The following is a 72,089-nucleotide window of genomic DNA, read 5'->3' as shown; positions in this document are numbered from 1 at the left end:
AATTTCTGGGTGAGATCTAGGGAAGTTACTTTCTAGTACCATGGACAAGGATATATGACACTCAAATAGACCACCCATGTTGGATGGCTCTAATTATGATGACTGGAAGCCTCGTATGATAGCCTTCTTAAGGTCTCTAGATAGCAAAGTCTGGAGAGCTGTCAACAAAGGATGGGAGCATCCAGCGAAGACAGGTGAAGATGGAGTCAGTGTGCAGATTCCTGAAGAAGAGTGGGACAAGGAGCAAGAGGCATTAGCTCTTGGAAATTCCAAGGCCTTGAATGCTTTGTTCAATGGAATCAGTAAGGACATCTTCAGGCTGGTGCACCACTGTGAACTAGCTAAGGAAGTTTGGGATACCCTCAAGGTAACTCATGAAGGTACTTCCAAGGTGAAGATGTCCAAACTTCAGATGCTGACCACCAAGTTTGAAAATCTGAGGATGAAAGAGGATGAGACTATTCATGACTTTCACATGAATATTCTTGAAATTGCAAACACCTCTGGTGGACTAGGTGAGAAAATGGCTGAAGAGAAACTTGTAAGAAAGATTCTCAGGTCCTTGCGTAAGAGATTTGCTATGAAGGTCACAGCCATAGAGGAGGCGCAGGACATCTGCAATATGAAGGTGGATGAGCTCATTGGTTCTCTCCAAACCTTTGAAATGGGCTTGTGTGAGAATGCTGAAAAGAAGAACAAAAGCGTAGCTTTTGTATCTAATGCTGAAGAAGAGTCAGAAGCAGGATATACTGAAGGTGATGAAAGTATATCAGAAGCCTTAGCCATGCTTGGGAGACAGTTCAACAAGTTCGTGAAGAAGATTGATCAAAGAGGGAGACCTAATGTCAAGAACATCCCGTCTGACATCAGGAAAAGATCAACTTCTAAAGAAAAGTTCAACCAAGGCAAGGGAATCCAGTGTCATGGTTGTGAAGGGTATGGACACGTCAGAGCTGAATGTCCTACTTATCTCAAGATGCAAAAGAAGGGGCTAACTATCACATGGTCTGAAGGAGATTCTGAAAGTGAATCTGAAGGAGAATCTGCCAAACATGTCACAGCACTAACCAGTGTTTGTGCCTCTGATGATGGCTCAAGTGCAGATGAACTGACCTTTGATGAACTTGCTGCAGCCTATAAGAAGCTGTGTATCACCAGTGCAGAAGTCCGTGCACAAGGAGAAAAGCAGAAGAAACTCATCAAGGAACTGGAAGATGAGAGACAGAAGCATCTGACAGCCATAGAAGGTCTAAATGGTGAGATAGCCTTGCTGACCTCCAAGCTGAATCAGATGACTAAATCCATCAGAATGATGAACAAGGGAACTGACACCTTGGAAGAGATTCTAAAGGTGGGACAGCAGTCTGGAACCAAATCTGGCCTAGGATTTGGGAAAAGATCCTCAGCTGAACACAAACGCCCAAAGGCTAAAGTTCAGAAGTTCAAGCGGAAGTCAAAGCCAATGTCTCAACATCGGGGAACTAGGATGAATAATCATCAGAAGAGGAAATACCAGGAGTGGAGGTGTCACCACTGTGGTAGGCTTGGACATATAAAAGCCTTCTGCTACTGGCTTCATGGTTTCCCTAACCAAGCCTCGCATGTCAGGCCTAAGCATAAGACATACAAGAGTTATGTCCCCATCAAGAAGCAACAATGGTATGCTAGGTTAGCACACACAGCCCTACGGGCTTCTACCAGAGAAGACTGGTACTTTGACAGTGGATGCTCAAGACATATGACTGGTATGGAAAATCTACTGGTGGATATTCAACCCCACACTACCAGCTATGTGACCTTTGGTGATGGTGCCAAAGGAAAAATAAAAGGTGTGGGTAAGCTGGACTGCTCTGGAGTTCCAAAACTGAATAATGTACTGTTAGTAAGAGGACTAACTGCAAACCTCATCAGCATAAGCCAGATGTGTGATCAAGGGTTCCATGTTCAGTTTACTAAGGAGCTATGCATTGTGACAAATGGTGACAATCAGGAAGTTATGAGAGGAACCAGGTCCAAAGATAACTGTTATCTGTGGGAACCTCAAGTCTATAACTTTTCCACAATATGCTCCTCAGCCAAGGAAGAACAGGAGGTGAAGCTGTGGCATAGACGTCTTGGACATCTCCACTTACGGGGAATGAAGAAGATTATATCCAAGGGAGCAGTCAGAGGAACTCCAAAGCTGCTTATTGATGAAGGAAGAGTCTGTGGAGAATGCCAGGTGGGCAAGCAAACCAAGATGTCACATCCGAAGCTGGGACATCCTACAACCTCCAGAGTTCTGGAACTGTTGCACATGGACTTAATGGGACCTATGCAGGTTGAAAGTTTTGGTGGAAAGAGATATGCTTACGTGGTGGTTGATGACCATTCCAGATACACGTGGATAAGCTTCATCAGAGAGAAGTCAGATACATTTGATGTCTTCAAAGACCTGTGCATAAGACTTCAAATGGAAAAGGACAGTTGTGTGGTCCGGATTAGGAGTGATCATGGTACGGAGTTCAAGAATTCTAAGTTTGATGAGTTTTGCTCGTCTGAAGGAATAAGTCATGAGTTCTCCTCCCCTATAACTCCCCAGCAGAATGGGATAGTTGAAAGAAAAAATAGAACTATTCAAGAATCTTCCAGAGCAATGATTCATGCAAAGAAGCTCCCCATGCATTTTTGGGCTGAAGCAATGAATACCGCGTGCTATGTTCACAACAGAGTTACCTTGAGAAAAGGAACCTCCTCCACTCTATATGAAATATGGAAGGGAAGAAAACCCACAGTGAAGTACTTTCATATCTTTTGAAGTAAATGCTACATTCTCACAGATCGTGAACAGAGAAGGAAGCTGGATCCCAAAAGTGATGAGGGTATATTTCTAGGATACTCCACTAACAACAGAGCCTACAGAGTGGTCAACTACAGGACCAATGTCCTGATGGAATCCATAAATGTTATTGTGGATGATAAAGAGGAAGGAATCGATGTCACAGAGGATGTTGAAACATTCCTTGACAGTTCAACTGACATTCCAGTCAAGTCTGAAGAAGTACAGGAACCTCCTCCTGAATGTGAAGTAGATAAAATCACCAAAATGCCATCTATCAGAATTCAGAAAGACCACCCTAAGGACCTTATCATAGGGGATCCTAATAGTGGTGTGACTACCAGGTCACTGGGAATAAGCTCAAATTCCTGCTTTGTATCCAAGGTTGAACCAAAGAATGTGAAAGAAGCCCTGACTGACGAATACTGGATCAATGCCATGCAAGAGGAACTTGAGCAGTTCAAAAGGAATGAAGTATGGGATCTGGTTCCAAGACCTGAAGGGACCAACATCATTGGTACCAAGTGGATCTACAAAAACAAATCTGATGAGAAAAGAGTAATTACTAGGAATAAAGCAAGACTAGTAGCTCAGGGATACACTCAAGTTGAAGGGGTTGATTTTGATGAGACATTTGCTCCTGTTGCTAGGCTTGAGTCCATCAGATTGCTGTTAGGGGTAGCATGCATTCTGAAGTTTAAACTATTCCAAATGGATGTGAAGAGTGCATTCTTGAATGGCTACTTGAATGAAGAAGTCTATGTGGAACAACCTAAAGGGTTCTGTGATCCTAACCAACCTAAGCATGTATACAAGTTGAGGAAAGCCTTGTATGGGTTGAAACAAGCACCTAGAGCATGGTATGAAAGGTTGACTGAATTTCTGACCTCAAATGGATACAGAAAAGGTGGAATAGATAAAACCTTGTTTGTGAAGGATGAAGACGGCAAAATCATGATTGCTCAAATCTATGTGGATGATATAGTCTTTGGTGGTATGTCAGAACAAATGGTAACACATTTTGTTCAACAGATGCAATCTGAGTTTGAAATGAGTCTGGTTGGGGAACTAACCTACTTTCTTGGAATGCAAGTCAACCAAATGGAGGACTCTATGTTTCTCTCCCAAAGCAAGTATGCCAAAAACATCGTTAAGAAGTTTGGTATGGATAATGCTAGGCACAAAAGGACTCCTGCTCCTACTCACCTGAAGTTAACCAAAGATGATGGAGGGCCTAGTGTTGATCAATGCTTGTATAGAAGCATGATAGGCAGTCTACTATATCTAACTGCAAGTAGACCTGACATTTCTTATGCAGTTGGAGTGTGTGCGAGATACCAAGCAGAGCATAAGGTGAGCCACTTGAATCAAGTCAAACGGATTCTCAAGTACATCAATGGGACTTGTGACTATGGGATGCTGTACTCACATGGGTCTGAGCCCGTCCTATTTGGGTACTGTGATGCTGACTGGGCTGGAAGTGCTGATGACAGAAAAAGCACATCAGGAGGATGTTTCTTCTTGGGAGACAATCTCATATCTTGGTTCAGCAAGAAGCAGAACTGTGTATCCCTGTCCACTGCAGAGGCTGAATACATAGCTGCTGGAAGCAGTTGTTCCCAACTGGTGTGGATGAAACAGATGCTCACTGAGTACAATGTCACTCAAAATGTCATGACATTATTCTGTGATAATCTCAGTGCCATCAATATTTCCAAGAATCCCATCCAACACAGCAGGACCAAACATATTGATATTAGACATCACTTTATCAGAGATCTGGTGGAAGACAAGGTGATTACTTTGGAACATGTAGCCACTGAACTGCAACTGGCTGACATATTTACAAAGGCTCTGGATGCTGCTCAGTTTGAAAATTTAAGGGGCAAACTGGGAATATGTCTCTCTGAGACCTTATAGCAACCAATGATGTTTGGAATGTATTTATTGGAACTATGTTCTGATTGGGCAACAGATCATAGCTATACCACTTGGAACAAGTGTGGCAACAAGAGGGTAAGGAGACACCCTAACGTGAGAAGGCCTATGCACCTGCAGGAATTCAAGGACGATGTTCATGTAGGAGTGGTTCTGGATGTCAGAAACAAAGTCATGGCATCTGATATGGCTGTACCAACAGTAAAGCAAAAGTGGGTGATTACTTGATCAAAGCTGTGAAGCAAGATCAAATGGGTGCTAACTTGGTTGAAACTGTGAAGTAAAACCAAGTCTGTAAGTCTGTCATTTGTTTCTGTTTATGTTGTTGGCTTTGGCAACATTTCTGGCAAAAAGGGGGAGTAACATGTGATACCCCAGACAACAGATTGGTCTGTTAAAAACAAACGTTCATGACAGATTCGAAGATTCCCTCCCCTGCAGCTGATGTGTGTTGAAGTTTTTATTTAACTTCTGTACCTCTGTATGTGTGCTGTAATGTGAAGTTTTACTTAACTTCCTTGTGTGTAAGTGTGCTGCCACTCTGAGTGTATTAGCTGGGTTATTCCCTGCTAGATGTGTGATTCCGCTGCTATGAACTCTGTTATGGGGATCAAAGTGTTTTAGCCAAAAATTTGCCAAAGGGGGAGTTTGTAGGTGTTTAATTGGCTGCATTATATGGTAAAACACTAGCTGGATTCTAATGTCTTGACTGATGTCATGACATGGTGTGTATGTGTGACTGCATTGTAGGTTAGAATATCTAACTGTACTCTAATGTCTTGACTGATGTCATGACACACTTGAGTAGTTACTGCAGGATTAGCTAATACATGATTTATTAAATGTCAAACTGGATGTTGTGACATTCTTCCCTGTCAGCAGATACTGAGGAATAGAATAGTTGATGTTCTGTTAGAGCTCAGTATTCATTTGCAGTCTGGTTATCAAGGAAAAACCAGACCTGGCATAAGGCCTACTATATGAATGTCAAACTGAATGCTATGACATTCATCATGGACAGTATATACTGAATAATAGACAGAGTGGTGTTCTGCTACACTTCAGTATGTTTCTTAGTCTGTTCTTCAAGAGGATAACAGAACTGACTTAAGGCCAAATGTGTAAATGTCAAATTGGATACTTTGACATTTATTAATGTAAGCTGTTACTGTAGTATGGTCATTTTGGTCATGTACAGGTCAGCAAAATTGTACAGTCTGTTTTCTGGAAAAACAAACTTAGCATATGATCCTTGATGTCAAGCTGAATGTCGTGACATTCATTCCTGACAGCATATGCTATATTGTAGGTTGTTCAGTTTTCTGTTTCAGCTTTTTCTTAGGCTATTCTTCAGGGATTTAACAGCTTAGAGAAAAACCAGGAAATCAACAACCAATCTACATTTAATGAACCTAACAAATAGCCTATTTGTTAGTAACCTAGATATTGAATTTATGGGAACTCGCGTGACCTTAAATTCAGGAGAATACAAGTGCAAAAGCCCAGGTACTGCAATATAAAAGGAAGTCGTTCCTTCATTCAGTTTTGGGGATTTTGAGGCGTGAAGATTAAGTGTGTCCATCATACTTCACTGCTGTATTTTTGTGAGTCTTGTATTAGACATATCTTGTAAGCCAAGCCTTTATCACGTTGATGATTGCTTTGGCATAGGGTGTTCATTGAGTTGTAAGTGTTGTGTCGCTCAAAGCTTTTAAGCGTGAGTGCTATGCATTGATCGCTCGACTTTATGAGTCGAATTGGGGTACAAACTGCAAGTGCACAGTTCTATCGCATAGTTTTAAAAGATATCGATCCCACAGGGACTTATGAATCGATATACCGTTATCTAAGGTTACTTCGTAAAGCTAAGGCAGGTAATACTTTGATTTTTGGGGGAAAAAACTAAAACTAAAATAAGATCTAAAATTAATATCTAATAAGCGGATATCGGTATGTAATTCGTCGTAATTAGGGAATCAATTCTTTATTGGTTTCTTGGTTTTAAAATAAATCTTTTCAGTTGACGCTATTGATTAAAATTTTTATCTCAAACTCTCGCTCTGTTGAATAAACTATGATTTTATATTAACGTAGCTGTCACTTATAGTTAAGTCAAAAACCACTTTTTGAAAACAATAGAATCCATAGAAACTCTTTTTAAGAAAACACTAATCGTTTAAACACCCTTATCTCAAACTCTCGCTCTGTTGACTTAGGTTATATAATTAAATTCAAATGCTTAACTCTCGTCCTCACATTCAATCTTTAAAAATACTTTTTGAAAAAGGTTAGAATTTAATTACTTCTAGAAATTGCTCTCGCCCTGATCTAGAATTAATGTCCAATTTACACTGTCCAGTCAAAACCTCAAACTCTCGCTCTATTGATTTTAACTTCTTTATGTCTTTTACTTTCGTACAAAAACTTTGTTATTAAACCTGTAGATTGAGACCGTAAAAAGAGTGATTTTAATTTTAAACTTAATTAAACCAACTTAGTTTTGATTTCTTCATTCCGCTTACTTTACATACCGATACCTAAATAAATTAGCCAGACATACTCAACAGATCCAAATAATCAGCATGCATAAACAGATTCATCGCAGGCAAGCAGTATAAATTAATAATAAAAACAAGCATATATAAATTCAACAAATAAATAAAGAACCTGAATAATTAAATAGCAGTCTTGAACACTCCACCACAGACCGGTTGGATTTGTTCTTGAGTTCTTTAATCAGGCAGAAAAATAAAGCGAAGGAATAAAAAAAACTAGATTCTAACGTAAGGTTAGATCCGGTAAAAGGTACACAATAGTTTCCGGTGTAGAAACTATTGTGCGAAAAATTAATTAAGTGCTAGAAAAGAAAATAGAATTGCAAAAGAAACAATATAAAAATTATAAAAGAAGTACTATAAGGAATATGCTTAAGCTGCTGGAAAAAGAAAAATGCGAAAAAAAATGAAAACTGGAAAAAGTCTGGAAGCGTGGAACCGTGGAAGGGTTTGCAAAGCTGGTATTTATATTGGTACTTTCCATAACGGTCTTCAGAAGTAGTCCGCGTCAAGGGGTCTTCACGTAACGAAGGGATAGGCGTGGAAATAGGATTCAGCGTGCAAATAGGACTTAACGTCTCTCTGAAGGCAAAAATGTAGGGGAATGGTGTGACGTCCGTCACACCATGTGTGACGCTCGTCACACAAGTGTATACAGCGTGACGCTCGTCACAGCCTCTATGACGCTCGTCACAGGCACAACGCCTGTGCCTTCTTTGGGCTGGGCTTGGCTTTTGCTATTTGTTTCCAAAAACTTCTTTTTGCACCTCCTTTTCTTCCTTTTTTTACTTTTGCTTCAAATAGACTACCTGAGATAAATAGAAAGGAAATACCGCGTAATATCTGATAAAATGAAATAAATTAAAGTAAATAATAATATAATTTAATTGAATTAAGTCCTAAAATGTGATATAATTTCATGTTATCAAACTCCCCCATACTTAGATCTTTGCTTGTCCTCAAGCAAAATACAGTATAGAACTTGTTTTAAAATTTTTAGCCAGATGAAATTTCAAAACACACATCAATTCGTACTAGGTTGCATGTAAACCTTGTTTAGAAGTAACTTGAGTTTAATCTTGACATCAACAACCACCGTCACAACCTCAGATAACCTCACCTTATGCAAACCAGTTCAAGTAATGCCATTATAGCTGTTCTAGTTCCTTTACTCTTATTTCACCCGTTTTCATTCTAGCGAAATCACATTAAGCCCTTTATCTTTTCGCGCACATAGTGGAGTAACCGGTTAGTGATTATGATCCCTTTTTTTTTTGCTAGAAGTTCTGGTACATAAGTCGGATAACTTCGTTATTCAGTCCATTGCAAATTGTGGGGGATCGGACCGTAGTCCGCCCTACCAAGTTCAGTACCAGATACCTGCTGAACCAACTCATAATGGATCTCTCATATTATGCTTTTGTATGATCTGCAACCTTTAGATTAAATGATCTGGTAAGGATCACCTAACTTAATTAGTGCATTTCCTGATATGTATATATATTTTTTATGTTACTTTGGGAATCATTCACTTATATTCATCGGCTCTCCACGTAGTTTGCTATTAAGATGGTGCTGACTTCTCGTATAAACTACTCGGGGTTACTATGAAACTAAAAGTTCAAGGGATTGGTATAATAGGTACTCATTCTGATCTGACATGTTGAGGTTCTTAGAGCGTTGTTGTGGTAATAATTTTTGTCTTGATTTCACTCAAGTTTTATAAAATAAGCAACCTTTATACTTACTGGGTGTGTTAAATTTCTGTTATTATGGCTCATGAAAATTTGAGGGGAATAGATAATAGAAAGTTTTCACGCTAGGGACTTAACTTAAAATAAATCTATATTATAATCATATATTTTTTTTATAAGGGAAATAACAATGAAAAGAAAGATACATACTTGAAAAGGAAAATGGAGGATAGAAAGAACATGGTTTTCCCCCCCATACTTGAATAAAACATTGTCCTCAATGTTTGAAGGAAAAGAAATGAAATACAAAAAAGAAAGGAAAAAGAAAAGTTAAGGTTGCCTTCCGCCTCTTGTTCTTGGGCCTGGTGATCGCTGACGTAAGTCTAAGTTGTCGAACCTGCTAAACAACTCAGTGAACCGCTGATCGGTTATGGTATTCCTCTCTTCCTGCTGTTGTTGCATTTGGCGCATCATTTGCATCATTTCGAGATTCTGTGCTTGCATATCATCAATAGCATCCATGATGTCGTCGTTGGTTGCAGGCCTTCTTCGTCGACGACGTCGGGAAGATGGGCCAGCTGCAGTATCGGAAGGGTGTAGCGGGACTGATTGTTGTTCAAGAGCGTTATCACCTTGCTCCATTTCTTCGAACTCGTCTACAGACGGGTTTGTATGTGAAGGCTCGGTAGCTTCGGGAGCATTCAGATCATAGAGGTGGCGGTTGGGATTGGTGACATCTGTTAGGGAAATGTTGGGGAGAACAACGCTTGGGACGACCTGGTTATTCACCATAAGGTAATATTTTCCGCCTACTCGGTTCTTTATTAGGCGGCTGGACCGACAGTAGCCTATATCCATAAATAGGGGAGGTAAAGATTCTAAAGTTTGGAGTCGGTCCCCTAGGTTTAAGCCAAGTGCTATGGTGGTTATTAATCCACCAATTACAAAAGGTTGACGGCCTCTAGCACATAAGGTGCGGATATGATGAAATAGGAAGGAGGCGGCGTTTACCTTAGCCTGCGGTTCGAAGACGCATTCGAGGAAGAAGAGTTCCTTTGCGTTGACCTTGCTGTTGTTCGGTCTTCCAAAAACGGTGTTTTGTAGGATGCGGATAAAGTACCGGATAGTTGGGTTATGTATATGGGAAACAAGGAGCTCTTCCCAGTTGTTGGCATCTACTCCGGATATTTTCCTAAAGAGGTCGAAAGCAGCAACTGTGCTCCAGTTTAGGTTTGGAGGGATTCTGGGGTAGACTTGACCTTCTGTGGGGAATTGTAGCATGGTACTCAATTGGTTTTGGGTTAAGGAGTACTCGGTGTTGAACATACGGAAGGTTGCGGTACCGGTTAAGAATTCGTCCTCACCGGCGGGAGTGTTGTACGCGTATGAACTTAAGAATTCTAAGGTTAGGGATGGGTAGGTGGGTTGATTATGCGTGCATAGAAAGGTTAGATCGGCAAGGCGGAGCATCCACTCGATACCTTGAAGTAATCCTAATTGTTGTAAACAAGTTGAATCAGGATACCTGGTAGAGACGATGCCTCGCTGTTGAAAGCGCTCGAATTGCTCCCTTTGATAGTTTTCATCTCCGGATCGGAAGATGATATTTCCGAAATTCTGATTTCCCGCCATACTGATGAATGAATTTAAAGGAGTAATAAAGAAAGAAATATATTTGATATTAGAGAGTGGTTTGTGGTGAATGGAGGAGGGTTTGGTGGGTATTTATAGGAAAAGAATTTGGAAGTTGGAAAGGAGGTGGTTGAAAGTGAATAAATGTGGGTTAATGGGAATAAATGGGGAAGGTAAAAAGTGAAAGGGTGTAACGTTCGTCTCCAACGGCACTGTAACGTTCACCTAGTCAGAAAGGTGTTACGCTCGTCACAGGGGCGTGACGGGCGTAACAAGTACTTGGCATGCCGTCCGTCATAGATTGTGTGACGCTCGTCACACAGTCTTTTTGGCATGGCTTCAGCTAGCGTTCTTCAGAATAACTTGGTAATTTATTCTTTATTATTTATTTTGTTTTGCTTCAGATTATTTTATTTTGCTATTTAATTTTCCTGCATGTCATTCTACTTTGCATAATGATGCATAAATATATTGTTCTTTAATAAGTCATGTAGGCAGCAACAGTAGAGAGCATAATAGATATTACATAATAAAATGAATAAATAGCTTCAATAAAATAATCATAATGTAACAATGGAGAAAAACAAAAATGCGAAAGAGAAACAAATACGAACATAATTTGAAATAACATTAAATAAATAATCTAACTTAAGACTAAATAACTAAGAAAAATAAATTCTATCCATCTGCACGATCTCTGGCCGGAGGAGCAAAGGAGTTAACACGGTATAGTAACTCGTGAAACTGGTTTGTCATACTGTTCATGTATCCCAGAAATTCGTGCCTCAAGCTAGTGAACTCTTCTCTGAGGGCGTCTTGTTCTGACATCAAAGCTTTCATGGCAGTGTTATAATCAGTTCCGTGCATATGATGTCTAAGGTCGGGTATTGCCGATTCTTCGGTCTGAACAGGTTGAGGAGGAGGATCAATATCATAATAGCCAGAGGGTGTCTGAGGGTCTGATTCAGCATAAGGAATCAGGTCATCGCAAATCTCATAGTCCTGGATGGATTCAGTGGATCTAGCAGGAGAGGGGGTTTCGTTCAGATTGTAGAGCCCGTTACTGCGGTTATGAACACTAGTCCTAGGATCGGGCATGGTGAATAGGCAAAGAACTTGGTTATCAATTATAAGCTCAAACTCATCAGACCCTAGGTTTGCTATAAACAAAGTGTTGAAGAGGAAGGGTATATTCATAGTAGTAATGCCACAAAAAGGGCTTAAGTCAAGCATAGGCTGACGTAATCCAATAGCATTACCTATCATAGTTATCAAACCGCCTATTCGAATTGGTGCTCGCTCATCTTGGATAAGGTGGTCCAAATTTGCTAACATAAAAGTGGCACCGTTTACTGGACGGTTCTGGGAAGCACAACATATGATGAAGAGTTCATCACGTGAAACTGTGGTACTGTTTGGCTTCTTCCCAAATAAGGTGTGGGTCAGGATCTTATGGAAATAACGGAAGGCCGGGTTATGTATGTTTCCAGAGAGAAACTCATGTTCCTCGGGATCATCATTTCCAGTCAAGTTACCCCAAAAGTGTTCAAGTTCTCTATATTCAAAAAGTTCTTCTTGGCTCACTGTGAATGTGTCAAAGGATGTAGGGAAACCTAAAAGGTTGGTAAAATCTTGAATATTAAATTGGTACTCCATGTTAAACATTCTGAACTGGATAAAACCTCTGCTTATTCCTTTTCCATGGCTGGGTAGATAGATCAGAGAACTAAGGAATTCTAGAGTCAGTCTCCGGTAAGTGACAAATTGTCTACGGATAGGAGCGGTTTCCCACCCTATCTGATTCAGCAAATACAGGATACTTTGTCTTAGTCCAAGGGCAGTCATTGCCCAGTCATCAGCATACAGGCTAGGTAGCATCTCTCTCGTGACTAGTTCCTCAAACTTTTGTTTCTGAGTTGTTCCTCTGAATTTGATACCCATACGATCAATATGTCCCATCAGGTTAGTGTTAGCTAGAGAAAAGAAAAACAAGAGTTTTAGTCAGGATTTGGCCAAATGCCGAAAGAAGAGAATTTTTTTTTATAAATTAAAATAAATTAAGAATGAATACTAAACAAAAATTAAAAGAATAATTAAGGAAGAAATAGAAAAATAAAGAATGATAATAGAAGAAAATGATAAAATATTTGTGGGTTGTCTCCCACTAAGCGCTTTGTTTAATGTCGCAAGCTCGACATAAAAACAATCAATTATAATCTATAATTTCTGGAGGCATTTCGTCTAAGTGCAAGACTGCGAATCTTCATTGTTTTCTGCATAGTGATAATGTTTTAGACGTTGCCCGTTTACGGTAAATGGTTCCATAGATTTGCCTTTAATTTCTACTGCTCCACTGGGAAAAACATTGGTGATTTGAAAAGGACCTGACCATCTAGATCGTAGTTTTCCCGGAAATAACTTTAGTCTGGAGTTAAATAAAAGGACTGTATCGCCTTGTTTGAAGATTTTCCTTGACATGCGCTTGTCATGCCATTGTTTTGTTCTTTCTTTGTAGATTCTGGCATTTTTGTAAGCGTCTCTTCTGAGTTCCTCTAATTCGCTTATATCAAGGATTCTCTTTTCACCGGCGGCTTTATAGTTTAAATTTAGATTTTTAATAGCCCAATAGGCTTTATGTTCTAATTCTACCGGGAGGTGACAGGATTTTCCATAAATTAGCTTAAATGGGGTTGTCCCTATGGGAGTTTTGTAAGCAGTTCGGTAAGCCCATAAAGCTTCTGGTAATTTCAATGACCAGTCTTTCCTTGAAGTGGCGACTGTTTTCTCTAGTATCTGTTTGATTTCTCTGTTAGATACTTCCACTTACCCACTGGTTTGAGGGTGGTAAGGTGTCGCTACTCTATGTCTTACGCCATACTTAAGCAGTAGTTTTTCGAGTACTTTGGATATGAAATGTGATCCACCATCACTGACTACTATTCTTGGGACACCAAACCTTGGAAATATTATATTCTTAAAGAGTCTAGTTACTACTCGTGTGTCGTTAGTTGGAGAAGCTATAGCTTCAATCCATTTTGATACGTAGTCAACTGCCATTAGTATGTATTTGTTACCGAAAGAGGATGGAAAAGGTCCCATGAAGTCTATTCCCCACACGTCGAAAATCTCTACTTCCAAAACGCCCTTTTGTGGCATCTCGTCACGTCTAGATATGTTTCCTGTGCGTTGACATCTGTCACATTTCTTAATAGCTGCATGTACATCCTTCCATATATTTGGCCAATAAAAACCGGCTTGTAGGATTTTAGAGCAGGTCTTGGATGTACTTGCGTGTCCACCATAAGGAGCGGAGTGACAGTGTTGGATTATATTTTCTACCTCTTCTTCGGGTATACACCGACGGAAAATACCATCGGGGCCTCTTTTAAAAAGTAAGGGGTCATCCCAGTAATAATGTTTTATGTCATAGAAGAATCGTTTCTTCTGTTGGTAGGATAAGGTAGGTGGAACTATTCCGGCAGCTAAATAATTTACGAGGTCAGCGTACCACGGTGTAACAGATATAGCTAAGGTGGTTTCTACCTGTTTATCAGCGTTATTTTCTTCTAAAGTAGCTATAAGCTTATCGTACGAGAAATCATCGTTAATTGATGTTCTTTCCGGTTCAAGGCTCTCAAGTCTAGAGAGGTGATCTGCTACTATGTTTTCAGTTCCTTTCTTGTCTTTGATTTCCAAATCGAACTCTTGTAGCAACAGGATCCACCTTAGGAGTCTAGGTTTAGCATCCTTTTTAGTTAAGAGGTATTTGATAGCAGCGTGGTCAGTGTAGATGATTATTTTGGCTCCGACCAAGTAAGAACGAAATTTATCTAGCACAAACACTACTGCTAGAAGTTCTTTCTCGGTTGTGGCGTAATTCATTTGTGCTTCATCTAGAGTTCTACTTGCGTAATATATAACATGAAACTTTTTATCTTTTCGTTGTCCTAAAACAGCACCTACAGCGTAATCACTAGCATCACACATTATTTCGAATGGTTCATTCCAATCTGGTGTCTGCATTATGGGTGCGGAGATCAGTGCTTGTTTAAGCGTTTGAAATGCTTCTAAACATTTATTGTCGAATATGAATTCAGCATCTTTCATCAATAATCCGGTCAACGGTTTAGTTATTTTAGAGAAGTCTTTAATGAATCGTCGGTAAAAACCGGCATGTCCTAAGAAGCTTCGTACTTCTCTCACAGTTTTCGAGGGTTGAAGATTTTCGATTACCTCTATTTTGGCTTTGTCTACTTCAATTCCTCTGTTCGAGATGATGTGTCCTAAAACAATTCCTTCTTGTACCATAAAGTGGCATTTTTCCCAATTAAGTACTAGGTTTACTTTTACACATCGCTCTAGAACTCTCTCTAGGTTTTCAAGACATTCTTCAAAGCTTTGTCCGCATACGGAAAAGTCGTCCATAAATACTTCCATGATGTTTTCTAGAAAATCGGCGAATATTACCATCATGCACCTTTGGAAAGTTGCAGGAGCATTACACAAGCCAAACGACATTCGTCTATAAGCGAAGGTACCAAAAGGGCATGTGAACGTTGTCTTTTCTTGGTCATCAGGATGAATTGGTATTTGAAAGAAACCTGAGTAACCGTCTAGATAGCAGAAATGAGAATGTTTTGCTAATCGTTCTAACATCTGGTCAATGAATGGTAAAGGGAAATGATCTTTTTGGGTTGCTTTGTTTAGTTTCCTATAGTCAATGCACATTCTCCATCCCGATTCGATTCGTTTGGTTATAGTTTCTCCTTTTTCATTTTCAATGACTGTTAAACCTCCTTTCTTTGGTACTACGTGTACAGGACTAACCCATTTGCTATCAGATATAGGATATATGATACCTGCCTCTAATAACTTGGTTATTTCCTTCTTCACTACCTCACTCAGGATCGGGTTTAGTCTCCTCTGGTGTTCCCTAGAAGTTTTACAGTCTTCTTCTAGCATGATGCGGTGCATACAAATAGAAGGACTTATTCCTTTAAGATCGATGATGTTGTAACCTAGTGCGGTTGGATATTTTCTTAAGATATGCAGGAGTTTTTCTGTTTCGAGTCTTCCTAGGTCAACATTAACTATCACTGGTCGTTCAAGCTCTAAGTCTAGGAATTCATATCTCAGATTCTTGGGAAGCGTTTTCAGGTCTAAGGTTGGTTTCTTAAGGCATTGCGTAGGGTCCGGTGTTATTGCTAAACATTGGTTAAGTTTGTCTTCTACAAGATAGTCAGATGATTTGTCTTTTTCTAACTTCGTTTCTTTTATGCATTCATCGATGATATCCATGAAGTAACATGTATCTTCTATTGCAGGTGCTTTCAAAAATTGGGAAAGAATGAACTCAATTTTCTCTTCTCCTACTTCGAAAGTGAGTCGTCCTCGTTTTACGTCTATGATTGCACCGGCAGTTGCTAAGAACGGTCTTCCCAGTATAATGGGTGTAACTTCATCTTCTCTAATATCCATAATTATAAAATCAGTTGGAATGTAGAATTGACCTATGCGCACTGGAACGTTTTCAAGAATTCCTACAGGGTATTTGACGGAACGATCTGCTAGTTGCACAAACATTTTAGTTGGTCTTAATTCTCCCATTTCAAGTCTCTTGCATATGGATAAAGGCATAACACTAATACCGGCTCCTAAATCGCATAAGGCTTTGTCGATGACAAATTTTCCTATGTGACAGGGTATAGAGAAACTACCTGGGTCTTTAAGTTTAGGAGGCATATTCTGTATTATAGCGCTACATTCAGCGGTGAGTGTAACGGTTTCGCTATCTTCAAGTTTCCTTTTATTAGAAAGAATTTCTTTTAAAAACTTGGCATATGAGGGCATCTGCGTAATAGCTTCTGTAAACGGAATTGTGACGTTTAATTGTTTTAGTAGGTCGACAAATTTTTTAAATTGGCCCGCATCTTTGGTTTTAATAAGCCTTTGAGGGTAAGGGATAGGTGGTTTATAAGGTGGTGGAGGTACATAAGGTTCCTTCTTTTCTACGGTTTCCTTATTACTCTCTTCCTTTTCCTTAGGTTCACTTTCTTCCTCAGTTGACTTTTTAGAGTTTTGGTTTTCTATCCTTGGGTCAGACGGTCCTTCCACTTCCGTTCCACTTCTCAGTATAATTGCATGAGCGTGGCTTCTTGGGTTAGGTTGGGGTTGGCCAGGAAATGTACCAGTTGGGGCAGCAGTAGGCGCTTGTTGTTGAGCTACTTGTGATATTTGCGTTTCCAGCATTTTGTTATGAGTAGCCAGGGCATCTACTTTACTTGCTAGTTGTTTAATTTGTTCGCCAGTGTGTACATTCTGGTTTAAGAAATCTTTATTGGTTTGCTGTTGAGAAGCTATAAAGTTTTCCATCATGATTTCCAAGTTGGATTTCCTAGGGGCGTTATTGTTAGATGTAGATGGGGTCGGCTTCTGATATCCCGGAGGTATAGCTGGGGCTTGATTTGGAGATTGTCCAGGTGCGTATAGAGCATTATTACTCTTATATGAAAAATTGGGATGATTCTTCCAATTTGAGTTATAGGTGTGCGAGTAGGGGCTTCCTTGAGCATAGTTTACTTGCTCCGCTTGGATTCCTGTTAGGAGTTGACAATCTGCAGGAGTGTGACCTTGGATTCCACAGACTTCGCAATTCTGAGTTATGGCAACTACGGTGGCTGGAGGTGATACATTTAAACTTTCAATTTTCTGGACCAGAGCATCCACTTTTGCATTAACATGATCAAGGTTACTTATCTCGTACATGCCAGTTTTCGTTTGAGGTTTTTCCACCATTGTTCGTTCGCTTCCCCACTGATAGTGGTTTTGAGCCATGCTTTCGATAAGTTGGTAAGCGTCAGCATAAGGTTTGTTCATTAGTGCACCACCTGCGGCGGCATCTATTGTTAACCTCGTGTTGTACAAGAGACCATTATAGAATGTATGAATTACTAACCAGTCTTCTAAACCATGGTGTGGACAAAGTCTCATCATGTCTTTGTATCTTTCCCATGCTTCAAAAAGAGACTCGTTATCTTTCTGTTTAAATCCATTTATTTGGGCTCTTAACATAGCTGTTTTGCTTGGCGGAAAATATCGAGCAAGAAAAACTTTCTTCAACTCGTTCCATGTGGTGACTGAGTTGGAAGGAAGAGATTGAAGCCATCTTCTAGCGCTATCTCTTAGTGAGAAAGGAAAAAGACGAAGTCGAATTGCCTTTGAAGTGACACCATTAGCTTTAACAGTATCAGCGTATTGGACAAATACGGATAAATGAAGATTAGGATCCTCGGTAGGATTTCCAGAGAATTGGTTCTGTTGCACTGCCTGCAACAGTGAAGGTTTGAGTTCAAAGTTGTTTGCTTCGATTGCGGGTGGAGCAATACTTGAATGCGGTTCATCTTGCGATGGAGCGGCGTAATCTCTAAGAGCACGAGCTGGTTCTGCCATCTCGGGTATCGAAGGGAAAATATTTTTGAAATCAGGAAGTTCTACAGGAGGTAGATTGTTTGCAGCACGATATTCCCGAGTTCGTCGTAAGACTCGGAGATATAGTTCGATATCGTTGATTCGTAAGTAGAACGGCTCGCCTTGTGAGCGAGTGTGTGGCATACAAATCAATGAAAGAAAGAAAAGGAAAAGAAAAGCCTTAGTCTCTACAGCGTAACAGAAGAGTTACGATATCGACTAAATAAAAGTCCCCGGCAACGACGCCAAAAACTTGATCGCTCGACTTTATGAGTCGAATTGGGGTACAAACTGTAAGTGCACAGTTCTATCGCGTAGTTTTAAAAGATATCGATCCCACAGGGACTTATGAATCGATATACCGTTATCTAAGGTTACTTCGTAAAGCTAAGGCGGGTAATACTTTGATTTTTTGGGGGAAAAACTAAAACTAAAATAAGATCTAAAATTAATATCTAATAAGCGGATATCGGTATGTAATTCGTCGTAATTAGGGAATCAATTCTTTATTGGTTTTTTGGTTTTAAAATAAATCTTTTCAGTTGACGCTATTGATTAAAAGTTTTATCTCAAACTCTCGCTCTGTTGAATAAACTATGATTTTATATTAACGTAGTTGTCACTTATAGTTAAGTCAAAAACCACTTTTTGAAAACAATAGAATCCGTAGAAACTCTTTTTAAGAAAACACTAATCGTTTAAACACCCTTATCTCAAACTCTCGCTCTGTTGACTTAGGTTATATAATTAAATTCAAATGCTTAACTCTCGTCCTCACATTCAATCTTTAAAAATACTTTTTTGAAAAAGGTTAGAATTTAATTACTTCTAGAAATTGCTCTCGCCCTGATCTAGAATTAATGTCCAATTTACACTGTCCAGTCAAAACCTCAAACTCTCGCTCTATTGATTTTAACTTCTTTATGTCTTTTACTTTCGTACAAAAACTTTGTTATTAAACCTGTAAATTGAGACCGTAAAAAGAGTGATTTTAATTTTAAACTTAATTAAACCAACTTAGTTTTGATTTCTTCATTCCGCTTACTTTACATACCGATACCTAAATAAATTAGCCAGACATACTCAACAGATCCAAATAATCAGCATGCATAAACAGATTCATCGCAGGCAAGCAGTATAAATTAATAATAAAAACAAGCATATATAAATTCAACAAATAAATAAAGAACCTGAATAATTAAATAGCAGTCTTGAACACTCCACCACAGACCGGTTGGATTTGTTCTTGAGTTCTTCAATCAGGCAGAAAAATAAAGCGAAAGAATAAAAAAAACTAGATTCTAACGTAAGGTTAGATCCGGTAAAAGGTACGCAATAGTTTCCGGTGTAAAAACTATTGTGCGAAAAATTAATTAAGTGCTAGAAAAGAAAATAGAATTGCAAAAGAAACAATATAAAAATTATAAAAGAAGTACTATAAGGAATATGCTTAAGCTGCTGGAAAAAGAAAAATGCGAAAAAAAACGAAAACTGGAAAAAGTCTGGAAGCGTGGAACTGTGGAAGGGTTTGCAAAGCTGGTATTTATATTGGTACTTTCCGTAACGGTCTTCAGAAGTAGTCTGCGTCAAGGGGTCTTCACGTAACGAAGGGATAGGCGTGGAAATAGGATTCAGCGTGCAAATAGGACTCAACGTCTCTCTGAAGGCAAAAAATGTAGGGGAATGGTGTGACGTCCGTCACACCATGTGTGACGCTCGTCACACAAGTGTATACAACGTGACGCTCGTCACAGCCTCTGTGACGCTCGTCACAGGAACAACGCCTGTGCCTTCTTTGGGCTGGGCTTGGCTTTTGCTATTTGTTTCCAAAAACTTCTTTTTGCACCTCCTTTTCTTCCTTTTTTTACTTTTGCTTCAAATAGACTACCTGAGATAAATAGAAAGGAAATACCGCGTAATATCTGATAAAATGAAATAAATTAAAGTAAATAATAATATAATTTAATTGAATTAAGTCCTAAAATGTGATATAATTTCATGTTATCATGCATCTTGATTAAAGCTGTTAAGCACAATCAAGAGTTGTTTGAAGTGTGACTTCAAAATTGTCTTTAATATTGATTAAAGGTAGTAATCACCGAGGTGATTGAGGGGGAGTGAGTAGGAACTCTGATCTTAGAGTAAGATTGAAATTGCATTGGGTAGGGATTAAGTGACAAGTTGTAAACGGGTGAGTTTAGCTTTGAATTAATACTACTGATAGTGGATTTCCTCCCTGGCTTGGTAGCCCCCAGATGCAGGTCATGTTGGACTGAACTGGGTAAACAATTACTTGTGTTATTTACTGCACTTACTGTTAAGTTCTGCATAATTCTTGTCTGTGCAGAATTGGATGTCATAACAACCCGTGTGACATCTAAAGTCTGATAACTAGAATTTCACAAATGCCAACAACATGGGCTTACAATTGCATCCTCACATACAACAAACAAACAAGCACTAAGCAAAGAGGACATGAGTGGCCAATGAAATGGTCTTATACTCAATCCCTTCCAAATCATAGGAACAATGGCCAATGAATGGACTTACTGTTGATTCCTCAATGGGTAATCAAAGATGGATCACAAAGATATGAAATTATAATCATGCAATAATGAACAATTAATGATGATAAATGCACAAAGGCAAACAAGCAAACATGTACAAATGAGCCAAACAATCAATTAAACAAATCCATTTAGCACACACTACATCCAAGCAACTAGGCTCAAGCAAGGGTTAGACTTTAAAGTCAACTGGAATAGGGTAAATGGTGCTCTTAACCTTAACATTGAGGGTTAAGGTGAAGCAGATGAAAGGATATGAGGGGTGTGCCTCATTGCTCTTATCCCTGGTCAGGGAGAACTTTGAATATCAGAAGGTGTGGGAGTTCAGAAAGTTGGAACTCTCTCCACAAGTTAATGACTCTATAGATCTTGGGTTAAGATCCACAATGCTACAACATGTAATGTGAGCAAAGGGATGACACACAGAATAGTAGGAGATGGACTACACATCTCTTCTATCTACCAATTGCCTTATCAAAAGGACTTTTCCTGCTTGGGGACAAAGATAAACAATCACAAACATTGCCTCTTAAGGAGGACTTCAGACAGGTGCCTGGCCACATAACAAGCCAGGTCTTCCAGACTACATGAAGAAGAGATGTTATACCTCAATGCTTAAGCTATCAAGCAAAGCAAAAGCAAGTTCACAATGAACTATAGCAACTAAGGTACCTGTGGAAACATCAAACAAATCAGTATACTGTACAGACAATCAACCAACAGTTAATGCAACAGCCAACCAATATAGGCAAAGGCAAAAGCCACAAGTCAATCCCAATTGAATCAACTTCAACCTACAAAACACACATTAGTAATCAAAAGCAAATATCAAATGCTCTCAAGATGAGGCATCATCAATTGTGTAACTTGCATGTGCAACCTGAAACAAAGCTTCAAACATGAGAGGCAAACCCTTAGGCCAAAGCCTAGGGTCAAAGATGAGGAAAAAATTTAAAACAGAACATGAAAATTGACAAGAATCAAGTTTAATCAATTAATAATAATATCCAAGTGGTCTCATATCAAAAGCATCAACCAATTTCATTTCATAAACAAATCATGTCAATATATGCAAGTTGGAAGCTCATAGAACCAAACAGAATGAATCAATCCACATCAACTCAAAAACAATTCAATAAATCCCAAGAAAAATCATGGCTAAACAGCATTCATCATAGGATCATCACACCAAAATTCAAGTCATTTGGATAAGTGGAAGCATGTCAAATAAAATCCATCAGGCAAGGCAAGGCAAAACAAGCTCAAAGGAAGCACAAATTGATGCATCAACTTCACACAAGCACAAAACAGAATCTACACATGATAAATGAATCAAACCAAAGCCATAGCAAACTTCAAAGTGTCTGGAACACATGTGCAAAATTTCAAGTTCATCCAATAAACATCAAGAATTTCACAAATCATCTAAATTCAACACTCAACAAAAGTCCAATCTTGACCAATCAGAAAAGAAAATCTCAAACAAATTGGAAATGGATCCAAAAATTCTACAAAAATTCATGATCAAACTTAACATCCAGAAGAATCAACATGCAAAAAATCAGATCATTTGGAAATTAAATGGTATGGTAAATAAAATCAGCAAGTTGAACAAGAAATGGTGTGACACACATTGTCACACCTCCAATGATCATGTCATATCTCACAAACCAGAAATGCAAAAATAGCAAACTCAAAGCTAAAATGCTCATCAAAGTTTCTAGGTTATGCATGTCAATTTTCAGCTTCATTGGATCAAGCATCATTATTTCACAACCAAAATAACAAGTAAGGTGCAAGAAGACATAAGCATGAACAAACCCTAGGCAATTTAAAAATCCAACCGAGCACAAATTCTGGAAAAATCATCATAAAATAGTAGACATCATGAAGATCATTTTGAGAAAAACCTCATGTGATTTGGATCATTATTTTTGGAGTTATTGATTTTTTAATGGAGAGAAAAATTAAAAAAAAGAATGAACAAGACATATGAACACGTAAGGCATAAATGAAGAAAATACAAAAGCCAAAAATGAGAAATGCGCTGGTCCGGATTCGAACCGTGTGTGAATTTAAAAGTGGCGCTCAACTTAATGAAACACGCCGTTTCATTAAGTGATGTGGCAAGGCGCTTGAATCTGGACCAATCATTCAGCCACGTGAGTGCTTGTGTGGACCAATACATGAGCATTAACAAGATTTTTCATGCAAACACAGCCAAGGCAGATCAAACCAGTTCTGGAAAATGAAAACCTAGAATATTCATGCGCATTCATCATGTTCATCATCACCAAGATCCAACTTGCACATAAATTTATGAAACATACATCATTCGAATCATCTCGCATCACACATCAATAATCCAGCATCAATTTCATCTAATTCTAAACATGTTCAGAGAATCGAGCAAAAACAAGTTTCAATCATCAAACTTCAAATCATGATAACTAACTCAATACTTAATGAAATCAAGAGATCCAAAGCTCAGCATACTCTATGATGTAAGATCTACAAGATGCATTCAACAATTTCAAGAATCATGGAAGTCGAAATCTAACCTCACTGAAGATGCAGAAGCTAATTTGCTGGATTCAAAGCCTGGAATGCAAAAACAGATGTTCTCCTAAGCTCAGGTGAATGAATGGATGCAAGAGAATAGCTCAACAATGCTTGATCTCGATGGAATCTTCAACTGCCATGGGAGATGCAATGCTTCAACAGTCACGATTCTTCAAGAATGCTTCAAGATCCAACTTCAATCTACTCCTAATTATACCTGTAGATGATGAACAGATCGAAGGCAAAGCAAAAGAGATGAAGAAAATTGATGAAAAAAGTTGAGAGAATTTGAGATGAAAAATTTGGATCTGAGTTTGTGAAGTTGTTGTTGATGAATTCTTTTAGGATTAGCTTTATATATCATGTACTAATGAAGCTCTTAATCATGTTTAGCCAAAAACCCCAAGGATTAGTGAAATGGAATGATTTATGCAATTTGGCCAAAATACCCTCATGCACATGCTAGGCAATGGAACAGTGCGAATTTGTGATTGAAAATGCATTTAAAACCTGTTTAGAGGCAAGTGTAATTGGTTTGAAGTAAAAATAATGCATATTTTTCAAATGGATATTTTCCCTCCAAAAATTCAAATTAATTCAAGTGAAAAATGAAATATTTTTGTGATGAGTTTTAATGAAATGTGATGCATGATTATGATAGTAGGGATCAAGAGTGAAATGCTCCAAAAAGAACCACTTGAATTGGCCTTTTGGTTCAAAAGTTATGCAAGCTTGAAGTTCAAAATTCCTTGACAATGATTTGATCATAACTTGCCAACCACAAATGAGAAATGGGTGTTCTTGGACTTTTTGGAAAGGTGAGAGCAAGATCTTCAACTTTCATGTTGGAAAAAATTTGATTTGAATCGTGCTTGATGATGTAAAGTTGAGGAGAAGACCTTTCCATTTTCTGCAATTTGAAATTACAGGTCACTTACTATTTTTGGAAACTTTTTGTCTGACCTCAAATTCTTCAATGATGATGTTTGACATGTTATATGAGGCTTGTATGGACATGAATGAGACCTCTCAAACCATCTCCCACCTTCAAATCCATGGTTGAATGCACAGTTGACTTGTGTTGACTTTTCTAGGGTTTCAGTTGACCTAGCTATGCTCTGATGAAATCCAAGCCTCTACCACTTGAGATCTTGATTCAAAATGATATCCCAACTCATATGAACTCTTGATGAATGATCATGGTGCCCAAATTCTTCAGAATGGCCACCATCTGTAGTTCAATGCTTGCCTGTGACTGGCTTGACCTATTTGCTTCATCTGCAAGTAACAAGGTTAGATGACAATATTTTTGTACTTTTGGTTAGTAAACAAATGAAAAGCAATGATATACAAAAGCAAAACATGCTTGGTGATCAAGAACCACTCTCAAAAGATAACCCACCCACAAGGAGGGAGGCAAGGTGCACAATGATCCTTGAGGCAATGATATGATATGATATGATGCCATGATGGATCTTAGGGACAAAATTGGGGTCTTACAGTCGTCGCAACCAAATTCAGATTCAGGAGTCGATTATGCAAGGAAAAAGTATTAGCACCCCTCACATTCGTTGTACTCAACGGGAACTTCTTAGTTATATTTGCGATTGAATGTTAGATTATCTTATTTGTTTCCTTCTATTTACTGAGCGAGAAAAAGAAAGAAATGAGAGTGTTTTTTATTAAAGGGGCGTCTGACAAGATTTCTCAATACTGCTCTTACGTATCTCCGGGTGCTATGGAGAACTCAAGGCTATCTATTCGGCTAAAAGAGAACTACTAGGTGAATTGCTTTTAAGGAGTGATCTTTTAGACATATCGAGTGATTAAACCTTTACTTGTTGCTCGCTCTCGGAGGCTGAAGTCTTTGTTTGTTTCACGTCAATATGGATAAAGCATACTTGTTTCTGAAAATATTTTCGATGTCGCACAAGGGCAGAAAACAAGTTTGATTTGTTGAGTCTTTTGTTGGATGATGATTACTCGAATGGATGAGTAAGGCTACTCGTATCCAAGTACTCAAGAAGAGGAATAGAAGGCTCTAGAACATCTCCTTTTTCATCCTTAATTGCAAAAGGGTTTAAATAAGGTTAATGTATTGGACGGACGACAAATACTCGAATGACTGAGTAAGGCTACTTGTATCCAAGTACACGGGGAAGGGAATAGAAGGCTCTAAACCACCTTTTTTGTCCAAGTTTATTACGAAAATGAGTTTGACTTAAGTTTTGATTATGAAAGCGATTTTAAAGTGAATTAGATTAGAAGTTTTTAAAGAAATGACAATTGCTCGAATGGGCGAGTAAGGAAACTCGTATCCAAACAATCAAGGAGAAGAATCGAAGGCTTTATATCATCTCTCTTTTCACCCTTTTGAAACGGTGTTTTAAGTAGGATTAAGTAATTTGGATTTTATTAGGGAAAAGGCACTCGATGTTTGATCGAGGTTTTTATTATCTGCATTAAATTGAAATGGGATGAAATGATTTGAAGGTTTTGAAAATGATGGAGAAATGGATAGTGAAAATGATTTTGATTTGGGAAAATCGCTTGACGTTGGATCAAGTAATTATTTTTTTGTTCTTTTCTGAAAGCATTGATTTTGAACTTGAATTAACAACTAACTAATACAATAGCAATAAAGGAAAACAGTAAACTTATTACACATTACGGGAAGGAGGGTACAATTTATCAAATGGGAATACAATATAATAATTAACAATGCAAGCTCAAAAGACAATTGTAAATAAAAAAAATTATGGTAAGAAGGCTCAAGAGAAAGTCAAGGGACTCGAAATAAAATCAAAATTTTGAATTACATAATTTAGTGATATATTAAGCAATTGTAAAACGATTCATGTAGGAATCATTCTATCTGAGGTCGGTTAACAAAACTATACGTTTAAGCAATTTATGAAGTTAAATTGAATTTTTAACTTCGAAATTGCAACACATCTGTGAAAAACCGGTGATTTAAGTGACAAAAAGAAACGAAAATTAAACTAAAAGAGTTTGGTGCTACGTTAAGCAATCGTAAAGTGATTCACGTAGGAATCACCCCATCCGAGATCGGTCAATAAAACTCTGCGTTTAAACAATTTCTGAAATTAAATTAAATTTTTAACTCTGAGATTACATCGCATCTATGAAAAACCGATGAGACAAAAAAATCAATTTTTTTCCAAAAATATAAACAATTTAATTAAATAAATAATAAACAATAATCATAATCATAATAATAAATGAGAAATAATTACCAATAATCAATTATTATTATTATTATTATTATTATTATTATTATTATTATTATTATTATTATAATGACAATAATCGACAAGAGTAATAATGATCCACAATAATGATAATAATAGTAATAATCAAAATAATAATAATAATAATAATAATAATGGTAAATAATAATAATAATAATAATAATAATAATAATAATAATAATAATAATAATGGTAAATAATAATAATAATAATAATAATAATAATAATAATAATAATAATAAACAAAAAGAAAAATAACAGAGTGAAAAGAAAAATAAAATGGAACAAAAGTGGAGCACACTGAAAAAGAGAGGGTTTATTTGTTTAGTTTTTTTTTTTTAATTTAAAACAAACCCTCTAATACGGTGGTGACACGTAGCAAAGTTTGAAAAAAAAAGTCAAAAATAAAAAGCCCTCTTCTTCTTCACGCGTTGCTTGAGAACATAGAGAAAAAAGAAATTTTTTCTTTTTTATCTCTCACTCTCTTTCTCGATTTTTCTTCACCCAAAACAAACAAACTCACACCATCGAAAAAATAACAAAACAAATATGATTTAAATAAACAAGCACCCATCGGTTTCTTCTATTCCAATCAAAACAAACAGAACATTAAATCGACAAAACATAACATGAAAAGGAGGGGAGCCATAAACCACGACAGACATGGGCTTGGGAAGACGACAGCGATTTGAAGGGTGTGTCGCGGTTATGGAGGTGGGACAATGGAGTAAGGTGGTTTTTGTGAGGGTTGTGTCGGATCGGTGACAAATGGAGAAACGAAGGTGCACGAATTTTAGGTTGTTTGCAGTGGTTTAGATCGTGTGTTGTTGTTCGTTATGTGTTTGTGGTAGTAGTTATTATGGAGTTTTGGTGATGGTTTCGATTTATTGTGCGTGGATGTTGGGTCATGGTGGTTGGAGTATGTTGTGTTGGTTTCGGATAAAGGGAGGAAGGAGGTGGTGGTTTGGGTAGAAGGACAAGTTGGCGATGAAATGTGAGGTGGTGGTGCATTGTAAGTTCGAAGGTGGTGGTTCTGCGTGTTTTCGGCGGTGTTGTTGTTGTTTTGGATGGTTGTTAAAAGGTGGTGTAAGGTGGTGGTAATGGTTGTGTTTGGTGGAGGGAGCGGCGAACGAAAACCAAGAGAGAAGAGGAAGATTTGTCCTCTGTTATTGAGAAGGTGAGAGAGTGAAGTTGAAATGATGATGTTGAGTTTGTGTAAATAGAGAAGAAGAAAAGGGGGAATGAAAAATGAAAAAAGAAAAAATCGATGGTTCTGTTATGAAGTGTATGTTGAAGAAAATTTGCTCCTTTTCCTTTGTGCCACGTGTCCTTTTTTTAGTGGATGTCCCAAAAGAGATCAAAATGGAGGATTGTGTTTGGATATTTGGGTAATAAGAAAAAACGTTTTTTCTCTAGTTTTTTCTTTCACCATGTAGGCTGAGAAAGAGAGAGCAAGAGGGGGCCTGCGTGTCCCAATCCTATTGGAAGGATTGGGAGATATTTTTCTTAATTTTTCTTAGTTAAGAAAAACTTGATTCTTAAATGAAAAAAAAATGCTAAAATTAAAGTTTAAAAAATAGAATAGAAATAATAAAACAAAATAAAATCATATTTAAAACAATAGTTAATTCTAATTAAACCTTACTAATTAATTTGGCTAAACAAATAAAAATAATTAGATAAAGAATGAATAAAAATTCGGTGCAAAAAGGCCCCAAAAATTAAACTAAACGTGTCAAAATGATCGGTGCGAAATAAACTTCTCGAAAACATGCAAGTTTTGATTAAATTTTAAAATATAAAATGACCGGTTAAAAGGCTCAAACTTATTGAAATGTGACTAAAAAAGTAGTCGGAAAAAATAAAACGAGCATGTCAGGTTAAACTACGTGAACCGTTGATTAAGAATACTGACGTTTGCAAGCTTTATTTTGTAATTTTTCTCCTGCTAATTCTACGTATATTTGAAAATTGATTCAACTGGTCTGCTTGTAGATCACAAAAATTATTTCGAGCGACATTTCAAGCATTATGCGGAATGAAATGTATGTTGTGTTGAATATAAAATGCAGATGGCTTATGAATGCATTGATTTACTGACTAAATAATTGTGAATAGACAGTCAGATGCAAATGAATCACTCTTGGACCATTTTCTTCTGATTCTCAAACACAATTAAGACCTTACAAAGATTCAAATGACGACAGTACTCTTGACTGTCACCCTTTGAACCTGTGAAACAAAATGCAACTGAATGAATGTTGTACTGAGATTGAGAAATCAAGCCTTTTGATCTCTTAATCAACAAATGGCTGAATGAATGTCATCAAGACCAGATAAAATGCCAGAATTCCTGACCTTTCATCTGAACCCTGATGAAATGCTTTTGGCTGGATGAATGCATGATAAAATGAGACGATTATGCTATGTTGGTGCAAGTGAAAAGACTTAGGGTAAAATTCAGGGTATGATAGTTGCCCCTATTTAAACATCTTTAATTGGAGGATATGAAGAACTCTAGTCTTCAGATTGTCATGGTGAAAGATAGTTTAAATACCAAACATGCCCAAAATTTGCCCTTGTATGCAATAAAATGATATGTTTATGGTCATGAATGAATGCACATGGACTAAGAAATACTCTCGATTTCTTAATCATCAGATGGTAATGCAAATGGATGCAACGAGATTTAGGAAATACTCTTGATTTTCTAATCGTCGGGTGATATGGATGTAATGGAGGTTAAAAAGTATTATTGACTTCTTAAAAATGAATGCAAATGAATTAAGAAATTCTCTTGATTTCTTAATTAACAGATGACAAATGATATGTATCCTAAGAAGTACTATTGACTCCTTATAAATGAAAGGATTGAGAAATACTTTTGATCTCTTAATCATCAAATAATTGAATGAAATGCATATAGATTAAGAAATACTCTCGATTTCTTAATCATATGAATATAAATGATGGTTTAAGAAATACTCTCGATTTCTTAATGATATACAGGTTAAGAAGTAATCTTGACTCCTTAAATATGAGTGTAAATGAATTAAGAAATACTCTTGATTTCTTAATCATGAGGATGCAAATGATTTAAGAAACACTCTTGATTTCTTAATCGTATGAATGTTAAGAAGTCCTCTTGACTTCTAAATTAATGTAGATGAATTTAGAAATACTCATAATTTCTTAATGATATGAATGAATTTAGAAATACTCTTGATTTCTTAGATGGGCTAAGAAATGCTCTTGATTTCTTAGATGGGCTAAGAAATGCACTTGATTTCTTAGATATTATACAAATGAAATAAGAAATACTCTCAATTTCTTAAACATGAATGTAAATAAACTAAGAAATGCTCTTGATTTCTTAGATGTTATGTCAATGAAATAAAAAATACTCTTGATTTCTTAAACATAAATGTTAATGAACTAAGAAATGCTCTTGGTTTCTTAGATGCTATGCAAATGAAATAAGAAATACTCTCGATTTCTTAAACATGAATGTAAATGAAATAAGAAATACTCTCGATTTCTTAGATGCTATGAAAATGAAATAAGAATACTCTCGATTTCTTAAACATGAATGTAAATTAACTAAGAAATTCTTTTGATTTTCTTAGATACTATGCAAATTTCTAGGGATTAGAGAATTATGTTCAACTGCTCGTTGACGGGCGGTAGATCTCTGTGGATAGATCTGTTACAAAGTAACTTGTTTGACTGTTCTTTGTTAAAGGCAGACTCTCCTGAGGGGGGGGGGGGATAATCACATTTCCAAAGGGGGGGGGGATTGTTAGGTCTGGTGTGTAGTGATTGACTGCATTTTAGAAAAACATGTATTCAAGCAAGATGTTGGACAAGATGTCCTGACATGTTGGTTCAACATCAGAGTGTGCCCTGTTTCAGTTTCTTGAAAGATTTGTTTAGTGTGAGATATCTTAAGATCCTCTGAAGATTTATTTTATGAGATGCATGGGTCAAGAAACACATGTTCTAAAAAGCAAAAGACTATTTTGTTTTGCCTTGTTTTCGAAGTAAAGATGTCAAAATATTTTAGGAAACATCTGATATGATTGGAATCAAATCTGCAGAAGATTGTGCATAGTCCTTGGATATGCTGTTAATAAAGCCCTAAGCCCATACCTTTCTAAGGCTATGTAAAGATCGTTTCTAAATCTAAGAAGGCAATAAATTAGCGTTGAATATTGTCTGTGTTAGGGTTTAGTTATCTTTGGTATTTGTGAGCCATTCGAGTATCTCTTCGATACTTGAATATGACTTATTTTATTGAGTTATAAATGTGAATTCCTCATGAGCTTTTAAGCAAGAGAGGATTCTGTTTTCTGATAGAAGTTACCATCGTTGTTGTGTGATTGAAGGGAAGTGAGAGGGGTCTCATATCTAGGTGAGTCTTAGATAGAATCTTCCACAGATAGAGATTAAGTGAGAAATTTGTAAAGCCCGAGGTTGTTTAGAACTTCAAACTAATTTTGTTATAGTGGATTTCCTTCCTGGCTTGGATGCCCCCAAATGTAGGTGACGTTGCACCGAACTAGGTTAACAACTATTTGTGTTATTTACTTAAATACTACTTACTTAAATCCTGATATTGTTTGTGGTGTGACAATATGATGACTCTGATGTCGTGACATCGTATACGACATATGAGATTTGCATACCAGAATTTCAGTATTATGTTGATTGCTATTATTGACACAGGTGCAACATATTCTTTTGTTTCTCTTGATTGTACCGAGAGGTTGGGTTTAAAGTTGTCTGCTATGTTTGAAGTATGGTTATTCTTTTTTCAACTAATGATTCAATGACTACTTCATTGGTGTGTTTGAATTATCCGCTGACTATTTATGATAAGAGTTTTGGGATAGACTTGGGCTACCTACCATTGAATCAACTCGATGTTATCCTTGGAATGAACTGGTTGGAGTTCAACCATGTTCATAACTATTTTGACGAGTCACTTTCATTTACAGAATTTGCTGCAAGTGACAAGTTGTTCGTGCCCACTAAGAAAGTGGATGAGTTCATGAAAGGACGAGACTAGGGTGTTTATGACATTAGATTCTATGAAGGGTGAAAGCAAAACCTTGATTGGTGAATTACCAGTGGTATGTGATTTTCCAAAAGTGTTTCCAGATGATATTAGTTATTTACCGTCGGAGCGTGAAGTTGAATTCACCATAGACTTAGTACCTGATACTAGTCATGTGTCGATGACTCCTTATAGGATGTTACTTAAGAGTTTAGTGAGTTAAAGAAACAACTGAAAGAGTTGCTTGAGAATAAATTTATTTGACTGAGTGTTTCACCGTGGGGAACGTCAATGTTGTTAGTCAAGAAGAAATATGGTAGCAAGAGGTTGTGTGTTGATTATCAAAAACTGAATAAAGTTACAATCAAGAACAAGTATCCTCTTTCGAGAATCAAATATTTGATGGATCAATTGATTGATTCTTGCATATTTAGTAAGATTGATCTGCGTTTGGGTTATCATCAGATTCAAGTGAAATCAGAAGATATTTCAAAGACTGCGTTCAGAACGTGAAATGGTCACTATGCGTTCGAAAAATAGCTATGTAATGAATTACAATTGAAAGAATAGCTTGTTGGTCAAGTAACCAACTCAACTAATTGACTTAGTTAATTCTTAAGCCTATAATCACAATCACTTAACAACCTAGGACACACATAGTTATGGATTAACACACTACCATTTAATCACAATGATATATAAATATATAAAAGAAAAAGACTAATAACATCTATTAACTTGTGGTTATTTTTAATACGGACTTCTTACACACTCTTCAAATGGAACAAAAACTAGGTTTTAAATGTTTACTTGTTTACAAGGGTATATTTTGATTGAGAGTTTTGATGGATTTTGTAGAGTTAAATATATATTCTGATATACATTTGAAATGAAGCTCTCAAGTTTAGATAATAGGAAGAAAACGACGTTGCACCATCGAGGTGTCGATAGAACAAACTGATCCATTAATTAGTCTCAAATTGTTAGGGAATTAGAGAAGCCATCAATCTATTTATATCTCTAGGAAGGTGTTGCAAAATGAAAAATATATCAATGTTAGCTATAAAATCTGGATGTAGTTAGTCAATTACATTTTAATACTAACCAGTTACTTCGTTTGAAATTATGTTGAGATTTACAAGTTTTAATTAAAATAAAATAATTAATTTTATACAATAATTGTTTGTTTTCTCGAACAATATACATTTTTTATGAATTGAATAACATACTTAGCAGATTTGAAAGCAGATTTATTTACACAGAAATTGAATAACTGTCTAAAAAGTAAACTGAATTTGAATAAAAACTACAATTGCTTGCTTGTTTATCCCAGAAAATCACAATTTATAATGCCACCTTAAAATAATTGATAGAAAATACAACTGGTCAATGCATCGACTATTCGGCTCGCTGCACAAGTAGGTTTAGCTTGATGCACAAGAATATTCAGCAACCATAACAGCAATGCAGACACAAATACAAAAAAAGTGGCTAAAGATTTTCCATTTAGCAAGTTATATTACAAGGGCATGATAATAAGCCCACAAAAAGAAAAATATACCCAACCTTCCATTGTCTAACCTCTCCAAAATGAAGGAAAGAGAAGGCAAATAAAAAACACTATCATTGTATAATAGAATCAACAAGGTCCTCAAGAGGTGCTAGCTCCGCTTTTTCGATCAACCGGAACTCCTACAACACAAGAAAGTATGTATCTCAGATGATAAATTCAAGCTGAATCTGAAAACATGCTTTCATGCAATTGAATGCAAAACATCAAGTTTTGATATTTGTAACATCTTACTTACCCAAGTAAATAAAACAAAATGCTTGAAGCAAGTATTCAAGTGAGCTTCTTCCTTCAAACTTACAATCTTCTGAAAATGTGAGTGATAAATATGAGCATATACTCGGAATAATCGCTTAAATATTGTCTTGACAACATCTCTGAAATTGGGTGGAAAAGGAGCCCCTACAAAAAGAAGTCAATTAAAGGAGTAAGACAATAGATATAGTTAGAAAAAAATTAATCGAGGATATCATGTGGCCGGCCCGCCAGCTTTGGCGAAATGTCGAACATACCTAATCTTTGAGGGAATATTGTTTCATCATCTAGTTGAGATTCAATCCAATCCATCAAATACTCGACATACTTTGGAGCAGATACCTCTATTGGTTTTTTGATAGTAACGCCGTCAGCCCATCGATACTCGTACCTGTAGATTATGTTGCATTAAATATTTGTTGCACATATACGTTTTTTTTAATCACGATTTAACTTGTCTGCTTAAGCATATACTACACTTGATTAAATGGACACTAAAAAACAAAAGAAGATTGACATCAGTTTAATCTCAACTCTTGTCAAAAAGGTTGAAAATATTAACAGAAACTAAACTACACAATAACTTTTAGCAGGCAGGTTTTACTTATCATATCGGTATGTCATATTCGCTAAAATCAGCATTGGTATTTCCTAAAACCAATTGAAGTACATAAATTGCAGGCATGCCAAAAAGAGAAATATGAATTATTAGCTAATCTGATATTAATATAGATCCAACATCACAATGAAACTAAAACAAGAGATTTTTTTAAGGATCAAACCATACTTTGGCCCTGCAGTCATTGTAGGACAGTTACTCGGCGTGCAGAATTCAGTCAACGTACCAAACATGATATTCACTTGATTAAAGAAGTCCACAGCTGCGCATAAAAACAACAAAACCCATAAATGACCCTGAGATAAAAACTATATACAATTTAGAAGTAACATGCTAGTTATATAAGGGTGTTGTCAATCGCGGAAAATAAAAATTGTTCAAATTCCGTTACACACCAGTGCTACAGTAACTATTTAACAACATTTGGTATTAAACAGCGTATTGCGCAACAATAGTGATTTGTTCAAATTCCACTACGTTATAGCAATTAGCGCCGCTATTTACCAACTTTGATCATAAGTGACTTAAGAAATCGAACACAAGGCAATAGGTATAGATGGAAAAGTTGGAAACTTTGACACTAATTGCCAGAAACTGAATTGATTGAAGATTCTTACTGTTTACAGCTAGCCACTCATTGATATCTTCACCAGGAGGGAGTTTAACAGCTTCCCTCAGGTTCCCACTACCCAATGTAGCATCAATGTGTTTTTGAAGTTGAGCACCCTACATTTCACAAACAAAATGAACAAAAAAACTCATTACTCATAATGATCAAATGCGAACCATAAAAGACATAAAGTAGACAGAATCCTTAAACCACTGCACAAGAAGCAAATTGACCAACCTTACTTCCAGTGGGAGCACTCTTTTTTGGACGAAATGTTTTTTGGTTTCTGCATGAATCAAACATCAAATTCTAGTTATGCTGAACTCTTAGTCAACAGAAACCAATCGAAAGTATACCATACTAATAGCCCGAAAGAAAGAAGCAAATAATTAAATCAAACGAATTATCTCCATAACAAAAAAGTTGCAGATAGGAGCAAATTTATAATACTTCAGATTTCATTCAACCATAATTGTGAAATGTTTAATGTTAAAAGGCAGTTTTACACATTGACGTGTATGTTTAGTTTCGTCGTTGGAGCACATGGAATTGATTTTGAGGGTGTAAAATTGATCTTGACATGTTTGGTTGCTCTATAGTAGAACTGATTCCGCTTTCCATAACTAATTCTACTTGAAACTAGGATCTAAACATGATTTTTACACTGAAAAACAAAAATTTATTCAAACATAAATCACTTTATCTTCAACTCACTTTTAGCCCTAATCAATTTGACAAAATCAATTTTTTTCAACACAGAACCAAACATTTGCTAGAGACATTACACAATGAAATTGGTTTCTATATCCTATTTCACAACACCAAAATATAAATTTCAAAAAGACCAATAGAACAGTAAAAACTTTAGCAACATAATATTCATCATCATCATCATCATAATCCAACTTTTTAAAGCTACCAATACATCAAAGAATCAACAATAAAATTCAAAATCAACCTTGTAAACGACCTCATAATCTCACAAAATTCCAACACTAGTCATTGAATTCAACAATAATCGTATCATCATTCATATTTCCATTCAATTTGAATTCCTAATCCTAAATCTCATAATGAAAATTGGTATAGCAGAAAGTAAATCATGAATTGAAGAAAAGAAATAGATAATTGATAAATGATAAGAAGAAGAAGAAGAAGAACCTGCTTCCAAGACCGAAGAGACTCATGGTGGCGAAATCTCAAGGGTCTTCGATTCTAGAAGATGGATCCAGAGGCTCCTCTTATGAGAAAATAAATAAATAAAAAATAAAGAAAGAATGTATGAAATGAGAGGTTTATATATTATATATAGAAGAGAGAAAGAAGAAAGAGAGGGAAGGGAGAGAGGATGGTTAACCTGACAGACTGTCATTACCTCCGTCTCTTTCTCTCTCTAAAAACAGTAAGAGAGAGAAACCAAAATACAAAATCTCCATTTGACAACCTGCACTTTGCTTACCTGGACGATTCTCTTCATTCATTCTCATCAATTTCTATCTTTTCTTTTTTTAGTTTTAATTCTTAAATTCATTTTAAATCATCTATTTCTTTTACAAAACATGCGCCTAATCATATACCAATCTACCGACCTAAGTAAGATTATAATCTTTTTTTTTTTATAAAATAACTATTTTTTTACGCAATTATAAAGATTAATATATTTAATCTATTAAATCGAGTAAGATTACAATATATTTTTCTTTTAAAATAAATATTTTTACGCGTGCGTAATTATATAGATTAATCAATATAAAATTAAACTATTTTTTTTTTAATTTACATATAAGATTTATTGAGTCGAATAAATTATAAAGCTCTTTCAAAAAAGATTTAACCATTCGAAGTCAAAATCTCTGATTAAAATATTTATCATTTTATTTTGGATGTAAATATACTAATAGATTTTTTTAAATATTATTAATTTTTAAATATACTAACATATAAATGTAGATAATAATGTTAAAAGTTAAACTATATTAAATTGATAGATTATATTAATTGAACGCAACTAGCACATAGGATTAAATTAATGAATTTGCTTTATATAAATCAACAAATTATTTAATTATTTGAAAAACATATAATTCAATCAAATAACACAATATAATAAAAAAATAGTTCAATCAAATCACATAGTATAATGGTATTATTTGATTAAATTAATTCTTGAAATATATTTTTAAAGTATGTTTTAATTTTGAAAATCTATATGGATGTTATATGCTAGTTTTGTGTGTGTGACATTAGACTTTATAAAATTCACGATTTTTCAGTACTTATAAAAAAGGAAAATATGAAGAGATTTATAAAAATTTAATTTAATGATGGTTAATGGAAGGTGTCTAGTTTTATCTTTAAGAAATTTTTAGGGTGGTTTTATATATCCTATATTTATAATAAATATTGTTTATTATATTTATATGGTGAATAATATTTTTTAAAATAAATTAATATTTAAAACTCATTATAAATAAAAAATATTTATAAATTAAAAAAAATCATAATAAAAATATAACATTTGTCATTAACTAATTTTATTATTATATGTTACTAACCATGTATTTTTCTGATAGTTTATTAATCAACTTCACCTAATGAATAAAATAAATAATATTAATCAAGTTGTAACATTTATTTATAATTTATTTAATAAATTTTAAAATTTTTAAAACAATAAATACTAAATAAAATTGATTGATAGTTTATAAAATCATTTAATATTAATTCATTTTATTTTACTATTAATTATTTTTTAATTAAAATTTATTAACCAAATTATAAATTAATGTCAGAATTTAGTTAATATTATGTATTTTATTGATTAATAAAATGGTGAAATTGATTAATAAACTTTCAAGATATGTGGGCACTAACATATATTTTTATGGTTAATCCAATAATAAAATTGGTTAATGATTAATGTTATATTTTTGTTATGAGATTAATTTTTAAAAAATTATTTAAAATAATTGTTAATATTATTTTATTAAAAAAACAATTCATCTTTTATATGTATGATGTAAATTTTATAAATAAATTTTTAATATTATTTTTTTTAGTAATTTGTGTAGGTAATTTTTAAATTAATAATTTTTTAATTGACCATTGTATATGATATTGCCAATTTAATTAACCATAGTAATGCAACCGTAATTCATCTTTTATACAGTGACCAATTCAATTGGTACATCTATTTAAATAGTAAAATTTAATTTAATATTTATTTAAAATTATTTTATAGTATCAATATATACAAGTCAAACTCTTCTATTTGTTTCATTTTAAATTATATTAACTTATTTTGTTATCGCAAAAAAAAAGAAAATTTTGGTAAGCAATATTTTTAATTTGTTATTGGAAGAGAAGTAGATAATTATATATAACTATTTTTTTCTAGAAAGCGCTTCATAAATTTCAGAAAAAGAAATATTTTAATAAAAATAAAATTGTCAATTATTTCATTTTTTGACAAGGATTGTTTTTCTTATATTATATAAACAACAATAAACTTAACATATTAAAAAGAAACATAATTAGTAATCCTAAATTTAAAAAATTCCTCAATTAGAAAAGATTTCCCATGCGGTCAAACGTTTTTCTCATTGCTTCCTTTGGTGTACTATCTATTTAGATTATTTTTATAATAAAAATAGATTTGTCGCATATTTCTCGGTCAATTTAGTAAATTTTCTAATTTCCGAATTTAGAAAATTTCATGTTTTTGGATAGGATTGAATAGTGTGATCAGAATTATATTCAAGGATTTCTCTGTCATTCGATCATTCACAACTTGGTGCCAACTAATAGCATTTGAAGTGAGAATGGTTTTATATTGATATATATCTTTGGATTTGAATGAATTCTTATCTTTTTAGGGTACTTTATGTATCGTCATGTAAAATAAATCTCATGCAAGAATCCAGATGTTATTTGTTAAGTCATCAATTTTGGAATTCAATAGAGAATATTTTTATATTGAAGATATTTTTTTTCCAGCCATATATTTTTTTTTGGATAGATTCTCTTATTTATAAGATATTTAATTTTTTAAATAACGTGGGATTTCTTATATTTCTCAATAAATCCGCTTTATTTTTGTTTTTCTTAATATTTTTTCTTAAAGATTAGTCTATCAATAATGTTCTCTCTTAAATAGAAATTCTTTCATTTACATATACTTTGTAGTGTGACATTTTTTCAATCGGACATGACTTCTATCCACCGGTATGCGGGGAGAATTTTCGATATATATGAGTCAATCCTTCACTCGAACCAACAATTCTGGATACCACTATTGCGACATCAAATTTAAGGATCAACAAGAGAGAGTATTTTTACATTAAAATCTTTATTTATGAGTAACATATATTTGTGAGAGATACTTCACATACTCACTCAAAATTTTAAATTAATATATAAGTTGATTCTTTTACTTATAATATGTTGGATCTCCATTTTTCTAATAAATGTTCCACCTATGTTTTCCAATGTGTCCAACTTATTCTTAGTTTTTGTAAACAACTTTTATGTATATTTCCCAAAATTTTATATTCCTTAATTTTTTTTAAACAATATAATTATACGAGTACAAGGGATAATCTCCCTAATTAAAAAGTGATTACTCCAAGTTGAGGGAGACCATAGAACCCTTGCACCAATTATAAAAATCACTATAAATTATTATTCATTGATACATACAAAGTGCAATTTCTCTAACATTTAACACAATTCTCCACGAAGGTTTCTAATCCTAATGAATATCTCTTATATGAAATGATTATATAAATAAGGACTTCATTTGAAAAGAAAGATGATTTATATATATATATATATATATATATATATATATATATATATATATATATATATATATATATATATATATATATATATATATATATATATATATATATTATTCCTAAGAAGTGAACCTTACAAAAGAAGTATTATGGATAAATTTTTGAGATCAAACTCTACACAATTCAGAACGAAACATTAAAATATCAAGTGATATAAAGTTTATACGATTTCTATTGAAAGATAAAACAGTTGTAATAAATTTAAATTTGTTTATATTTTTTGTGAGAGTTTATATTTTAAACATAAATATTTAATTATTTCTTTGATTGTAATTGTCTCAAAGGGTTAGTTTGTAGTAAGATTTTATGAATAAATAAAAAGACTAAGTTATAGTCACTTCTTTCTATTGAGAAATTGAAGGTCAAGTAAGTGGGTCTAAGAAATATCTTAGACTATATTTGGATATCATGGAAATGAAAATGAGTGAAATAGAATAAAGCAAAATGCGGAATAGAATAAAGCAAAATGAAGATTTCATTTCATTGTTTAGGTATTTTATGATGGAAAAAGATAAATTATTCATTCTACCTAAATCAGAGGGGAAGAAATATGATGGTAAGTGATGGAATAGAATCCATACCATTCAATTTCGCTTCGCTCCATCCGATTTTAATTGATCCATACAATGAAACCTCATTATATATCATTCCATTTCGCTTCATTCTGTCATATTCTATCAATCCAAACGCACTTTTAGTGAATTTATAAAGAGTTGAATTATAATGAAAATCTCAAGAGTGAGAGGATTGGACGTAAATTCAGATTGTGGAGGTGAACAAAAGTAAAAAAATTAATCTTCCTTACCTTTTTACCGTCAGCATTTTGGTTAAACATCCCTTTATTTTAATACTAACCAATTATTTATTTTTTTAAATCCTCTCCACCATTGAAACCTCCATTTTTTTTGTAATTTTTGCATATTCAGTTGAAGCTAGAGATTCAATATCTTATTTAGCACTTAATCATGAAAGAGTAAATATCTTTGAGAAATACTATAGTTAGGACTAAAGGCAGTGTTAAAAAGATTAGTATTACTTCTTATTCAATCAAACCACCAATGTTCAATGGAGAAAGATTTAACTGTTGGGACGATATTATTTTTACTTTCTTTATATCTCAAAATATAGATTTGTGGGATAATAGACGAACGTACATGACACCTATTCTATTAGTGTTTTGATAACTAGAAAATAAATGTATGTTGATTAGAAAAAGAAGTACAAAATTCATCACAGAGACAATTTTTTTAATGAATAATATTACCTTCGAGAGCGAAGTCATGTGAAGTTTGAACAAAATAAGCAACAACATTTGTTCGATTGGGAAAGACTTCAAAGAATCTCTTTTATATTTTTTTGTTCTAAATTACTTTTAATTTATTCTACTTTTTAATCTTGTGATGTGCCATGTAAATGTGTTATTAAAGGCAAGAAGATCATTAATTTGACTATTTTAAACGAAAGATGATTCATTGGTACCATTATAGGCATTAGATTGTCGGAGCTTCCACCATAAGGTACATGATGGTTGATCATGCATACTGACAAGCTTTGTCGAGAGGTTGCACAAGGAAAAAATAATATTTCATTTTCCAGTTGAAGAGATGATTGTGACAATGGACGACGTGTCTTGTCTACTGTATTTTCCCGTCTAGGTTTGTCCTATTGCCCACAACATAATGACCAAAGATGAGGTAGTGGAAAAAATGGTTGAGTTGACCGATTTAAACCTGAAGTACGTGAAAGTTAGAAGACAAAAGAGAGATCATGTGCAATTCAAATTCTTCAAAGATGAGTTTCAGAGACACCTAAAAGTTGTAAGTGCCACTAACTCTGATGACGACGACATAGCCAAAACCCTTCACAACAAGTACACCTTCACAATTCAGGTTTCGGCTCCCTCTTTGTTTGTAAGTATTTCAGTACATCATGAAATGTAAATAAAATGAATTTAAAGTCAATTAAGTAAGAACATAAATTTTCCAATGCAAAGATTTAGCAATTTTTTCTAGTTGTTCCATAATTCACTTGATTTTCATTAATAACTTTACATACATAGTAAATGGATGGAAAAAAATTTATGGTGTTGGATAAAAAATCTCCAATAAAGTAATTATTAGCATTACACGTAAATTCAAAGGTAGTTCTTAATTTGCTTTTATGATTATGAGCACATGCCAAATTTTGTTTTAGAAAAATGAAAGTATTTCTACATCCTAAATTAAGTATAAAATCAATTTATCTCTCAAGGAGATTTCGTATAGGGTTTTTTATTTTAGAGAAGTCCTTAATGAATCACATGTAAGGATATATATCCTAGAAAATTTCTTACTCCTTTCACATTAATAGGTAGTGAATTTTTTTTATAATTTTAATCTTAGTTTAATGATACAATGTCCTTAGAAGAAATTTTATGTCCCAACAATGTTTCTTCTTTTACCATAAAATTTTGCTTCTCCAATTTTAAAATAAATTGGTGTTACTACATCTCTTAAATACGAGATCAAGATTGGTCAAACATTTATGATAAGTTGTGCTAAAAATAGAACAATTATCTATAAATACCTATATGAAGTTTCTCATTGTATCAACAAACATATAAAGCACACACCTTTAAAAAGTTGTAGGAGAATTGCAGAAATCAAAAGGCATCCTTCTATAGGTAAACACTCCAAAAGGATAAGTGGATGACATATTCTCTTGCAACTTTGGAGTTACAAGATATTACAATATGAGTTACAAGAAAATTGTCTTTGGAGTTCTCAAACTAAACTATATTTTCTACCTAAGTGTTTCCAAATCTATATAATTCTGAATATAATGATCGCACAAACTCAAAGTGCTTAAAGTGTTTCTCAAATCCTTTGATAATCCTAAAAAGGATGTCAAACCCTAAAAATACAATCCTAGAAAATTCTAACTTTTTCTTTTCACTAGTATTTCTACCTTGTGCACCTTCTGCAACTTATGTTATAATAAATGAGATAAAAATATATTTATAATTTCCAAAATCTTAACAGGACCAATATATTACTCATTAACAAACATATCCATGAATAATCAAGAAATTATGTCAATACCGAAATATTTTTTCTCTTTTATCACTTGAGGTTTAACAGTATCTTACAAAAATTCTTCACCTTGACATTTAACTAGTGGTGATGTCAATTTCACCACTAACTACCTTTGTACGTTCTCTCCAAAGCTTGAATCATATTTCAACAAATTCGATCAAGTCCAAGTAATGTTTGAGTCTTGATCTCAAAGATTTAGTGAACATATCTATTGGATTCTTTTCTAAGGGTGATTTTTGAACCTAAATTTCCATTAACATTATCATGTCTCTTATAAAGTGTAAATATATGTCAATATGTTTTGTCCTTTTATGTTAAACTGGTGATTGGACAAGTGAATGACACTTTGATTATCATAATTTATCTTCACGCATTCTTGAGTAATCTCTAACTTTCTAATAATTCCTTTCACCCATATGGATTCCTTGACCCCTTCAACAAGTGAATTATATTCCGCTTGAGTAGTAGATAATATGATCATTTATTGTTGATTTGCCTTCCAGCTTATAGATGTCCTAAAAAACATAAACACAAAACTTGATGGGAATTTTCTAGTGGCCACATTACCTGCATAGCTTGAATTTACAAAATCCTCCAAATCATCTTCCTCTTTATTTGACCTTATTTAACACTTAACCATGAAAAAGTAAATATCTTTAAGTAATACTATAGTTGGGACTAAAGACAATGTTAAAGAGAGTAGTAGTACTTCTTACTCAATCAAACCACCAATTTTCAATGGAGGAAGATTTGACTATTGGGAGAACTTTTTAATTTCTTTATATCTCAAAATGTAAATTTGTGGGATGGAAGGAGAATGATAAACAACACCTGTAAATTTTATTAGTGTTTTGATAGCTAGAAAATAAATGTATGCTGATTAGAAAAAGAACTACAAAATACATCACAAAGACAACATTTTTTAATAAATAATACTTCCTTTGAGAGTGAATTCATGTGGGCATCGAACATAAGAAGCACCATCATTTATTTAATTGGGGAAGACTTCAAAGAATTTATTTTTGTTTTTTTTTATATTGCTTTTAATTTATTCTATTTTAAATCTTGTGGTGTACCATGTAAATGTGTTAGTAAAGGCAAGAAGACCATTAATTTGGCTATTTTAAATGAAAGATGATTCATTGATACCATCATAGACATTAGACTGGATGAGTTTCCACCACATGTTACATGATGGTTGACCAGGCATACTGAAAAGCTTTGTCGAGAGGTTTCACAAGGAAAAAAGAATATTTCATTTTCCAGTTGGAGAGATGATTGTGACAATGGATGACGTGTCTTGTCTACTGTTTTTGTCCATATAGGTTTGTCCTCTTGGCCGTAACACAATGACCAAAGATGAAGTAGTGGACAAAATGGTTGAGTTGATCGATCTAAACCTGGAGTGCGTGGAAGTTGGAAGACAAAAGAGAGATCATGTAGAATTTAAGTTCTTCAAAGATGGGTTTCAGAGACACCTGGAAGTTGTAAGTGCCACTGACTCAAATGACGACAACATGGCCAAAACCTTTTACAACGAGTACACCTTCACAGTTGAGTTTCGATCCCCCATTTGTTTTTAAGCATTTAAGTGCATCATGATATGTAAGTAAAAGAAATTTAAATCCAATTAAGTAAGAACATAAATTTTCTAATGCAAAGATCTAACAAAAAAATTCTAGTTGTTCCATAATCCACTTTATTTTCATTAATAACTTTACAGGCGTAGTAAATGGATGGAAAAATTGTTATGGAATTGAACCAAAACTTATCTAGTAGCATAATTATTAGCATTACACATTAATTTAAAGGTTGTTCATAAATTGCTTTTATGATTATCCACAAATGACAACTTTTATTTTAGAAAAATGAAAGCATTTTTATATACTAAATTAAAATTAAGCATACAATCATTTTATCTCACAGGGAGATTTTATATGGTATTTTCAGTTTAGACACATCCTTTTCATTTCACTAGTATTTATATCTTATGCACTTTCTGCAACTTATGTTATAATAGATGAGAAAAAAATTAAAAATTATATTTATAACTGTTAAAACCTTAACATACCCAAGATATTACCCATTAAAGAACATATCTATGGACAAGCCAGAAATTTTGCCAATACCGAAATATTTTTTCTCTTTTCTCACTCGAGGTTTTACGATATATTACAATAACTCTTCACATTGACATTAAATCGACGATGATGTCAATTTGATGACTAAGTAACTTGCTTATTTCTATCCAAAACTTGAAACACTCTTCAACAAATTTGATCAAGTCCAAGCAATTCTTGAGTCTTGATCTTGGTAATGATTTAGTGAACATATATGTCAGATTCTTTTTTGAGGGAACTTCTTGAACCTGAATTTCCATTAACATTATCATGTCCCTTATAAAGTGTAAACATATGTCATTTTGTTTTTTCCTTTTATGATAATCTGATGATTGGCCAAGTGAATGACACTTTGAGTATCATAATTTATCTTCACGCATTCTTGAGTAATTCCCAACTCCTCAATTCATGCCTTTCACCCACATGGCTTCCTTGACCCCTTCAACAAGTGCATTATATTTCGCTTAAGTGGTAAATAATGTGACCATTTATTGTTGACTTTCCTTCCAACTTATAGATATCCCCCAAAAAAAATATAAACACAAAACCTAATAGGGATTTCCTAGTGGCCATATCACATGCATAACCTGAATATAAATAAACACTTCAAATCGTCTTCCTCTCGAGTCAGACTTGTGTGCTTTAAATCACCATTTAGAGAATTATTCAAATACCTCACCATTTACTCAAATATTTCCAATAAACATGAACGATATTTTCCATAAGTTGACTTACTATGTTGTTTGCATATGCTAAATCAAGTCTACTACAAACCATATCATGCATAATGCTTCCAACCCCATTCACATAAAGAGTAATCACTAACACCTTCTTATCTTACTCAATTTAAGGACATTTTTTTAACAGAAAGCTTTGTGTGATTACCTAAACTAGTGTTAACGGTTTCAGCTCCTTGCATTCTAAAATGCTTAACCACATTTTTCAAGTAACTAGATTGAGATAAGAACAATTCACTCTTCTTGAGGCTTCTTGTGATATACATACTTACGATTCTTTTAACTTCACTAATATATTTCATCTAAAATTCACCATTCAATATCTCCTTGAGCTTAGAAATCTCTATCATGCTAGAGCTTTGATGCAAGCCGCAAGTGCACAACAATGCAAAGTAGTATTATAAATATCAAACCATAGGGAGATGTATTTGATTATCGATTTTTACTCTAGTGGTGTGTAGATAAAGCGATCTAAATCTTTAGGTTTCAGTGCAAATGAAATAAAATTAACAAAATAAAAAGTAGGACATGGGATACATGATTATGTATCTCTAGATTACTTAATTGACTCTTGAAATCAAACATGAGAAAGTAGAGCCAATTATAACAATAGATAGAATTGTACTACACCCACTCGTGTAACATGCGTACTAGACATGTTTTTAGAGAAACTAAACGAATTTCTCAACTGAGACCGAGTCACCTTGTCACGCGGGTGCTTTGAACTTGGTTGTTTAGTGATCCACTTTTGGATACTGAATCGTTACCTTTCAGTACATGATCGGTTGGGTTATTTACGTACATATGGATTTATCTGTTATTGTTTTATTAAGAAAGAATATGTGTGAAAGAGAGGGATTTTGGTTTTTATTATAGTGCTCCCAAGTATTGGGGCCCTTGTGCCTACATATACTCATTCAGGGATGAAGAATCAGAGCTCCATAGTTCGAAGTAGAAAATGTTTGTGGGTTTGTTGATTTTACCTTTGAAAAAAAGGTTTTAGGAGTGGTGCCCTAAGGCACAAAAAATTAGGTTTGATGGGTTCTGTTGATTTTACCTTAAACAAGGGTTTATGAAAAGAGTTTGTGATTATAATGTACTAAAGTCTATGGGCGGAGGTGAATATTCTAGACAACAAGTCAGGCGTCTTGCGTCCAAAATAATCAGAGTAAGGATAGAAATGATCCATTCTTACTCATTCTCCAGCACTTAAGGCTCGTGGTTCACAATACTAATCGTAGTTATTTAGTATTTTAATTTTGATTAGGAAAAATCCACTTGACATTGGATTAAGGGTTTGTTTATTTGATTGAGAAATTTGGCTTAACGCAACATGGATGCAAAGTACCAACAAGGAAATAAAAGGGTCTCATTGTAAGGTAGCCCAAGAGAAAACCTTTTGTGTGCAAAAGTGACCTATGCTAAACAAAGGATAATGATCTTACAAACATGTCCCTATAAGGTGGTTCCATGGTGTCATTCTTAAAATATGTATACAAGTTATAGAAGAAACCCAAAGTTTGAAACAAAGTGTCACAAGAAAGATAATGGAAAAGGCTCCAAGCAAAGGTCCTAGATGGAATCCTCTAAGTTCAATTTGATTAAGTACCATGATTTGTTTTTGGTCTTATAATTTTATCATGTTTTTGTTGATTTTATGAGTATGATGACAATAATGTAAAGATAATATGATAAACATGCATGATTGAAGTATATACAGTGATAATGATGATGATGAGTACTTGAAGTAAATGACATAAAAGTAAATACAATGAATAATAACAATGATGATAACAATAACATAATGTTAGTATAGGTTAACAAGTCAATATGATAAACAAATGAGCATAAAGGGGTTAATAGGTTTGAAGGAGAAGAGTGATCCAAAATGCAGTGGAATTTAAAGTTTCTCCTTTAGTGATCCTTACGAATGGGCATGATCAGTGATAGAATCGTTACCTCTTGTAGCAATCACGAATGTTGAACGATGACAACGCCTCTACTCAGTCCACATGAACGGGTTCCTTCAATCTCAGTGCTAGTTGCTACTAATGAAGACTTTGAGTGAGAGAGAGAGAGAGAAACGAAATTACAACTGCACAAATGCTTCTACACAAGGATTCTATTTATAGAACCACTTGTATGGGTTGCAAGCTAAAAAGCCCACTCAAGTGTATGTGTCACATATCTTATAATATGCCAAAATCACTTAAGCGCGTGGTACCTTACCATATTTCGTATTCTACTTAAGTACGCCGTACCTTACGATATTCTACAATTCACTTAAGTGCACCGTACATTACCGTATTCCTTAGTCACTCTATCTCTCATCAATCCGTCCTTTTGTGTGTGACCTTGTAGGTTTTCGTGGCATTGGCAATTATATTAAATCACGTATTTAACATAATAAACAGTGAGCGGTATCTAGCAACACATCACTGCTACCCAAGACACGAAAATGTCACGTGATCTGACAAATCCTTTTGTGATAATACTTATGTGTACAATTACCCTTTTGTCCTTATGTCTATATTGAACACAAGGCATAGACCGTGTCATCCTTGTCCAGTTCAATATTGGGCCCATAGACATTTATCCTGTTATGCAGGATGGGCAAATTCCATCTAGGTCACTCATGTCCCTTAGCATGCTTCGTGGAGTACCCATCAACTGTCTTTATGGTCATCCAGTTATGGACAATGTTTGATCAACAATAAGGCACTCGACTCTACATCTAGGGTCCATAGTGGTTTCAGGTCGAAGGATGGTATACACCATTATCACCATGAGAATAACTTATGACACTTTGCATAACATTCTATATAGTATTCTCATAGCGGGTCAATCCAGTATAAATATTACTCTTAATATTCATACCTATGTTTAAGACTTGATAACTCCTTATCCATGATCCATGAGATGTGATCATCAGTCTATATACATAATAGTCTTAATGCTTTAATGTTATCCCACTTCACAATAAAGATCGACTATGGATACTTTAAGAATAGTGTCATTATGTTTAATGTGATCTCATGATTAAGTCACACTTGATACATTAAACGGACTATCTATTCTAGGGACTTTATTAGACAAACATAATAAAGAAAAAGCCTTTTATTATTAATAAATAATTCGATACAAGTACCAAAAGTATTGGCCTTTAGGGATTACACTAACAATCTCCCACTAGCACTAGAGCCAATCAGGCATACCCCTAATGCCCATAGATCTAGTATGACCATCATGCTTCTGTTGCGCAAAAGGCTTTGTCAGTGGGTCAGCAATATTGTCAAGTGTAGCTACTCTGCATATTTTTAGATCTCCTCTATTTATTATCTCTCGAATGAGGTGATAACGCCTAAGTATGTGTTTGGATCATTGGTGAGATCTAGGTTCCTTAGCTTGTGCAATAGCACCATTGTTATCACAATAGAGACCAATGGGATCCACAATTCTATGAACTATGCCAAGTTCACTAATGAACTTTTTGATCCAAACAGCTTCCTTTGCTGCACTTGAGGCAGCAATATACTCGGCCTCGGTTGTAGAATCATCAACTGTATCTTGCTTTGAACTTTTCCAACTCACAGCGCCACCATTTAAGCAAAACACATAACTAGATTGCAATCTAAAGTCATCCTTATCTGTATGGAAGTTAGCATCAGTGTATCCAATTACAACCAGCTCTTCCTGACCTCCATATATCAAAAATGAGTCCTTAGTCCTTATCAAATACTTAAGGATATTCTTGACAGCTACCCAATGATCATCACCAGGATCAGATTGGTACCTACTCGTTGCACTTAAAGCATACGAGACATCTGGTCGAGCACATAACATGGCATACATGATAGATCCTATTGCAGATGCATATGGAATCTTATTCATGTGATCCCTTTCTCCCTTAGTTGAAGGGGGTTGTGTTTTTGATAGACACAGACCATGTTGCATAGGTATGAATCCTTTCTTGGAATCATGCATAGTAAAGCGTCTCAGCACTTTGTCTATGTATGTACTCTGACTTAGGCCAAGCAGTTTTTGTGATCTATCTCTATAGATTATGATTCCTAATATATAGGCTGTTTCACCTAGGTCCTTCATAGAAAAGCATTTCCCCAACCAAGACTTTACTTGTTGCAGGGTAGGGACATCGTTTCCAATGAGTAATATGTCATCTACATATAATACCAGGAAAATGATCATGCTCCCACTAACCTTCTTATAGACACAAGGCTTATCTTCGTTCTTGATGAATCCATATTGTTTTACTGTTTCATCAAAACGAAGATTCCAGCTTCTAGAAGCTTGCTTCAATCCATAGATTGATCTTTGTAACTTACATATCTTTTGGGCTTCTTCTGGTATGTCAAATCCTCCAGGTTGTGTCATGTACACATCCTCAAGAAGATTCCCATTAAGGAAAGCAATTTTGAAATCCATCTGCCATATTTCATAATCATGATATGCAACGATAGCAAGTAAAATCCGAACAGATTTAAGCATTGTAACTGGTGAAAAGGTTTCATCATAGTCAACCCCATGAATTTGTTTATATCCTTTTGCAACCAATCTTGCCTTATGGGTATGTACCTTACCATCCATGTCAGACTTCTTTTTTAAGACCCACTTGCATCCTATAGGGTTAACTCCTACATGAGGCTCTACCAGGGTCCAAACTTGGTTTGTGTACATGGAATCCATTTCAGATTTCATGGCTTCTAGCCACTTCTCAGACTCGGGACCAGTTATGGCCTCTTGGTAGGTCACAGGCTCATCTTGATCCATGAGTAATACATCACCTTGATCAGTTATGAGATATCCATATCTCTCAAGTAGGTGACGTATCCTGCTTGACCTACGTTGGTCTTGTTCTACTTGAGCAGGTTGCTCTTCCCCAACTACTTGTGTTTCCTGCTCTAATTCCTCCATAGGTGTATCAATGCTTTGTGATTCTTGAATTTCTTCAAGCTCTACTTTCCTCCCATTGATTCCTTTGGAAATAAAATCCTTTTCTAGGAAAGCTCCAGTTCAAGCGTCAAACACTTTACCCTCAGAAGGATTGTAGAAGTAATACCCTCTTGTTTCTTTAGGATACCCCACAAATAAGCATTTGTCAGATTTGGGCTTAAGCTTAGTTAAAATTTGTCGTTTCACATAAACTTCGCAACCCCAAATCTTCATGTAAGACATATGTGGTTTCTTACCACTCCATATCTCATATGGTGTCTTCTCAACCTTTTTGGATGGAACACGGTTAAGTGTGTAAGCTGTTGTCAATAGTGCATGTCCCCAAAAGGAGTTTGGAAGATCGGCGTGACTCATCATGGATCGGACCATGTCTAATAGGGTTCGATTTCTTCTCTCAGATACATCATTCCATTGGGGTGTTCCAGAAGGAGTAAGTTGGGATAGGATCCCACACTCTTTCAGATGGTCATCAAACTCTAGGCTTAAATACTCACCACCTCGATCTGATCGAAGAGTTTTAATATTCTTACCTATTTGGTTTTGTACTTCATTCTTGAATTCCTTAAACTTTTCAAAGGACTTTGATTCGTGTTTCATTAAATACACATAACCATATCTACTAAAATCATCAGTAAATGTGATGAAGTACTGAAAACCTCCTCTGGCTGGTATGATCAGTGGTCCACATACATCAGTATGTATGAGGGCCAAAAGATCATTAACTCTTTCACCTTTTCCTGTGAATGGAGACTTTGTCATCTTTCCAATTAAACAAGATTTGCATGTCTCATATGATTCATAATCAAAAGAGTCCAAGAGTCCATCTTTATGGAGTTTGGAAATGCGTTTCTCATTTATGTGGCCTAATAGACAATGCCAAAGGTAAGTTGGATTTAACTCATTAGGTTTCATCATTTTAGTATTAATGTTATAAATAGGCATTTCAAGATCAAGGACATATAGTCCATTGTTCATTTGTGCAGTAGCATAGAATATATCATTCAAATAAATTGAGCAACAATTGTTCTTTATTATAAATGAAAAATCAAACTTGTCCAAACAAGAAACAAAAATAATATTTCTGCTAATTGCAGGTACATAATAACAGTTCTCTAACTGAATTATTAAACCACTAGGTAAAGTCAATACATAAGTTCCTACGGCTAAAGCAGCAACCTTTGCTCCATTGCCAACTCGTAGGTCAACTTCACCTTTTGCCAAATCTCTACTCCTTTTTAGCCCCCGCACATTGGTACAAATGTGAGAACCGCATCCAGTATCTAATACCCATGATGCAGAAGTAGAAAAATTAATTTCAATAACAAAAATACCTGAAGTTGAAGTCTCTACTCCATTCTTCTTATCTTCCAGGTACTTTGGGCAGTTTCTCTTCCAGTGTCCGGTCTTACCGCAATGGAAGCAGGTGCCTTCCTTTGCTATGCCTCCACTAGGCTTCAAAGCATCAACAATGGGTTTGGGTTTGGCAACTTCCTTGCCTTTCCCTTTATCACCCTGCTTAGTGGGTCTTTTGTTCTGTCTCTTTCCATTTCCGATCATCAGAATGGACTTCCCTTTTGACTTCAGATTCTGCTCAGCAGTTCTTAACATGGCTAGCAATTTAGGAAGAGATTTGTCCATATCATTCATATTGAAATTTAGGATAAATTGACTGAATCTATCTGGCAACGATTGCAAGATCAAATCAGTCGCAAGTTCCTTTCCGAGGGGAAAACCCAACCTCTCAAGGTTTTCCACATACCCAATCATCTTGAGCACATGGGGACCTACTGGGGCTCTCTCAGCTAACTTGCCTTGAAAAAGGGCTTTTGAAACTTCAAACCTTTCATGCCTTGCTTGCTCTTGATAGAGCATCTTCAGGTGTTCGATCATATCGAACACTGTCATGTTCTCATGTTGCTTTTGCAACTCTGAGTTCATGGTAGCTAGCATGAGACAAGCAGTTTCATTGGCATCATCGACATGCTTCTTATAAGCATCTCTTTCTGCCTTAGGTGCAGAACTAGGAGGTTCCTCTTCAAGAACAGGTTTCTCCAAGACATACAACTTTCTATCATGTTTGAGGATAATCCTCAGATTTCGGTGCCAATCCAGAAAATTTGTCCCAGATAATTTTTCCTTGTCAAGGACTGATCGTAAAATGTTGTTAGAGGTGTTTGCTGTCATGGTAATCTATATGAAAATAATGAAAATATAAGTATCAATAACATATTTAATTAGGCCTTTAATTAAATATGCTCCCACTATTTTACTCAAAACAAATGACCCTCACCATTTGATTCGGAAAATCCCGTTGGAAGATTTTCTAGTGGGTCGAGATCCACATTTCACTTTGTTTTAAGTCCGCGTAGGCGGATTACACAAAACTAGGTTATTTAGGTAGGAACTCCTTCCAATTGTATCTAATACAACTCTCGAATATTTTAGTTGGGTGAATAACTCCTTATTCCAATCCATCACATGGATCATTTCCAACTCTTGCTTCTAAACATATATAATCTTATTATAATTTGTTTAGTTAAGTTTTACCCATTGTTTTAGCAATTGGATATTACAATTATCCCATCACACCTTACTAATATAGAACATGCACCTCGCGTAGGCGAAACCTACATTATCTGATACTAGTCTTGATGAGTGCTAAAACTTGGAAAACATAAACTTAGTATTTAATTTGAGAGAATTTGCAATTATTTTGATCTCACTGGCTTATTTATCATATAAATCGTCTCTCACATGCATCAACATACATTCACATGCATCAACATACATAATGAAACAGTAATGGCCCCTAGCGCAATTGTTCTCCCAAGCCAATGAGAGAACCTAAGCTAACCTAATAACGATCTAAGCTTCTCCATGCAAGATCTTCAAGGTTGTCTGTAACACCCTTCTATACCCCAAAATAATAATCTGACATTTTAATTAGAAAACATAACCGCAAGGGTGTCACACACATAAGAACACATAACCTGCTCTACACCACGAGTTATCACATAAATAAATTTCAATGCACATATTTATACCTGGGATGTTACACGACATCCAACACATCTGATTTGTACTTGGGATGTTACACGACATCCAACACATCTGAATTGGGTCAAGTACTTATTGCATTCAGTACCTGTCCTCGCATACTCGCCCAAAAATTTATGGTATCATCGCAGCGGAATCACTAATAAACATACAAAAATAGTATTGTAACTCAAGACATTAAGTCTCTTGAATCTCAAATTAATGGCGAAATTAAAAGAGTATGGCAACCAAACCAACACTTAACATCACGACAACACAAAAGTTTGTGACGTCGACAACAATGATAATAGAAAAATCAAATCAAGCGTTTATCCCAACCCGATGTTACATGATCAGAGCAAGGAACCACTAAATAAACGCGATAAGCTACGAAAGTCACTTCAAGAGTTATCCTTCCACTTACTTCAGTCAAAGCTACTCCTGAGTATCCGCACGATACCCATATAAAGGCAACATTCAAACAGAAGGGGGTGAGAATACACTTCAATAATTAACAGTAGAAACAGATTAACTAACAACATCACACACTAATTACAATAATCATCAGCATATTAAGTATTCTCATCCACACGCCATAATACCAAAAATAATCACCCAATACAACACAATGCAAATGTACTCGACGATTGACTCAACATACATGTGGTAACAAATTATGAACACTCGAGTCCATTTTACTCCATGATCCCCACCATAGGATCGATTCCCTCTTGGAACCAGAGCACACCGTAATCGCTACCATCACCATAGGTAGCGCTTCACTAATTCCTCACTAGAATTAGCTACTCGCGCTCGATCTCCATCATGAGATCAATGCTCGCCAAAACTGGATCAAAGTCCATACACCATGATGCATGACTCTCCACAACATATAGTGTCACAAAATAATCACCAAAATTAATCACCAAGATAATTACCGAATTAATCACCAAAATTATCATTGAAATTAATCACAAAATAATCACCAAAATTAATCACCAAGATAATTACCGAATTAATCACCCAAAATTATCATTGAAATTAATCACAAAATAATCACCAAAATTAATCACCAAGATAATTACCGAATTAATCACCAAAATTATTATTGAAATTAATCACAAAATGATCACCAAAATCATCATCAAAATTATCACTCAACAATTAATTAATTCCATGCTAACTAATAAATAAACACTATAATTAATTAATAAACACCATATGTATACTGGTTCTCTACTTTCATTCACTTTTTGTACTTCTCTATATATATTGGCTAAGTTTATCTATACAAATACACTATGTCAAATATATGGAGAGAAAAAAACAGTGACGGCAACAGGATTTAGCGACATCATGATTAGTATCCATTAAGTACATACAAGATAAACTTCTCCATGATAGCTATGCATGCTCATCAGTAGTCTCAGAAGTGAATAAATTAATACTAACATACATACTTTTGTTTTCTCCAAGTGGTACGCACATCTCAAAATATTTCGTATAAAATATCTTACTATTATTTAATTTTAATTAATAATCATTTCATTATTTTAATTATTATTATAATTATAATTATAGTCATTATCCCTTACAACTATAATAAAACTAAATTTCCTTGATTCTAGGACTCTTATGTTATACAACCTAATTGAACCACTTAACTTTACAGCAAGATAAAAGAGTATGAAATATTACGGCAATGAAATTGATACAGTGAATGATTCAAGATCATTCTACCAAACTGCAAGCTATAAATACCATGGGCACGTGAAAGACTACTTTTCCTTTACGATTTAGATTTACGGCATCGCTCCTAGCCAAATTTAACCAATTTATTCACATAAAAAAAACCAATGCCACAACATTATTACAACGATTGATACACAAACAATATCAACCGATATCACAATTTAAAATAACACATTCTGAAGAAAAAAATCAACCCTTAACACATTTACTTATAATTATATCAATATATAATTATCGTCATCTAATCATAATAGTTTCACTCATGACATCAATATACAATAATGGAAGAAATAGGAAAAACCTAATGGGGATTAAGGACTTCTCCCTTCTCATCATGCAATTATACATTTATTCATAATTCTTTCCCCCCTTACCTCGATTTTCCAGCAAAACGACAGTAGCTTCTAAGAAATTCTTCTCTCAAATCCTAACTCCCCCTCTTTGCCTCTTTTGCTCCGCTTCTCCAAAAATACGTACCGATTCTTTTAGGTTCTCTCAATTCCTATTTTATTCCAAAACCTATTTTCTTCTGATTAGGTTTTTCCCTTCTTATCCTACATATTTTCCTTAATTCCAACTTTGCCCTTAATTTTTCTACATATTTTATTTTCTTATTATTTTATTAATAAATCTAATATTCCTTATTTTTCTATCACCCATGTTATTTTTAATTATTCACCTCATAATTCTTTTTTTTATTAAATTCAAATAAAAATACTATATATTCTAATAATTAGTTAGAACTCCCGTTAATTCCTAAAAGTGTGAAAAACTCTTACTCTTTCTATACCTTTACTTCAAGGATACTTACCCCCACAATCACACAATAATTAATTTAAACATCAATTAATCAAATAAAAATCTAAATAATTCAAATTAATTAATTAATTGAATTCGGGGTGTTACATTGTCCTCCTTTGATATTGAATTCTTCTCTTTCTTCATAACATTACATTACATAAAAGAAGCTCGTTTTACATACGAGAGAGTGAGATGAGAAAAGAAGTTACATTAAGAGATTAAAAGGGAGGCACGACACGCATGTCCTATTTTAAAAAACCCAAAACAAAATAAAGGAAAACTAAGGCCATTACCGATCACCACAAGACAATAATAATAAACACATTATTATTATTAATTTTAATTCTTTTAATTAATTAAAACTAAATTAAATTTCGGCGATCGATCATACTACGCAGAGTTAGCCGGGGGTCCGCTGCCCGATCAGCGGACAGGGGTCAAGGGGCAGCGCCCCTGGCCAAATTTTTAAATGAAGAATTCATTTGAAATCGACGTCGTTTTTCGCATCAACACTTGATACTTTAAAGCACAACTCTTGCGCAGTCACAACCCTAATCACATAACTCTTTGACAACACAACCCTTGTGCCGTCATTAACCCTAATGCACCAATTTCAGACCGTCAAACACATCTCGATTGTTGATTCAGTATGATTGATCAACACATCATTGCTTCAACATACTAATGTCGGATCAAGAAGCAAACGACCATTGATCGCTCAAAAGAAAACAACCATTAAGTGTTTGAATGAACGAAACAGAAACATTATATCATATATACCGTATTTTGCATCAGGATTACTTATATCATATATATAACTTGATTGATCTTAATTGCATAACCTATGGACGATCGATGTATCGCTGCTTCACCATATTAATGTCAGATTCCGAAGCATAGTCAACATCAATCATCCAAATCGTACACACATGATGCCAAATTTAATTACTCGTTTATTCTTTGATTCATTTTGTCTTTTAATCGTATTAATACAGAAAATACAAAAAATTAACAGCTATCAGATGCATGGTTTCGTAAGTGGCTCTGATACCACTGAAGGAGAAGAACGATCCAAAACGCAGCGGAATTTAAAATTTCTCCTTTAGTGATCCTTACGAATGGGCATGATCATTGATAGAATCGTTACCTTTTGTGGCGATTGTAACCTTTGATGCAGATCTATGGAGCGATCACGAAAGTTGAACGATGACAACGCCTCTACTCAGTCCACACGAACGGATTCCTTCAATCTCAGTGCTAGTTGTTACGAATGAAGGCTTTGAGTGTGTGTGTGTGTGTGTGTGTGTGTGTGTGTGTGTGTGTGTGTGAGAGAGAGAGAGAGAGAGAGAGAGAGAGAGAGAGAGAGAAACGAAATTGCAACTGCATAAATGATTCTGCACAAGGGTTCTATTTATTGAACCACTTGTGTGGGCTATAAGCTAAAAATCCCACTTAAGTGTATGTGGCCCATATCTTATAATATGCCAAAATCACTTAAGCGCGTGGTACCTTACCATATTTAGTATTCTAGTTAAGTACACCGTACCTTACGATGTTCTACAATTCACTTAAGTGCACCGTATCTTACGGTGTTCCTTAGTTACTCTATCTCTCATCAATCCGTCCTTTTGTGTGTGACCCTGTAGGTTTTTGCGGCATTGACAATTATATTAAATCACATATTTAACATAATAAACAATGAGCGATATCTAGCAACACATCACTGCTATCCAAGACACGAAAATGCCATGTGATTTGACAAATCCTTTTGTGATAATACTTATGTGTACAATTACCCTTTTTCCCTTATGTCTATATTGAACACAAGGCATAGACCGTGTCATCCTTGTCGAGTTCAATATTGGGCCCATAGACATTTATCCTGTTACGCAGGATGGACAAATTTCATCTAGGTCACTCATGTCCCTTAGCATGCTTCGTGGAGTACCCATCAACTGTCTTTATGGTCATCCAGTTACGGACAATGTTTGATCAGCAATAAGGCACTCGACTCTACATCTAGGGTCCATAGTGGTTTCAGGTCGAAGGGTGGTATACACCATTATCACCATGAGAATAACTTATGACATTTTGCATAACGTTCTATATAGTATTCTCATAGCAGGTTAATCCAGTATAAATATTACTCTTAATATTCATACCTATGTTTAAGACTTGATAACTCTTTATCCATGATCCCTGAGATGTGATCATCAGTCTATATACATAATAGTCTTAATGCTTTAATGTTATCCCACTTCACAATAAAGCTCGACTACAGATACTTTAAGAATAGTGTCCTTATGTTTAATGTGATCTCATGATTAAGTCACACTTGATACATTAAAAGGACTAGCTATTCTAGGGACTTTATTAAACAAACATAATAAAGAAAAAACCTTTTATTATTAATAAATAATTTGATACAGGTACCAAAAGTATTGGCCTCTAGGGCTTACACCAACAGTATAGACAGAGGTATTCAAAAGGCTCAAAATGGGTGACACCCTCAAAGGGACTTATGCCAACCTGACGGCCAAAAAGAAGCAGTTAGCCGAAGCCCAATACTGAGCCAGCAACGCGGAACTGGAACACATGGAACAAATGATGAAACTCCAAAGTCTACTAGAAGCTTGTAGGAAAGAGATGAAGGATGAGAAAAGTCGCACCAAATAGCTAGAAGTCACCCTTCGCCAAAATCAGTACGAGCTGAATCAGAGACTAAAAGGGATTCGAGAGTTGAAAGGGCAATCACATAGGAATCTGGAAGACACCAACACACAAATGAACAAGCATCCTGAAGACCTCTCCAACCGAGGGAAGACAGTTGTGAACAACGTTCCAGGCGAGCCAGATCACAACTTACCACCTGAATGGAGTACGATGTTGGGAAAGTGGGGTGTCTGCCTGTCCCCCAAATCTCAGGCTTACTATGAAGAGTTGTCATCCAATTGGTTCTAGTTGCTTATAATTCCCTAGGTTGAGGTTTGATAAGACCAATGTGATACTTTTGTAGCCCGATGGGCATTTCCTTGTTGTACTTGTATTCTGTTGTTTCTCAACATTGAATAAAAGAGTTCTTGGTTATCGACTTCATAAACTATCTCTCTTTATGCTTTGTATTTGCTTGTGTTAAATAAACAAACTCGCGGATTCCCGGAAACTGTTTTCCTTTACAAAAAAATAAAATAAAAAATAAAATAAAAAAATGAAAATATAATAAATGCACATATCAAATATTTTTGCATACATACATGCATCCACACATTTATTTGTCAAAAGCCTCCAAAAAACAAAATGCTTACACTCGTCGTTTTTCCACAGCAACAACGACGACTCGTCATCAATACTACACACGTTCCAACAAAACAAGGATCACGGCCGAATACGAAGCTGACAATGCTGTTGTTCGCGAGTCCCTTTCCCAGGTGCAAGGCGAAATGAATCTGTTCAGGGGGGACATGGAGACTATCCTTGAGATTCTTCAGTCTCAAAGGAACCCCACCTCTGCTACTGCCAACGCCACCCATGCTACTGGGGTGACCATCCCTACTGCTGCTGCTGGCACTACCGTCGACACTCCGGCAGAAACTGTTATGCCTAACTCTGGGAACCGTCAGATGGTCCCTAGAGACTCTTCTAGGCTTGTTGCTGCCTACCCATGGGGTATTCCCCCACATCTAGCTGCCAATCTTACTAGTGTGGGAGCTTTCTTCCCTCACCCTGCTCTCTCTGCCACTGCTGCTGCTGGAAACGATGGTTTCCCGTGGGCTCTTCTCACTGTTCAAACTACTCCGGTCGATGCTGCTGATTCGGATAACAATCAAGGTCAGATTTCTAAAGACATTCTTGATGCTAAAGAGGACTATCTAGGCCCGCGCCTCCACTTCCAGATCCCCAATTAGACCGCTCAAGCTGCAAGCGCTAGTCAAGTCCCGACTTTTCCTTTTGGTTATCCTGGGGCAACCTCCATGCCCATGCTGACATACCCTACACTCCAACACATGCAGACAGGGGCACCTCAGGCCCCCAATGCTCAGGTTGGGATGCAATATCCTCCGCCAACTCATGTTGCTCAAACTGTGCCATAGGGTTTCTTTTACCCGCATCAGATGTGGTTTCCCCCGAACATGCCTGCACCGATTGCTCCAAAAGCCTCCCGACCGGCCAATCAGGCCGCTCCTCCTGCTGATGATCCGACCAAACCTGCGGATTACTAGCTCTTGGACGACATAATAAGGTCCATTGAGGGCTTCTCCTCCTTCGGTATAGATGCTTGAGACATCTGCTTGGTCTCGAATATGGTGCTACCTTAGAAATTCAAGGTGCCTGACCTTCCAAAGTACAAGGGCCTCAGCTGTCCCCGCAGTCACCTCACTATGTACTGCAGGAAGATGGCCTCGCACATTGATAATGATAACCTCTTAATCCATTGCTTCCAAGATAGCCTGGCTGGAGCTTCCTTGGATTGGTACATGGGTCTAGAGCGCTCAAAGATCCGGTCATGGAGGGACCTCTCCGAAGCATTCTTGAAACAATACAAGTACAACCTTGACATGGCTTCTACAAGGCTTCAATTATAGAATCAGTCTCAAAGATCTATTGAAACCTCCAAGGAATATGCTCAACGTTGGCGCGAAATGGTGTTTAGGGTTCGGTCAGCATTATCTGACAATGAATTAGTGGACATCTTCATGGGTACACTGCAAGGGCTGTATTTTGAGAAGATGATCGGAAGTTCATCGACAAACTTTGCTGATATGGTAACCATTGGGGTGAAGGTGAGAAAAACAAGAAAGGGGGGTTTGAATTGTTTTGGAAAATAAGCACCTTTTTTAAAATAAAAACCACACAAGGAATTTATACTGGTTCGCTTATAACACAAAGCTACTCCAGTCCACCCGGCCAAGGTGATTTCGCCTTCAACAAGGACTTAATCCACTAATCTTGAAAGATTGTTTACAACCAACGTCTAAGAGAAAGATCTCTTAGTCCTCTCAAGTATACAGACTGCGCAGAGTCACTTGAGGAAAAATAAAACAATAGATGAAAGACAATGTAATCTAGAGTGCTTCTAAGATAAGCAAATATTACAACAGTAAGAACAAAAAGTGTTTCACGTTCTAAGCAAAAGCTTCGTGAAGATTGAGAGAATAAAATGTTTTTATGTGTGTTGATGTTTCAGTATGTTCTCTATGATATTTCTCAATGTTGATTGCAGTCCTTTATATAGGAGTGAAGTAGTCGTTGAAATTGATGGCCAATAATTTGAATTAATGCCATAACTTATATAGCTTCTTGCCAACACTACTTTTTCTCCTCGAATGACTTCTTTCCAAATATAGTTCCTTTTCATTTGAATTTGGAGTTAACGTCTCTTTCTGTATTAGGAAATCCATTTCCAAACCTTTATTTGAAGTTAACGTTACTCTTTCTTTATTAGGAAATCCATGATCAGAGTCTTCATGTTTCTGGGAATCTTGGAATCTTGCTATCTAATCTTCTGATGTTGATCTCTTTTGAGTTCTGATGGTTTCTTCAGATAGCGCTGAGAGCTTCTGGAGTTTGACATACCGTTGTTCAGAGTCAGAACTTCTAGAGCGTACTTCTTGTTCAGATGCTTCTGATATTTTGCTGTTTTGCTCAGAGTTAGACTTTCTTGAACGTGTTTCTACTTCTGGTCTTCTGATAATTTGTATCTGATATGATTCTGTATCTGATGACGTCATCAGATCTCTTCCTTCTTTCCTTAGAACCCTGCACACTTAGAAACTTTTCGTTAGGGTGCCATTTTTGGTTTCATCCTTTGTTATCATCAAAAACATGGAATCTGTTGTAGAACAATTTTTGTTCTTACAATCTCCCCCTTTTTGATGATGACAAAACAAACTCAAATAGCAGATGAAACATAAACAATATCAGATCAGATAGACAAGAGCTCCCCCTGAGATAGGCTAGGGAGTTCAGAAGTCCTTACCAGAGCTTCCAAGCAATGAGGTTTCTTGATACCTTCTGCAATTTCTTAAGTCTAGTGTTAGATAAATTTATTTTTAAGAAAAATATGTTGCAGAGTGCTTAAGGTATTTAGACAGTATTTTCATCAGAGCTATTAACGACTTCTCCCCCTTTTTGTTAGAATCAAAAAGACATAGCAAAAAAAAGAAATTCAAGTGAAAAGCATTATATTCAGATAAAAAGGCAACGGAGACAAGGGCAAAAAGAACAAGTAAACATCAGAAACAAGGAAAGCAAGACAACAGGCAAACAAAATCCTAAGTGCCTAGGGGTTGGGAGGCGGAGGCATTCTCTGAAGCAATTGAGCTAGCATGTTCTGAATGTTGTCGTTGACAGTGTCTTGTTTATCCATTCTGGCATGGAGTTCCTTCTGATCTTTCTTCAGTTCTTCCAGCGTCTGGAGAACCATAGGAACAACAGATGAGGACTCCCCCTGAGTCAGAGCCTGCTGTGCTTCAGCAGCGGCCTTTGCTTCAGCTTCAGCAGCAGCCTGTGCTTCAGCTTCGGCAGCAGCAGCAGCATCGGCCAGAGCTTTAGCTTCAGCTTCCTTTGCCCTTAGGATTTCAGCTTCCCTTGCTCTTTCTTCCTCCAGCCTTCTGGCTTCTTCTTCAGCTTCTCTTGCAAGTCTCTCCTGTAGTCTTGCCTCAGCATCTCTGATAAAGTCGTTTCTGACTTGTTCAGAGATGTGCTTCAGTTTAAAAGCCTCAGAGGTCATCCAGCCAATGACTCTGTTCCAGTGTGTCCTTACAGAATCGGGATCATCACTGATGCCAGAGTTACTGGTCAGAGACTTGACCTTCTGAACTGAAGCCCCTGCGAACAGCATGATGGCTTCCTCAAGGGTAGGTATAGAAAGGTCAGGTTCAAAGGTATGAGGTGGAGAGGTTGGAGGGCTGAGGTTTAGTGTTAGAGGTTCAGGTTCAGCTTCAGGTTCAGGTTCAGGTTCAGGTTCAGGTTCAGGTTCAGCGGAGGTGTTTGGCGGGGTGATATTAGAGGTGTGGAGGTCAGAGGGTTGAGCTTCAGAGGGTGTGTTTGTTGTTTGTTATGGTGGTGAAGTTACTTTAGGTTGTGTTGGTTGTTGTGAAGCGAGGTTTTGAGCCTGAATTTGGGCTAGGGTTAGAGAGTTAGGGTCAGAGTGTTCTGGGTCAGAGGAGAGGATAAGGTATGGAGGTGATTCTGGGGCTGAAGATGATGAAGAGGAAGTGGTTTAGTTCATTTCTTCAGTTTCAGATAGAGGTAGTGATGTATGAGCAAGATTAAAATTGGGTAGAGGTTGTGAGTTTCTGGTTGTAGAAGGTGGGGTTTCAGAGGATGTGTATATAGGTGGTGTTGGGAGAGGATTAGAAGAAGCCATAAGACGTTCAGAGGGAATAGAAGGAGCAGACTTACCAGTAGTTACTTGCAGAGGTGCTGGAGATCTGGTTCCAGAAGTCTCTCCTAGCCTTGCTTTCTTGGCCTTTGAAGATTTCTTTTCAGAGGGACCTCTTTTGAACCTGACAAAGTCTTCTTCTGAATCTAGACAATCGTCCAGTCTGAAGTCAGAGATGTCGACTCCTTCATCCTTCAGACGCTGCATATAGAAGAGGATAGCTTCTCTGGGTTCATTCTTGTAGAACCTTGCAAGACCATGGGGCAGCTTCCTCTGATCTTTCAAGGCGTCTCAGGAGGTGTCCAGCGTGGGTCTGACTTGAATCTTCTTCAAGATTCCCATGCTCTTGAGATTTCTGGCGTTCAGAGGCCTTCCAGTATCTATCGCCAGATCTTCCATCAGTTTATTCTTCTCCAGATGATCTACCAGCCCATTCTCGATCAGAACATCAGACAACAGTCTTCCCAGGGGGATGTAGGTTCTGGGTTTCATGTTGTTTCTTGTCTCCCTTACAGAGTCTCTGAGATATCTGAAGAGTAGTGCAGGAAGGCAGAGCTTCAAACCCTTGTGAATGCAATACAGAATGCACTTCTGATCTGTATTGATGTAGTCAGAGGAGTTTGATGTTGGGCGATGATGAATGGTTCCCAGAATGATCTTGAGCCATACTCTGAGGTTCTGATGAAGTTCTTTGTTCTTTGAAGGATTGCCTTCAGTGTTGAGTTTGAAAATGGTTGGATTTATTTCCTGAGCAATGCGCCTTGACCTAGGGTTAATGTTGTAGATCCTTCTTCCTCCATCTTTCTCCATGTTCAGTAAAGAAGCAATTGACTTTTCAGTAATCACTATCTTTACCCCCAATACGTAGGAGACGATGAAATGGTCATCAGCGTCAGCAAATCTCCAGAATTCTTTGATGAGATTTGGGTAAACAGGGCCATAAAGCCTTTGGAAGTAGTTTTCCCACCCTTGTTGACGGAGTTCTTCAGTAAGATCTACTCCATTCCTTTTCATGTTGTTGAAGTCTACCAGTGTTTCACATAAAACTTCCAGTCCCTTAAAGGGGGTTGCTAGGTTGATATGAGGTTCACGATCAAAAACATGGGGTTCCTTGTACACTGGAGTAATGGAAACGCCTGTAACTGTTGGAGTGGAAATGCTTGAACTTTGGGCAGTGGTGTTGGATTCCATTTGTTGAGAAAAGTTGAAAACTTGTTGTTGTTGAGCATCCATAGTTGATGAAGAAGAAGATGAAGATAAAGTGTTTGTAGAAATGCTTCAGAGAGGGTTTGAGAGTGAGTGAGAGTGATAAGTGTGTGAAATGTGAGAGGAGTGTTTAAATACCCTAAACGAAAACACATGCAAAACGACACACAATTCAGCGTTAGCACAGAACTCAAGTTAGCACGCTTGGGGGAAAAATGATAAGGCTCATTAATGAATGTCTAATCCCAAAAGTATGCACACTGCTCGAGGAGATCTCAATCGTCTGGCCTTTGAATTTCTTCTGGACAGCTGTCTAGAAGTTCCAAGGTTAGACGCTAAATGCTCCACGTGTTTTGATGTATCTGATCTTCAGGAATACCAAAGGATTGGTTCTTGGAGATTTCTAACTCAGATATCTTCTTAACTTGGTAGAAGTATCAGAGTCAGAGACAGAAACTTGTTTGTTTATGTCAGAGTCTCATTTTACATCTTCAGAGGCACAATTTATTCAGGGCAATTTTGAATGTTCAGATTTTCTAAGATAAAAAGAAATCTATCTTCAGCTAAAGGCTTAGTAAATATATCTGCCCATTGATGATCTGTATCAATGAACTTCAATGTTACTATCCCTTTCTGAACATAGTCTCTGATAAAATGATGTTTTATTTCAATGTGCTTAGCTCTGGAGTGTAGAATGGGATTCTTACTTAGACAAATGGCAGCAGTATTATCACAGAAGATAGGAATGTTACTCTCGAAGATTTGCAGATCTTCTAACTGATTCTTCATCCAGAGCATCTGAGTTGTGCACATTGATGCTGAGATATATTCTGCTTCTGCAGTAGATAGAGCAATAGTTGACTGTCTCTTGCTGGCCCAGGATATCAGATTGTTTCCCAAAAGCTGGCAATTTCCAGATGTGCTTTTTCGTTCTAATCTATCTCCTGCATAATCTGCATCACAATAACCCGAAAGTCTATACTCTGATGTTTTCTCATACATCAGGCCCAGGTTAGGAGTTCCTTTCAGATACTTGAGAATTCTCTTAACTGCTGTTAAATGAGATTCTCTAGGATCTGATTGGAATCTGGCACAGAGACAGACACTAAAGAGAATATCAGGACGAGTAGCAGTCAGATAGAGAAGAGAGCCTATCATACCTCGATAGAGCTTCTGACAAACCTTTTTGCTTACTTCTTCCTTTTCAAGAATGCATGTCGGATGCATGGGAGTTTTTGCAGAGTTGCAGTCAGCCATATCAAATTTATTTAGAACATCTTTAATGTATTTGCTTTGATGAACGTATGTAACTTCTGAACTTTGGTTAATTTGAATTCCCAGAAAGAACTTTAGTTCTTGCATTAAGCTCATTTCAAATTCTGCCTGCATTAACTCAGAGAATTCTTGACAAACAGAGGCGTTAACTGAACCAAAAATAATATCATCAACGTATATCTGGCATATCATGAGATCATTGTTAAGGTTCTTACAGAAGAGTGTGGAGTCAACTTTCCCTCTGATAAAATTGTGTTCCAGAAGAAAATTGCTTAAACGTTCATACCAAGCTCTGGGAGCTTGTTTAAGTCCATATAAAGATTTTTTAAGTTTAAAAACATGTTCTGGAAAATTTGGATTTTCAAAACCTGGAGGTTGGTTGACATACACTTCTTCTGAAATATAACCATTAAGGAATGCACTCTTGACATCCATTTGATATAATTTGATAGAGTGGTTTATAGCAAAAGATACAAGAAGACGAATAGATTCTAACCTTGCGACTGGAGCAAAGGTTTCATTATAGTCAATACCTTCTTGTTTACTATAACCTTGAGCTACCAGTCGAGCTTTATTTCTGACGACTTCTCCTTTCTCATTCAGCTTGTTTCTGAATACCCATCTGGTTCCAATAACGTGAGTGCCTCTGGGCTTTGGAACAAGATCCCAGACATCATTCTTTGTGAATTGATCTAATTCTTCTTGCATGGCTGAAACCCAGTCGTTATCTTGAAGTGCTTCATCACAGGACGTAGGCTCAATCAGAGACACTAGTCCCAGAGGAGTATCTTCAGAAGTCCTGAAGGTAGATCTGATTCTGACAGGTTCGTCCTTATTTCCCAGAATCAAATCTTCAGATACGTTGATACGACTTTTAACTTTCTTTGGGATTTCTGGGGATTTAATTTCTTCAGAGTTCTGAGTGACAGTTGCTTCTGGAGCTTTATCAGATCCTGCAAGAGTGATTTCTAAATATGCAAAATTTTCAACTAGCTTTGACTTTTCAGGGTCAAGCTTATCATCAAATCTGACATGAATTGATTCTTCCACAATTTTGGTTTCTGTGTTGTATACTCTGTAGCCTTTAGAGCGTTCTGAGTATCCTAACATAATACCTTTCTGTGCTTTGGAATCGAACTTGTTCAGATGTTCTTTAGTGTTTAAGATAAAGCAAGAACATCCAAAAGGATGAAAATATGAAATGTTTGGTTTTCTTCCTTTACACAGTTCATAGGGAGTCTTTTCCAGAATAGGTCTTATAGAGATTCTATTCTGAATGTGACACGCTGTATTTACAGCTTCTGCCCAAAAGTGCTTTGCCACATTAGTTTCATTGATCATGGTTCTGGCCATCTCTTGGAGTGTCCTATTCTTCCTCTCTACAACTCCATTTTGTTGTGGAGTTCTAGGGCAGGAGAAATCATGGGATATTCCATTAGAGTCAAATAATTCCTCAAAATCTTTGTTTTCAAATTCCCCACCATGATCACTTCTGACTCTAATAATTTTAGAGTCAAATTCTTTTTGCACTTTGGAGCAGAAACTAGTGAATACAGAGTGAGACTCACTCTTGTGCTTTAGGAATTTCACCCATGTCCAGCGACTGTAATCATCAACAATGACTAGTCCATACTTCTTTCCATTGACTGATGCTGTTTTCACAGGACCAAATAAGTCAATGTGGAGAAGTTCCAGAGGCTTAGAGGTAGAAACAACATTTTTCTTTTTGAAAGACGTTTTTGAAAATTTTCCTTTCTGACATGCCTCACATAGAGCATCTGAAGAAAACTTTAGTTTAGGTAGGCCTCTGACTAACTCGAGTTTATTTAGCTGAGAAAGTTTCCTCATGCTAATGTGGCCCAAGCGTTTATGCCACACCCATTGCTCTTCGTGAACAGTCATCAGACATTTAACATTTTGTTCTTTTAAATCAGAAAGATTGATTTTATAAATGTTGTTTTTCCTCTTGCCTGTGAATAGGACTGAACCATTGTTTTGATTTATGGCTTTACATGTTTTTTGATTAAAGATCACGTCATAACCGTTATCACTTAATTGACTTATGGATAACAAGTTATGCATTAATCCTTCTACGTAAAGAACATCAGATATAGAGGGAAGAGTGCCATTACCAATAGTTCCGGAGCCTCTGATCCTTCCTTTCTGATCTCCTCCGAAGCCTACGAATCCAGTATTTTTAAGTTCCAGGCTTTGGAACATAGACTTTCTTCCCGTCATGTGTCGCGAGCATCCAGAGTCCAGGTACCATGACTGGTGTCTGAACTTTGCTGCATAGGATATCTACAACAAAAACAATCTTATCTTTTGGTACCCAGAATCTCTTGGGTCCTCTTTGATTAGTTTTCCCAGAGTTTCTTATAACTTTGGGTTTTCTAGCATTTTCAAATTTTTGTTCTTGTGTGTGTGTATAGTGATATGAAAACGGAGATTTAAGTTGGTCACCAGTAGAAATTTTATCTTCCTTAGAATCATACCCAATTCCCTTTTTATTGTTCTGGCTGACTCCATAAATCATGGATGCCATGACACTCCTTCCTATCCCATTTTTCAGAAATTCTTGAAAGGCTTCTTCGTATTTATAAATTATTGCATTTGAAGTCTGTGGAGTTTGAGATAACACTTATTCCAGTTCTAAACGTTTTTTATTCGCTGCATCTCTTTGTAATGTTAAGGATCTGATTTCATCCTCTCGTTTTAGAATTGTCATCTCAAGTTTGCCACATTCTTCAAATTTTGCTTCAAGACAGCCTTTTATATTTTTAAACTTTTGTTTTAATTTCTGATATGAGCTAAGAGTTTCTGACAAGCATGATTCTAGATCAGATCGAGAGAGTTCAGAAAATACCTCTTCAGATTCTTCATCTGAGCTGCTTCTGGATGTGGTAGCCATAAATGCCACATTTGCCTGTTCATCAGAGTCAGATTCTGATGAGCCAGATTCACTATCATCCCAGGTAGCCATTAATCCTTTCTTTGTCCTGAAGGTATTTTTCTTGAAGCTTTCTTTTCTAGAATTGTCTTTCTTTAGCTTGGGGCATTCATTCCTGTAGTGACCTGTTTCTTTACATTCATAACAAGTAATATCTTTGTTAGTTTTACCTTTTGAGGTTGATTCTGATCGATCCCCTCTGGGTCTTGGTCTTCTGAAGTTGTTGTTCCTCTTTTTCCAGAGTTGTTTAACTCTTCTGGTCAGGAGGGACAATTCTTCTTCATCATCAGAATCTTCTGGTTCAGAGTCATCAGCATCTTCAGTTTCTGCCTGGAAGGCTTTGGTTCTGTCAGATTTGCGTCTTTCAGATCTGGACTTTAATGCTACAGACTTGTTCTTCTTCTGAGGTTCATCTTCCTCTAGTTCTATCTCATGGCTTCTGAGAGAACTGACCAGCTCTTCAAGACTGATATTGTTCAGATCCTTAGACAGCTTCAGAGCAGTGACCATGGGTCTCCACTTCTTTGGCAAGCTTCTGACTATCTTTTTGACGTGGTCTGCAGTTGTGTACCCTTTGTCTAGAACTTTGAGACCTGCAACAAGAGTTTGGAATCTAGAGAACATTACCTCTATGGCTTCGTCATCCTCCATTTTGAAGGCTTCATATTTCTGGATAAGCGCCAGAGCCTTTGTCTCTTTGACCTGAGAGTTTCCTTCATGAGTCATCCTCAGAGAGTCAAGTATGTCTTTGGCTGTTTCTCTGTTGGTGATCTTTTCATACTCGTTGTAAGATATAGCATTAAGGAGTATGGTTCTGGCCTTGTGATGATTTTTGAAAACTCGCTTCTGATCATCTGACATCTTACTTCTGGGAACTTCAGCTCCATCCTCTGTGACAGGAGGTTTGTATCCATCTGTGACAATGTCCCAGAGATCAGCATCATAGCCTAGAAAGAAACTTTCAATTCTATCTTTCTAGTAATCGAATTTCTCTCCATCAAAGACAGGAGGCTTAGCATTGTAACTATCTTTTTCATTTGTGTGGGCCATAGTTTTTCTCGTTCTGGATCTCTCTACACTGTTAAGTGTTTGATTAGAAAATCAATAACAGAGCCGGAGCTCTGATACCAATTGAAGGTGAGAAAAACAAGAAAGGGGGGTTTGAATTGTTTTGGAGAATAAGCACCTTTTTTAAAATAAAAACCACACAAGGAATTTATACTGGTTCGCTTATAACACAAAGCTACTCCAGTCCACCCGGCCAAGGTGATTTCGCCTTCAACAAGGACTTAATCCACTAATCTTGAAAGATTGTTTACAACCAACGTCTAAGAGAAAGATCTCTTAGTCCTCTCAAGTATACAGACTGCGCAGAGTCACTTGAGGAAAAATAAAACAATAGATGAAAGACAATGTAATCTAGAGTGCTTCTAAGATAAGCAAATATTACAACAGTAAGAACAAAAAGTGTTTCACGTTCTAAGCAAAAGCTTCGTGAAGATTGAGAGAATAAAACGTTTTTATGTGTGTTGATGTTTCAGTATGTTCTCTATGATATTTCTCAATGTTGATTGCAGTCCTTTATATAGGAGTGAAGTAGTCGTTGAAATTGATGGCCAATAATTTGAATTAATGCCATAACTTATATAGCTTCTTGCCAACACTACTTTTTCTCCTCGAATGACTTCTTTCCAAATATAGTTCCTTTTCATTTGAATTTGGAGTTAACGTCTCTTTCTGTATTAGGAAATCCATTTCCAAACCTTTATTTGAAGTTAACGTTACTCTTTCTTTATTAGGAAATCCATGATCAGAGTCTTCATGTTTCTGGGAATCTTGGAATCTTGCTATCTAATCTTCTGATGTTGATCTCTTTTGAGTTCTGATGGTTTCTTCAGATAGCGCTGAGAGCTTCTGGAGTTTGACATACCGTTGTTCAGAGTCAGAACTTCTAGAGCGTACTTCTTGTTCAGATGCTTCTGATATTTTGCTGTTTTGCTCAGAGTTAGACTTTCTTGAACGTGTTTCTACTTCTGGTCTTCTGATAATTTGTATCTGATATGATTCTGTATCTGATGACGTCATCAGATCTCTTCCTTCTTTCCTTAGAACCCTGCACACTTAGAAACTTTTCGTTAGGGTGCCATTTTTGGTTTCATCCTTTGTTATCATCAAAATCATGGAATCTGTTGTAGAACAATTTTTGTTCTTACATGGGGAACATGTTGAGAGTGGGCTAAAATTAGGGAAATCACAGACACAACCGCACAACAGACAACCAATAAGAGGCCGCATGGGGGCTTCGCTAAAAAGAAGGAGGGGGAAGCAAACATTGTAACGGCGAAGGATCGCCCCGATATCAATTTTCGATGGCCCATATTCCGTATTACCCTTATCCGTATGTCGCCGCAGCTCAATACCAGCAACCGTCGTTCCAGTATCAACCACAGAAAGGAAATCAGTAATCAACGCCCGCTCAGAAAAATACGAATCAACAATATAATCGTGATACAAGAAGGAAGAATCGAGGTCAGAACAACAGAAACAGTTTTGCTAACCGACCCCAAATTGACAAGATTTTGGTGTCGTATTTCGAGCTGGTACCCTATCTAATTCATGTGGGGGCTATTATACCGAAAGAGTTACCCGTGGCCACTCCTTCATTCCGCGTCAAGCACGATCCTAACGCTTCGTGCACTTATCATGCTGGATTCATAGGGCATTTTACAGAAGATTGTCCGACGCTCAAATACAAAATCCAAGATTTGATCAATCAAGACATCCTCACTCACTCTGAAGAAAAACCGAATGTAAAGACAAATCCTTTGCCAAATCACAGTGATGCAGTAGTCAACGTCGTGATTGAAGAGGAAAATACTGAATCTATCCCGAGGGCCGAAGAAGTGAAGACTCCGATGTCCGTTGTATTACAGAAGCTTGAACGGTTTAGGTTTCTAGAAGGGGTACATGATGATTGCACAATATACGAGTTCGATCCGGATAATTGCGACCAGCTGAGGGGTTGCATGCAAGAATTGATGGGTCAAGGGTTAATACAATTCTCCAAATCTCAAGTAGTAGAAGAGGTGGCAGTAATTGAACCAATAACCATTGTGTACAAAAAAAAAGAAGGTTGAAGCTCCTCCCAAAAGGATTCAACCGATTCATTTCCGTATTCTAATCCCGTTCCCGTATCAGAATACTGAGGTAGTGCCTTGGAATTATGAAACTACAACGTATTTGGGAGGAAAAGAAATTTGCATTCCTAAAACAAAAATCGTCAACATTGCTGGAACGGGAGGCATGACT

General features: G+C 36.0%; 1 protein-coding gene and 1 non-coding gene across 3 annotated transcripts; one reads left to right on the top strand and one right to left on the bottom strand.

Annotated features, from left to right (window-relative positions):
- The first annotated feature begins 17,601 nt into the window (after positions 1-17,601).
- On the top strand, positions 17,602-17,708 carry LOC127117099 (small nucleolar RNA R71). Its single transcript, XR_007801859.1, has one exon. It is a non-coding gene; the product is annotated as a small nucleolar RNA R71 (small nucleolar RNA).
- Positions 17,709-32,826: 15,118 nt separating this feature from the next.
- LOC127135739 (MOB kinase activator-like 1A) lies at positions 32,827-36,056 on the bottom strand. 2 transcript variants are annotated; one of them, XM_051062387.1, is made up of 8 exons: positions 35,991-36,056; positions 35,777-35,855; positions 34,853-34,901; positions 34,623-34,731; positions 34,174-34,267; positions 33,644-33,777; positions 33,370-33,533; positions 32,827-33,253 (listed from the first exon to the last, which is right to left on the bottom strand). In XM_051062387.1, the coding sequence occupies exons 2-8, from the start codon at positions 35,800-35,802 to the stop codon at positions 33,185-33,187; spliced, it is 645 nt and encodes a 214-aa protein (XP_050918344.1). In that variant the 5' UTR covers positions 35,803-35,855; positions 35,991-36,056; the 3' UTR covers positions 32,827-33,184. The 2 variants fall into 2 exon arrangements, with proteins under 2 accessions (XP_050918344.1, XP_050918339.1); XM_051062382.1 differs by having other exon boundaries at positions 35,973-36,052.
- Between the last annotated feature and the right edge of the window lie 36,033 nt (positions 36,057-72,089).

Source organism: Lathyrus oleraceus, chromosome 1 (assembly GCF_024323335.1).
Source record: "Lathyrus oleraceus cultivar Zhongwan6 chromosome 1, CAAS_Psat_ZW6_1.0, whole genome shotgun sequence".
In the NCBI taxonomy this organism is placed as follows: Eukaryota; Viridiplantae; Streptophyta; class Magnoliopsida; order Fabales; family Fabaceae; genus Lathyrus; species Lathyrus oleraceus.
This window is presented reverse-complemented; position numbering and strand designations above follow the sequence as displayed.

What these genes read in the sequence shown, in the direction of transcription:
- LOC127135739 (XM_051062387.1), bottom strand. Translation starts at nt 35,802, where the DNA reads ATGAGTCTCTTCGGTCTTGGAAGCAG. An exon ending in GTGCTCCCACTGGAAGTAAG is followed by an intron (nt 34,732 to 34,852) that starts GTTGGTCAATTT and finishes TGTGAAATGTAG; the next exon opens with GGTGCTCAACTTCAAAAACA. An exon ending in AATATTCCCTCAAAGATTAG is followed by an intron (nt 33,534 to 33,643) that starts GTATGTTCGACA and finishes TTCTTTTTGTAG; the next exon opens with GGGCTCCTTTTCCACCCAAT.